The 60,730-nt window shown below is 54.8% G+C and overlaps 21 protein-coding genes across 21 annotated transcripts in view; 9 read left to right on the top strand and 12 right to left on the bottom strand.

Moving 5' to 3' along the window:
* Nucleotides 1-63: 63 nt before the first annotated feature.
* Nucleotides 64-2,440, top strand: K437DRAFT_254493 (uncharacterized protein; the record flags this gene model as incomplete). Its single annotated transcript, XM_013389525.1, has 3 exons — nucleotides 64-1,664; nucleotides 1,739-1,955; nucleotides 2,026-2,440. Coding segments are annotated over 3 exons (2,196 nt in total), but the record flags the coding sequence as incomplete, so codon positions are not given.
* On the bottom strand, nucleotides 2,438-6,818 carry K437DRAFT_32336 (uncharacterized protein). Its single transcript, XM_013389508.1, has 3 exons — nucleotides 6,521-6,818; nucleotides 2,584-6,429; nucleotides 2,438-2,482 (listed from the first exon to the last, which is right to left on the bottom strand). Exons 2-3 carry the CDS (start codon nucleotides 6,419-6,421, stop codon nucleotides 2,472-2,474), a joined length of 3,849 nt encoding a protein of 1,282 aa, XP_013244962.1. The 5' UTR covers nucleotides 6,422-6,429; nucleotides 6,521-6,818; the 3' UTR covers nucleotides 2,438-2,471.
* Nucleotides 6,819-7,337: 519 nt separating this feature from the next.
* K437DRAFT_254495 (acyltransferase-domain-containing protein) lies at nucleotides 7,338-9,516 on the top strand. The gene is made up of 4 exons (XM_013389526.1): nucleotides 7,338-8,086; nucleotides 8,159-8,269; nucleotides 8,353-8,715; nucleotides 8,802-9,516. Exons 1-4 carry the CDS (start codon nucleotides 7,664-7,666, stop codon nucleotides 9,384-9,386), a joined length of 1,482 nt encoding a protein of 493 aa, XP_013244980.1. The 5' UTR covers nucleotides 7,338-7,663; the 3' UTR covers nucleotides 9,387-9,516.
* Nucleotides 9,517-9,635: 119 nt separating this feature from the next.
* On the top strand, nucleotides 9,636-12,172 carry K437DRAFT_272668 (uncharacterized protein). Its single transcript, XM_013389527.1, has 2 exons — nucleotides 9,636-10,143; nucleotides 10,211-12,172. The coding sequence occupies exons 1-2, from the start codon at nucleotides 9,641-9,643 to the stop codon at nucleotides 12,012-12,014; spliced, it is 2,307 nt and encodes a 768-aa protein (XP_013244981.1). The 5' UTR covers nucleotides 9,636-9,640; the 3' UTR covers nucleotides 12,015-12,172.
* K437DRAFT_254497 (glycoside hydrolase family 37 protein) lies at nucleotides 12,073-15,650 on the bottom strand. The gene is made up of 6 exons (XM_013389528.1): nucleotides 14,788-15,650; nucleotides 14,646-14,715; nucleotides 13,489-14,569; nucleotides 13,231-13,393; nucleotides 12,566-13,161; nucleotides 12,073-12,480 (listed from the first exon to the last, which is right to left on the bottom strand). Exons 1-6 carry the CDS (start codon nucleotides 15,349-15,351, stop codon nucleotides 12,276-12,278), a joined length of 2,679 nt encoding a protein of 892 aa, XP_013244982.1. The 5' UTR covers nucleotides 15,352-15,650; the 3' UTR covers nucleotides 12,073-12,275.
* Nucleotides 15,651-15,917: 267 nt separating this feature from the next.
* Nucleotides 15,918-17,240, top strand: K437DRAFT_254498 (uncharacterized protein). The gene is made up of 3 exons (XM_013389529.1): nucleotides 15,918-16,407; nucleotides 16,508-16,601; nucleotides 16,675-17,240. The coding sequence occupies exons 1-3, from the start codon at nucleotides 16,278-16,280 to the stop codon at nucleotides 17,171-17,173; spliced, it is 723 nt and encodes a 240-aa protein (XP_013244983.1). The 5' UTR covers nucleotides 15,918-16,277; the 3' UTR covers nucleotides 17,174-17,240.
* Nucleotides 16,989-21,666, bottom strand: K437DRAFT_232725 (uncharacterized protein). The gene is made up of 6 exons (XM_013389530.1): nucleotides 21,197-21,666; nucleotides 20,959-21,129; nucleotides 20,028-20,888; nucleotides 19,883-19,963; nucleotides 18,262-19,814; nucleotides 16,989-18,198 (listed from the first exon to the last, which is right to left on the bottom strand). The coding sequence occupies exons 1-6, from the start codon at nucleotides 21,267-21,269 to the stop codon at nucleotides 17,221-17,223; spliced, it is 3,717 nt and encodes a 1,238-aa protein (XP_013244984.1). The 5' UTR covers nucleotides 21,270-21,666; the 3' UTR covers nucleotides 16,989-17,220.
* Nucleotides 21,667-21,799: 133 nt separating this feature from the next.
* K437DRAFT_232726 (uncharacterized protein) lies at nucleotides 21,800-22,420 on the top strand. Its single transcript, XM_013389531.1, has 3 exons — nucleotides 21,800-21,997; nucleotides 22,075-22,114; nucleotides 22,191-22,420. Exons 1-3 carry the CDS (start codon nucleotides 21,953-21,955, stop codon nucleotides 22,271-22,273), a joined length of 168 nt encoding a protein of 55 aa, XP_013244985.1. The 5' UTR covers nucleotides 21,800-21,952; the 3' UTR covers nucleotides 22,274-22,420.
* Nucleotides 22,421-22,432: 12 nt separating this feature from the next.
* On the bottom strand, nucleotides 22,433-26,004 carry K437DRAFT_266834 (uncharacterized protein; the record flags this gene model as incomplete). The annotated part of the gene is made up of 5 exons (XM_013389532.1): nucleotides 22,433-22,562; nucleotides 22,629-23,720; nucleotides 23,782-23,934; nucleotides 24,001-24,529; nucleotides 24,597-26,004. The coding sequence occupies 5 exons, from the start codon at nucleotides 26,002-26,004 to the stop codon at nucleotides 22,433-22,435; spliced, it is 3,312 nt and encodes a 1,103-aa protein (XP_013244986.1).
* A 719-nt stretch (nucleotides 26,005-26,723) lies between these two features.
* K437DRAFT_272672 (uncharacterized protein) lies at nucleotides 26,724-27,709 on the bottom strand (the record flags this gene model as incomplete). Its single annotated transcript, XM_013389533.1, has 4 exons — nucleotides 27,419-27,709; nucleotides 27,061-27,314; nucleotides 26,914-26,994; nucleotides 26,724-26,829 (listed from the first exon to the last, which is right to left on the bottom strand). Exons 1-4 carry the CDS (start codon nucleotides 27,518-27,520, stop codon nucleotides 26,724-26,726), a joined length of 543 nt encoding a protein of 180 aa, XP_013244987.1. The 5' UTR covers nucleotides 27,521-27,709.
* A 1,556-nt stretch (nucleotides 27,710-29,265) lies between these two features.
* K437DRAFT_277686 (GroES-like protein) lies at nucleotides 29,266-30,775 on the bottom strand (the record flags this gene model as incomplete). The annotated part of the gene is made up of 4 exons (XM_013389534.1): nucleotides 29,266-29,517; nucleotides 29,587-29,968; nucleotides 30,043-30,287; nucleotides 30,374-30,775. The coding sequence occupies 4 exons, from the start codon at nucleotides 30,773-30,775 to the stop codon at nucleotides 29,266-29,268; spliced, it is 1,281 nt and encodes a 426-aa protein (XP_013244988.1).
* A 1,804-nt stretch (nucleotides 30,776-32,579) lies between these two features.
* K437DRAFT_266837 (acyl-CoA dehydrogenase NM domain-like protein) lies at nucleotides 32,580-33,998 on the top strand (the record flags this gene model as incomplete). The annotated part of the gene is made up of 2 exons (XM_013389535.1): nucleotides 32,580-33,144; nucleotides 33,229-33,998. 2 exons carry the CDS (start codon nucleotides 32,580-32,582, stop codon nucleotides 33,996-33,998), a joined length of 1,335 nt encoding a protein of 444 aa, XP_013244989.1.
* Nucleotides 33,999-34,156: 158 nt separating this feature from the next.
* Nucleotides 34,157-35,645, bottom strand: K437DRAFT_272675 (uncharacterized protein). Its single transcript, XM_013389536.1, has 4 exons — nucleotides 35,242-35,645; nucleotides 34,979-35,173; nucleotides 34,644-34,793; nucleotides 34,157-34,576 (listed from the first exon to the last, which is right to left on the bottom strand). The coding sequence occupies exons 1-4, from the start codon at nucleotides 35,551-35,553 to the stop codon at nucleotides 34,247-34,249; spliced, it is 987 nt and encodes a 328-aa protein (XP_013244990.1). The 5' UTR covers nucleotides 35,554-35,645; the 3' UTR covers nucleotides 34,157-34,246.
* A 3,426-nt stretch (nucleotides 35,646-39,071) lies between these two features.
* On the bottom strand, nucleotides 39,072-43,322 carry K437DRAFT_254509 (uncharacterized protein; the record flags this gene model as incomplete). The annotated part of the gene is made up of 2 exons (XM_013389537.1): nucleotides 40,908-43,322; nucleotides 39,072-40,833 (listed from the first exon to the last, which is right to left on the bottom strand). Coding segments are annotated over exons 1-2 (3,826 nt in total), but the record flags the coding sequence as incomplete, so codon positions are not given.
* Nucleotides 43,323-44,072: 750 nt separating this feature from the next.
* Nucleotides 44,073-46,365, top strand: K437DRAFT_232731 (acyl-CoA dehydrogenase NM domain-like protein). Its single transcript, XM_013389538.1, has 9 exons — nucleotides 44,073-44,425; nucleotides 44,545-44,700; nucleotides 44,795-44,920; nucleotides 44,994-45,068; nucleotides 45,148-45,168; nucleotides 45,235-45,491; nucleotides 45,571-45,615; nucleotides 45,701-45,859; nucleotides 45,948-46,365. Exons 1-9 carry the CDS (start codon nucleotides 44,201-44,203, stop codon nucleotides 46,231-46,233), a joined length of 1,350 nt encoding a protein of 449 aa, XP_013244992.1. The 5' UTR covers nucleotides 44,073-44,200; the 3' UTR covers nucleotides 46,234-46,365.
* Nucleotides 46,366-46,483: 118 nt separating this feature from the next.
* K437DRAFT_254512 (putative N-acetyltransferase 5) lies at nucleotides 46,484-47,499 on the top strand. Its single transcript, XM_013389539.1, has 4 exons — nucleotides 46,484-46,935; nucleotides 47,001-47,142; nucleotides 47,214-47,292; nucleotides 47,365-47,499. The coding sequence occupies exons 1-4, from the start codon at nucleotides 46,609-46,611 to the stop codon at nucleotides 47,405-47,407; spliced, it is 591 nt and encodes a 196-aa protein (XP_013244993.1). The 5' UTR covers nucleotides 46,484-46,608; the 3' UTR covers nucleotides 47,408-47,499.
* K437DRAFT_32742 (WD40 repeat-like protein) lies at nucleotides 47,357-49,820 on the bottom strand. The gene is made up of 3 exons (XM_013389509.1): nucleotides 49,301-49,820; nucleotides 48,964-49,227; nucleotides 47,357-48,896 (listed from the first exon to the last, which is right to left on the bottom strand). Exons 1-3 carry the CDS (start codon nucleotides 49,572-49,574, stop codon nucleotides 47,560-47,562), a joined length of 1,875 nt encoding a protein of 624 aa, XP_013244963.1. The 5' UTR covers nucleotides 49,575-49,820; the 3' UTR covers nucleotides 47,357-47,559.
* Nucleotides 49,821-50,346: 526 nt separating this feature from the next.
* K437DRAFT_277690 (ubiquinone biosynthesis O-methyltransferase) lies at nucleotides 50,347-51,512 on the bottom strand (the record flags this gene model as incomplete). Its single annotated transcript, XM_013389540.1, has 4 exons — nucleotides 50,347-50,700; nucleotides 50,766-51,014; nucleotides 51,083-51,398; nucleotides 51,478-51,512. 4 exons carry the CDS (start codon nucleotides 51,510-51,512, stop codon nucleotides 50,347-50,349), a joined length of 954 nt encoding a protein of 317 aa, XP_013244994.1.
* Nucleotides 51,513-52,494: 982 nt separating this feature from the next.
* On the bottom strand, nucleotides 52,495-53,948 carry K437DRAFT_32814 (uncharacterized protein). The gene is made up of 3 exons (XM_013389510.1): nucleotides 53,214-53,948; nucleotides 52,973-53,134; nucleotides 52,495-52,902 (listed from the first exon to the last, which is right to left on the bottom strand). The coding sequence occupies exons 1-3, from the start codon at nucleotides 53,808-53,810 to the stop codon at nucleotides 52,660-52,662; spliced, it is 1,002 nt and encodes a 333-aa protein (XP_013244964.1). The 5' UTR covers nucleotides 53,811-53,948; the 3' UTR covers nucleotides 52,495-52,659.
* A 229-nt stretch (nucleotides 53,949-54,177) lies between these two features.
* On the bottom strand, nucleotides 54,178-57,298 carry K437DRAFT_32827 (uncharacterized protein). Its single transcript, XM_013389511.1, has 2 exons — nucleotides 54,960-57,298; nucleotides 54,178-54,850 (listed from the first exon to the last, which is right to left on the bottom strand). Exons 1-2 carry the CDS (start codon nucleotides 56,968-56,970, stop codon nucleotides 54,450-54,452), a joined length of 2,412 nt encoding a protein of 803 aa, XP_013244965.1. The 5' UTR covers nucleotides 56,971-57,298; the 3' UTR covers nucleotides 54,178-54,449.
* A 1,172-nt stretch (nucleotides 57,299-58,470) lies between these two features.
* Nucleotides 58,471-60,730, top strand: part of K437DRAFT_254518 (uncharacterized protein) — a 2,778-nt gene continuing 518 nt past the window's right edge. The window contains exons 1-3 of the mRNA XM_013389541.1: nucleotides 58,471-58,610; nucleotides 58,756-58,791; nucleotides 58,857-60,730. The exon at nucleotides 58,857-60,730 is cut by the window's right edge and continues 518 nt beyond it. Coding sequence (XP_013244995.1) covers nucleotides 58,595-58,610; nucleotides 58,756-58,791; nucleotides 58,857-60,730 — 1,926 coding nt within the window. The 5' untranslated portion in view covers nucleotides 58,471-58,594. The remainder of the gene's footprint in view (nucleotides 58,611-58,755; nucleotides 58,792-58,856) is intronic.

Here is a 60,730-nt window from a genome sequence, read left to right on the forward strand (position 1 = left end):
CCCCCCCCTTCTTCAGCTTCACTGATTTTCTCACGCGCTTGCTCTACGATGGTGAACTTTCGCAGCTTTCTCACCCTCTCCAGACACCGCTTTGGTTCACATGTCCTGCAGAGTGCACTGTCTTCGCTGCAACATGCGATTAGTCGCGAATCGCATGTTTCGATGCCAGTGTTTTCTTCTGCCCAAGCAAGAAGCGTCGAGACGGAAGCATCTAGCTCCATTGGGATCCTGCGAACAGCCACGCAACTGCTGCTCGATGCAACCGTCGAACTCGCGCCACACCTCAGCAGCCTGCTGCAAGACGCCTTTGGAACGCATATCTTGCGCATTATCCTAATCTTGCTTGCGGGTCTGCCTCTCGAACAGCAGGATCAGCGAGGTGCCAAAATGTTCGGACGTGAATTGACGAGATCGAGGAAGAGCGCGGTTTACAGAGCCAAAGAGAACCGCAACGGAGCAGCAAAAGGCAAGGGAAAGGCCACTGAACCGTTGCCTGATGAGTCTTTTGTGCAAGCACCCAAAGTACCTTCATCATTCAAGGAGACCTTGGTCCAAATACGCGAGAATTGCCTCTCGCACCTCTCACAGAACGAGGTGCGCGCAATCGCTGTCTCGCCTATATCAGCTCCGACCCTCGCGCTCTTCCTCAATCTTGAGGCTGCTTCTCCTAAATCAGCGGACAAAGCCGGTGGATTACATGACATGCTTCTCGACGGCCTTGTCGCCGTAGCAAGCTCAATGGCGAGGGGGAGAAAGGAAGAGGCGAAGCTGCCACAACGTTCCGACTTCATCGAAACCTCCTTGCGCGACACAATCGGTTCTCACACTCTGCAATCAGCACTGGAAACATGTCTTCCTGGTGCACTCATTTTCTTCTATCGCGTGTATCTGCAAACGCAAAGTCAGACCGAGGGCCAAGGTACCGGTCGCACCATCAGTTTAGGCACCCATCCAATCGCCAATTTTGTCGTCACGACTGTGATCCGACGACTCGGGCAAGTGGCGTTGAAAGCGCACACTGTGCGGACTGAAGGCGAAATTAGTGCCTGGGAAAAGTTGGCACTCGAAGCAGTGGATCTTATAAGGGATGCCATCAAAGAGGTCAGGAATGCAGGTGGCAAAATTGTGAAAGAAGGAAAAGTCAATCTATTGCAGGCACTACTTGAGGCAGCTGCAGCAGCTGACACTTGGGGCTCCAAGAGTGAGGGCACCAATCTGCAGGAAGAAGCGGCTTCCGCTATCTGCCATGCTTTTGGTGTGGACCCTGGGTCTACTGAGCAGGGTGAGACTACCGAACAGACCCAACTTGACACACTGCACATCTTATTGGCATTCAAGACGCGCAAGGACTGGGTTAAGAGTCGCAAGCGTGAAGTTAAGCTCAAGCAAAAGGCGGAAGGGGCGAAACACATTGGTGCCCGAAAAGCAAAGAAGAGAGCAAAGAAAATGATTTCATTCGGCGAAGTGGAAGAGGACTCTGACTCAGAATCAGACCCTGAGCAGAAAGAAGGAGAAGTGATTCTGGTTGCTACTACGGCCAATGAGCAAAACAGTGCTGAGAAGATCGCGTCACTGCCTGACGTAGAAGCGACAACGCAAGGAAGCGTGCTTTTGCAGCACATTGCTCGGCTCAGCCTTCCAGCGAATGAATTGATTCATCGAAGGTTAGCGACAGATTCTCTCGCGCTTGGCCCATGCAGATGCTCACACCCTTGTTCCTTTCTCTGCTTTTTTGCAGCCTTCAAGCACAACAACAGGAAATGCTGCTATCGATCAGCCGCTCTGGAATCGCGGCTCACGTCGTTCTGGCGGCGATCAACTCCTCCACCACCACTTTCCACCATCGCAGGATACTCTTCGAGCGGCTCATCCCGCTCCTGTCTGATTTGGCAGACGACAGATGGGGCAGTCGCGTAGCAGATGCTGTCTGGGACCGGGCAGATCCGTTTACAAAGGCAAGTCATCAGTGAAATTCACCTGCTTAAACACTTTACTGATCTTGGTGCAACCTTTTCCGGCGTTTAGGAGAAAATCCTGAAGTCGCTTCGTGCAAAAGAAACACATCTGCTGTCTTCGCAATACGGCCGCTTCCTTATCCGCCGCTTGAATCTCGGAATGTATCGCAAGGACGTTGCCAAATGGAAGGAGTGGGCTAAAGCACAGGTCAAATCTGACCCCTTGCCTTCCTTGACGGAAGAAGCTCAGGCCAAGCAAGCCGACCAGATGACAACAGTACACATGGCACTACCGCCTCCTGATGACAGCGTTGAGCAACCGATTCAATCGAAGAGGCGGAGGTCCGAAGACTTGGATGCGGACAAGATATCAAGGAAGAAGTCTATGAAAGCGAGAAAAGATGCTGTCACAAACGAGTTGGACATGATCCTCGCGGGCGCCAAGTAGATAGGAATTCAATTGTTTATCAATGTTATCAATGACCCGTAAAGGCGCGTCGTGAGCTAAGTACATGATCATGAGGAATCTTGAGTTTTCGTTACGTGAGAAGTGTCATGCACTCGATCAGTCACAGATTCACCACGATTTTCGGTGTGCTACTGGTGTGGGATTGTTGCGGATACTGACCTGGTGGGCTGACAAGGATACCGGCAGGTGGAACCGGAAAAGCTGGGGCGGCTGTTGCTGGTTCAATGCTAGTCCACTTTGCGGCCATGCGCACAGAAGGCTGCAAGCGAGCGGGAATGCGTGCACCGTGTTCGTCGAAACCTTTGCCGGTAGAGACTCGCGGTCGGGGCTCAGGCGGAGGCTTCGGCTTTGGCTTCAAGTCGCTGCTGCGACGCAGGCGATTTAGTGGTGCGATAGCTGCTTTGGCTTCTGTGGTGGCTGCTGCAATCTGCTGCGCTTTGGGCGCCCCACTGTCACGACGCAAGCCTGCGAGCAAGGCCGTGGGCATGGAGAGTGACTTCGCAATGTATGGCTTCTCAACAGCTTTGGGCCGCGATGCGAATGCGCCGAGCCTGCTGCTTTTGACCGGCGAAGTTCTTGTGCCTTGTGACGAGCCGCTCGAAGATGTGTTGATTGACATGGCAGGAGTGACAGCGAGCGAAGTGCCCCCCTTTGCGTCCATCGTCGCGCGGATGTATGCAGCTTTCGCGTGACAAGACTGGCGAACATCGTCTAGCGCCCTGCCTCGTAGGATCTGTGTATGCGAGGGGCGTCGCCCGCGCGATGAGACGAAAGAAGGGGCGGTCATGCTCATGGGCGTAGCAAAGGCGGCTCCGGCAGCATTAGACGTGGATGCTAGGCTGTGTGGGCGAGGGGTAGACGTCCCTGTAAATGATTGTGACAGCTGGTTGCGGTGCATTGGTTTCGAGCGTGCCGAGTCTGCAAAGGACACACGTGTCGTCGGTGGCATTGCTGGCCTTTGGCGTGGAGCTGCTGGGTGCGGGTTCACGTGTTTTCCGACCCACATGGGGCCAGCAGGTAGCGAGTCCTCCGCCTCTGCGACGTCGATAGGGATGCTCGCCTCTCTGGCCTGTTGGCTGAGCTGGTCCTTGGAAACCTTTCGCTGCGGCACCAGAGGCCGGACAGTAGCATCTGAAATGTTGCTATTCGTCCGAGAGACGGGAGTGCGATAGCGCGTCTTCACCACAAACACAGGGCTCGTCTCAGCTGAAAGCGGTTGCTCGAGTTCTCTGCGTTTGGTTTTCGGGCGCGAACGGTCGAGGACGGAAGCGGGTGAGGGCGTCGGAACCGGATAATGGACTGTCGCCGTAGACCCGCTAGGGATGTTTTTGAGCTGACCCGCATCATGAAGTTGAGGCTTAGACATCATGGACCGTATATCAGATGCTTTCGGGGCCACTTGGTAGTCGGATGGGATGCGTGTCTGATCCGTGACAAAAGGCGGCGGTATACCAGGTAAGGCCGAAGTCGTTCCGGTGGAAAGTACTTCCGTGGGCGACACCTGCGCCTTTGAGGCTCCGCTTCTGTGAAGCTCCGGACTGCGCGGCCGCATTTGGTCGAAGAAATCATTTTCTAGAAGGTAGCTGAATTCGGCTAATCCATCCTTGGAGCTCTGCGCGATAGACGGCAGCTCCAATTTGGCCGCAGCAAGTTGGTGTCGCTGCTGAGGCTGTCTTCCACTGGGCTCATCAAGAAGCTGCAACGCGGTCGCATGGGCATCTGCAACGTCAGCCACGACGATTGGGGATCGGTTCGAGCCTACTGGAGGAGACATGGCAGAAAGGGGTACGCCAAAGAGCCTCTCAACATCGAGAGGACTCATGAGCAGAGCTCTCGCGGTTCCGCCGCTGTTGTTGCTCAGCAGAGGCTGCAATGCAGCGGAAGCAGACAGCGCCCCAGAGAGAATCGGGGAGTCCTCCGTGATGCTCGAGATGATCGATGTGCTTCTATTCACGCCTGCCACGCCTGACGGCGGCTTGCGACCAATCGACACCTTCCGAGGGAGTACCCCACGCACCGCTTGGCGTCCGCCGGAGGAGACGCGACGACGGACGCCACCCACGGCCGCATGATGATGGTTGAAGCTGTTGACACGGGATGCAGCTCGGCTCCAGCTGCTGCCTACCTCTGCAACGGAAGCATCGTGCTGCGTACCGTCGCGCAGTGCAGGGCTGCGCAGCACGACGACAACGTGCGCTGTGGGACCTTGCCTTGATTGATGCCGTTCATCTGTCATATCTGCATCCTGCAAGGTGTCCAGCTGGTAAGACAATACGCATGGTGCTACGCTCTCGTCGACAGACCACTCGATGTCGGAAGCATTTGCGAGCTGCTCAGCAAGCGACGGAGCTGCCATCTCGATTGGCGCGCCGAAGTCGTCGACCTCAACAGCACCAGCGCCGCCCAAGCTGATGAGTCGTTTCTTTGGCTGCTGTTGCCGTTGTCTGGCCGCGCGACCATGTTGCTTGAGCGAGGCGGAAGGGGTTGCATGCTCGCTAAAGTCGCCTCTGAGGTTGAGGAGCTCCAAGCTGCGCCTGAGACGCAAAACCTTGGCTTGGTCTGCACCATCTTGTGCGCCCAAGCCCACTTCTTCCCCCTCCGTGTAATCAGCTTCAGGCAGTTGATTATCTTTGTACAGGTTTGCGTTGCCTTCGCCGTCATCATCCTCCCAAGCGTCTTCGTCGTACAGCTGCTCGATGCTGACTGTGCGGCGGTGCGGGCGAGCGAGCAAATCCTCTTGTTTATGACGACGATGATGTTGGACAGCCTGAGGGTATTGATCGGTGCCGATAGAGTCAAGGGGTGGGATGGCAGTGTGCACGGCGGCAACTTTGCTATAAGCGAGAGGCGCGACGCTATCGGTGACAATAGACGGTAGTGAGTAGGATGTTGGTATGCCTGAGGCGGCATGGTGATACTGTTTGACCAGAGTCCAGCTCGGATTTCTTCCGTCAATCTCCTGTTGTGCGCCGACTTTCGCACGTGTGGTGGTCGCGACATTCGCTGTCCGCACTGGCGAAACCTTGTTGTCCAACTTGAAGTTCGCATCGCCCCTGCACTCTGTGTCAGTCGGCAGTGTGGTGATGGACGTGGCAGTGCTCCGCCGCCGATCACCCACGTCACGGATGAACAAGCTGGTCTCGTCGCTTCCGCGCCTGCTGTCGCTCTCGTTGCTTTTGTCGGAGCTGAGCACCGTACTTGTTGAGTGGGACGAACAGCTGCCAGGAGCGGTTCGAGCAAGCGGCACGCCGAGAAAACCTGACGCGACTGGAGTGCGCTTCATGGACTTCTTTGGGAGCGCAACGCCAGAAGGAGAGGGGGCTAAACGGTCGGTGTTCGCATCCGTGTCCGTGCCAGCCGCTGTATCCGCAAAAGTACCAGTAGAGGATGAGGAGGGCTCACTGGTGCTGCACGATTCGACAGTGGAAAGGGCGTCGAAGTCTCCATCGGGCCTTGCACCAGCTTGATCGTTGCCCTGGGCGTGGGCGTAGCGCTCCGCCTCGACGCGCCACTGCTCGATGGTCCGCGGATGCAAACGCTCGTCGAGGGCAGCAACTTCAGCAACAGACTTGAGATGCGCCATGCTCAGTGGTCGTCGGAGGGTATGGCGCGCCTGTAGGCCCGTACCGAGCGGATAGGCGTGATCCACGGGGGGCTTTGGGTAGTTGGGTGGCACGGGTGCACCATATGGTGTCGCGGCAGTGCTCCCAATGTCAGTCGGAGGAAGAGGGAAGCAAAACGACTCAGAGTGGGAGCGTTTGTGCGCATCGGGCTGAGCGCGTTCTCGCGATGAAGCATGCTGGAGATTGGGCTTGGCTGCTCCGCGGCGGACCTTGCGCAAAGAAGACATGACATAGTCTTCGTCGTCATCGTCGCCCTCTTCCTCAGCATATCGCCCCCCGCGACCAGCCTGATTGCCAGGCGAGAATGGAATGGGTGAATCATAATGCTGCAGATAGTAGACTTGCGGGACGCCGAGCGTCGCGGGCGGCGCCATCGCAACAGCTGGGCAGATGCACCGCATCGGGCAACGAGAGGAAGCCCGTGAGCGCCTCGCGGTACCACTGCAATGACAACGATGACAGTGCGAGCTCACCTGCGACTTCAGTAACGAGAGCTTAAAGCTCACACGCCTCGGCGCGTAGCTTAGCTGTTTTCTTTTTTTGCCAAGAGCTGGATTGATGGTGACGCACTTGCGTTCCAAGGTATCTAAGGGAAATACTTTCAATGGCAACCGAAGGTCTTTGTGTAGCACGGATGATGTTTGCAACAAGAACAAAGCATCCTCATGAGAAGGCCCATGAGGAGACCAAAGGAACTGTGAGGCGGTCGAAGGATGAAACAGGTGTTAAGCAGAACCGGAAGATGGTGTTGCCAGATGGGATCAGTCGTCATGGACCACTAGAAAAGGAAGAAAAACAGAATTGCAATGCCATAAAGGGCAGCTCAACATCACATCTTTACCCGTCAACATGATGACTATCCAACTTAGTTTGGTACTGTCGTGGGCATGCTGGGATGATGATGTAACTGTGCACCTGTGGCCGTTTCGGGTACCTGAGAGCTTGTCAAACGGGCTGACGACGCGACAAGAACAGGTGTTTGCCTTGCTGTCCCTTTTCACCAGAGGCTATTTTCGATCGTTGTCACATACCCTCTGACCAGCTGGGCACTGACCCGCAAGCCTGACAGATGAACGAATGCATGACCTTCAGGCTCGAGGTTTGTGGTGCCCGAAGATCAACGAATGCTGCAGGTATAGAAGCTGCGTGAATAAACCGTTACTGGCGACGCTACGCGTAGAAAATGGACCAGCCGCCAACGGCACATTGAAGAAAACTATTCCAGTGCCGCTTCCTGCCGGCGGCCCTCATGTTGTCACTCGACATATCCGCGCAGCTGTTGATCGCACTGTTCACCCATCTCTACATCGACATACATACGCCTTTTCTCCAGTTGGCCCATCGGCCCTCTCACCACGCACCAAAGGCGTGCTTATGTTCACTTGACGCTTTTCCTCGTGCCCTATTCGCCTTCCTGCCGTCCCTGGCCCCCATCCGCGCCTCAGTGCGGCCCATCACACTTTTCTTCTCGAAGGCTTTGTTTTGAACGTGTTCCACGCCCGCTGGCCAAGCCAAGGACCGGCTCTGCTCTGACCGTGCAAGCGAACTTGAGCCGGGTTGTGCTGACTCCAATCAAACGCAGATAGGGAACACCCCACTGTCATCTTCACTGCAACATGCCTAGTCCCGTATTGGCAGCGACCAGCGCGGCAAGGAATCACATGCTCCCCATCGCATCTCGCACCTCAAGGTCCCACTGGCTGCAGACCTTGGTCTTCGGCATCTTCTTCAATGTCGCGATCATTGCGCTCAACACGAGCCAGTTTATCTTTCTGCCCCTCTCCTTTCTCCCCTCCACACAGCCGCTGTACGAGAAATTTGTCGCATACACCAAGCACAGCTTTGGCGTCCTGCTCGTCTCCATCAGCCAGCTCTTTGCGCCTACGACGATCGTGCTGAGCTTCACCGATGCGCAGGGCCGACCCATCGATGCGCAAAAGTTCGTCATACGCGATGAGAACAGACGTGGTCCGGATGGACTGGGTACAGTCACGCAGGTCAAGATGCCGGACCGCAGCGTCTGGATTTCGAATCATCAGGTGCGCATTTCTTCAATGAAAGGCTCCTCCGCAGTTGTCACGGTCATATGACTCTGAAACTTCCATGATCAGGTCTATGTAGATTGGCTGTACCTCTGGTGCGTCGCTTACTACGCCAACATGGCGGACAGCATCATCATCATCCTCAAAGCATCGCTGAAGAAGGTTCCCTTTGTTGGCTGGGTGCGTGTATGCTGCTCGCTGCCCCAGACGATGGTATTTCTAGCGCGGAACTGACACATACATTGGCACATCTCGATGTCTAGGGCATGCAATTCTTCCGCTTCATCTTCCTGGCGCGAAATTGGCAGGCCGATCGTATGCCACTGGCTAAACACCTTTCTTTTTTAGCCGAGCGCTCGCATTCGCAGCACGACAAAACCGACAAGAAGAGGCAAGACGATAATGTAGCAGATGCGAAGGCAGCACGTGCGTCGCCAGCCAAGCTGCTCCTGCTCATCTTTCCGGAGGGCACGATCTTCACCGCTAATACCAAGGCGCAGAGCGACAAGTACGCACAAAAGATGGGCTACAAGAACGAGCTGAAATATACCGTCTTGCCGCGCAGCACCGGCCTCTTATTTTGTCTACGTGCTCTCGCAGCTGACATAGACGACCTATGGCTAGTGGTGAGGTCCCAATCACGAGTGCTCCCATATTCAAATCTTGAGGCCACTAAATGTGCGCACATACTGACAATGTGTGGTCTGCGCAGGACTATACAATTGGATATCCGGGCATCGCGCCAACAGGCTACGGCGAAGACTACTACACACTACGCTCCGTCTTCATGCAAGGTGTCCCTCCTCCGCGCGTACACCTCAACTGCATCATGACACGTGTGACTGCTCCAGATGACGGCGCAAAGTCGGGGCCATCCGTAGATAGCATGGCGACGTTGGGTGGCAGCGTAGCGGCAGCAGCAGTTGGGACAGACGCCCTTGCCGATCACCCGCCTTTGGGCCGCCTTGCTTCCAGCGGCAAGGCTAGTGGAACAAAGGAGAACGAGCCGACAAAGGAGGAGCAGGAGTGCTTTGCTGCATGGTTGCGCGAGCGCTGGGCTGTCAAGGATCGGCTGATGGACTCGTTTAACCGCGATGGGGACTTTGTTCATGGCGCATATACCCGCCGCCTGCAGCGTGACGGCACGCAAGGGCTTGAGAAGCTCATAACCCCACAATTTTTCGAGATCCCCGTTGAGCTTCGTTCGCCGTTGGAACTAGGCCATGCTTTCGTCTGGGGCCTGCCGGTGTGGGTTGCTGCTGGCGTTATCCAAGGTTACAAGGCGCTGAAAGGATAAGGAAAGATTAAATCGTAAAAATAGGTGAGGAAAGTAAGTTAAAGGCACTACTCAGTCAGCTGTAGCGTAGTGAAAACCTGCGAAGGGGTTCTATTTATCTCGCGGATGGTTAGACCATCATCCTTCACCCACATAAACTTGAAATTTCACGGCCGAGAGAGCGATTCTGAAATCGGCTTTCCATATCCATTCGAACGTCTCGCTTTTTAAGCTGAGTTGTTGTTGATCCTCGGACCCAAAGGGCCTGCATTTTAATGCCAAGCTTACTGCGCGTGAACATCACGTCACCCCTCCGGCACTGCCTGCGAACGGCCGCGCAGGTGTATTATACGACAAAGATGTATCTGCATCGAAGAGACCAGCACGTCTTTTCAACCAACGGAGCTGGAGAACGCGCTGCCTCCCTTCCCCAGCCGTCGCATCAGGCGGCCTATACTTCGAGTTACATTCACAGTTACAGCCAAGGCCAAAATCAGAGTCAAGCCTTCAGCAACGCTGGAAGTAGCAGTACTAGCTTTCGCCTTCGCATCCGGACGCTCGAACCGCTTCCTGTACGCACATTCCTCATTGCTTTCTTCCCGGAGCGAGATTCGCTGCAGGGTGTCCGAGATCGAGTGCTCGATGCTTTGAGAAGGAGGCAAACGGTGGGGTCGCAGACTCCGCCTTATGCAGAGGTGGAAGATGAGGCGCTGCTGTTAAGCATTGGTGGATTTGAAGTTGACGAGGTAGATGTTCTGCGCGATGAGGACCTCATTGAGTGAGCATTTGATGCACCCTCTCAAGCATCGTGGAGAAGGTTACTGAACTCACACTGGCATGGACAGAGTTTCTTACCGTCCATCCGGGTCTCAAGCTCTTCAAGCCATGGCAAAATCCGAAATCCTAAGCAGCGCAACGTGCAAGCGGCCTCGGGAATCTGCGTACACACAGAAATCAATCTCTCCAAATGGAAGGTCAGATAGCCCTCTTCACGAGCATACAGATGACCTTGCCATGATGGCGGATGCGAGCCGTGTGATCGAACTGATGCGGTCCGAGCTAGGTGTCGTTGGGCGGCCTGAAATGTCCAAAGCCGCCATGTACATCGACACCGCATCGGAGTCAGACACGTCAGGATTGCCAAATCGCAAGCGGCAACGGCTGAAGCAATCGTCACTGCCGTCTTCAACGACAGGTTCATCGGTTCCGACCGTTAATGCGGCTCTGCAAGCTTTCGAGGCAGCGAAAGCAGCGCGTAAGCGCAAAGATGACGTTGTCAATTTTGAATATGCCGATGCTCTCGATCACTCACCTTCCGATGGACCTCCCTCTGAGGCCTCCCTCCACAAAGAAAGAAATGGAGCAGCTCAGCCACTCCAGCATTCGTCAGAAACAAATGGCGAGGATTCATCGGATGGGACCTCGGACGATACTTCGGACGGGACCTCGGACGATACTTCGGACGGGACCTCGGACGGCTCATCTAGCCTGGAAAGCGATTCTTCACTTTCGGCTGAAAATTCAGACGCAAATGAGCAGGACGCGGTGGGTGCGGCGCCTGCCGCTTTGTCGGTATCCTCTTCATCTTTATCGTCAACACCTCTATCGACCGAAGGCTCAACACCTTCGGTCGCCACATCCACGTCGGAGGCCTGCTCCTCTTCCTCCGCTTCCGCAGCGTTAAAGGCGACTGATGATCAGCCAGCTGTCCCCAAACCTCCGCCCCGGCATCGATACGTATCTCCGCCCCGGCCAGTGACTCCGCCTGGCGGCTGGGTACCACCGGGTTGTGGAAGTCTGCGTACCAAGAAGCGAAACAGAAAGCGGCGAGAGAGAGCTAAAGGCTTAGCGACTCCTGAAGTGCCGCGAGAATCTGTGACGCCACAAATCAGCGTAGGGTCGAACAATTCCGAATTGACTGCGCATAATCAGAAAGGAGAAACAGCCTCATTTACCCTTGACACTCGGCCCGACATTCAAGCACAGCCTGAAGAGTATCACACTCACCCAGCGTTGTGCCGGAATGGCCCTTACTCCGACTTCGAGATTCAACTGCCGCCGGGTGAAGGCAGCCTCGGTATCGAACCTCAGTCCAAGCCAAAAATCCATACGCGAAGAGCGGTTGCGGCTGCCAGGTACATTCCGCGTGAGTCGGACATCAGCGCCGCTGAGGCATCCCTAACGTTTGACCGGGGCAGTCATCCGGCGCCAGCACCATCCATGCGCGAACCAAGTAGCATTCCAACGAATATGAAGATTACCAGTATCGACTGCCCTGCGTGGTACAATCAGCAATGGGTAGGGGATGACGAACATTTCGATTCTGCTGCGAACGAAGAGACAACACAGGACGACGTGCCGAATATGACTGCAGCTATGGAGTATGATGGCGCATGGGAAGGCGAGATTGAGGTAGCCGACGCTTACAAACAGATGCAGGCGCAAACACGCGAAGCACTACAAGAAGAGAAGGGGCGCGAGCAGGCAGCTGAGCCTTACACTTTGCTGGGTGCGGCTGATATCGCGGAGGCCGAGGCGCGCGACATGCAGAAGTGGAGTCTCCCACTTGCTTTTGGCAAGACGTCTGGTTTTGCAACTTCAACGCCCTCTTTCGCGACAGATGAGCTCGACTATGGGTCAATTGAGTGATCCTTGCATTAGCATTCGTTGGCATGCAAATTCTTTTGTAGTTGTCAATGTAATGTGATTGGATGATTTGGCATGCGACGTCATCTTCTGTCTGAAATACTTAGTTGACATTCATATGACATGATGATTGAGATGACAGGATGGGCATTGTATTAGGGGCAGCAGAAGTGATACAATTTGTCGAACAATTATACCTCGCAATTTGAAAGTAGAAGAACACATCGTCTTGACACGCCTCAAAAACACTTCGGAGCGCGCTTTTCAAGGCAGTCGATACGTCTTGAAGAAATCGTCCGGATGCTGGCAAGCAGCAACGGCGCGCCTCATGTGCGTAGTCAAGAACGTCAGGCCAACTTGGTACGAAGCATTCATCCAGCCGAACCCTTCTCGGGGTACGAATTTGAAGTCAATGCCTTGGTTGCCGTACTCTGCGTCGACCATGTGGCTGAGCTTGACGGCGTCGAACCTGAGTGGAGCAAGTGTCAAGCACGGTTGAAAGGAGATATCAGCGTACGAAAACAGAAAACGCAGCCACGAGCTATATCACTCACTTTTCTGGCACAACACCGTTGAAATCTACAAAAGCGACCGTCATCATGTATAGCCATCTATACGCAAGCCTACGCGCGTCCTCCAAATAGCCATACCGTTCCATTCCGACCCAGGCGAGGATCTGATGGGGGGGCCATGCGAATGGATAGTCCCACTGCCGATTCGGCCTCTCCAGCGAGATCCTCCCGCGCGATTCCTCCGTACCTGGCACAAGCCCGCCAGTGACCTCGAACTTCCTGAGGGACTGATGCATCAACTTCTCAGCCTGCTCCTCGCTCGCCATTCCAGCCCACATTGCCCAGTAAGCCGTTACGCTCTCGTAGAGGTTCTGCTCCTCCTTGACAGTATCATAATCGTAGTATAGACCCATGCCCTCGTTCCAACAGTATTCATCCACTTGGTACTTCCGATGAGCGGCGCGCGCAAACCATTCGGCTGACGTCTGAGGCGCTTCGATCGACCGCAACGGCTTAGCGGGGGGTGCGCCCTTCATTGCGTAATTTGGCGGGAGCGGCCCGTAGAGCAAGAAGTCGTCATCGAGCGTCAGATTGTCGTCGAACAGCTCCCGGATGGCAGTTGCAATGTCAACCTCGTACTGCCGATTAAAAGATGAAATTAATCAGTCGAAGGATTTGACGTGAAGCAGAACAATTAGGCTACTGACCTTGTACAGCAAAGCGTTCAGATCGATTGTCGCCAGGTTACCACATTTCTTCTCCAGCCGGTACGACGTATCGTGTCCACTTTCACGCACTGCACGATCATGCATGAAGTATTCGTCCAGTGTCGGCTCCTTGATCTCATTGAAGTTGTACTTGCGCGTGAATCTGAGCAGGGTAATCGCAGTTCCAAAAGAGAAGAGTCAGTGGGTTTGTCGTGTGAGTATGTCATGCCAGCGACTCTACGACCGTCTGCAGCTTACTCGTTGATGCTGATGCCGTGCTTCTCAGCATATGGGCGGAGGACGTGCGTGAAGTGTGACGCCTCCGTCTCAGGCGGCACGCCGACGCCGGCAGGCCTGTACCTTGACAGGCCCGACTTGGGGTGGTAGCGGGGCTCGCACATCCAGACGGTGTGGTACTCCTTGATCGCTGCTTGGATCGCCTTCTTGAGCCACGCATTGTTCTCGGCCTCGTTGGATGGTTCCAAACGACTGTACACCTGTAGTGCCATGTCCGTCAAGAAGGGTGGCTGCGCACGCAAGAGATAGTAGGTTCTGTTGCCGTTGAGGATCTTGGCATAGTGTTTGATCTCAAAGATGAAGTGGTCGACGATGTCTTTGGCCATTTCGACCATGTTGTCAACAACGAGGCCAAGGGAGATGAAGTATGAGTCCCAATTGTACAGCTCGTTAAATCGCGCCCCTGGAACGACGAACGGCACGCCTTCGAGCTCTGTGCCTTCGGAGCCATCCTTCTTCGGGCGTTCGCGCATGGCGAGCGCAAGCAAGCCAGGAAAGTCGTTAAGGTCGCGCATGTACTCAGGGGTGACTTGCGCGATGGGTGGCAAGATTTCAACAATCAGGCCAAGCTCTGGCTTTTGCTTTGCGACATCTTGGTAGTATTCGATCATGCGCGGCTCTGCTGATGGAACATAGATGCGCGGGTGCTTGCTCTTCGATCGGTTCTTTGGATCCGAAAGGATGGCTTCTAGTCCATCGCCATCAATTCGACGTGTGAGATTATGCCAGAAGGTCTGCGAAATCATGCGCGACAGCCGGTCGACAGGGTTTTCGGCAAGACGCATCTCGTCGAGCACGATGCGCTTGCGGCCGTGCTCCTTGGCCAGAGCGAGCTCTTGCAAAAGGTTGGACAGCATGTAGGTGCCACGAATGTCGAATCCCTTGTAGCCATTACTGTCGACAGTCCCGAGCTGCACGACTTTGGGACCACCATCAGTGATGTTAATCTGAAAGTTTCCGTCCGTGTCCTCCTGTTCCAAGACCAGCCGCATCGTCTCATCTACGTCCACAATGAAGCGGCGAGGGTTCTCTTGCGAAGCGTCTAAAGGTACAGTAACGAGTAATTGTTTCAATATTCGACAGGTCACGGAAGCCAGAGGGGTCTTTATGAAGCTCACCGTGGCTCAGGCGACGTGCCCTCATGATGGTATCATTGTCCATCACGTTCGGTCGGCGCTTCTGCTGACCCTGCAAGGCCAATCAGATCGGATCAGTCAACTGCCATCAGATTGACGAAGGCACTTTCCTTCATTCTCTCACCATACTGTACGTTCTGACGATCCCTCGCGCCCGAGCCTGCACACCTTCGTGAGTGATACTGCTCCTCCTGCTTTGTCCCGGTCGTGAGTACTCGGCATCAGGGTCTGGCAGCGTTTCCTCCAGTTTTTTAGGGTTCCTATGGTCCGCACCAGCGGGCTTGAGTGAGGGATCGAACGGCAGGTCGGAAGCTGCATCCTGCTGGCCATCAGTGCCGGGGCCGATGCTGCTGCTGTCCTGCGCACCTAGTGGACCGAGCACGCCTGATCCAAGGGGTCCTTTGGGTGAGGTAGGGGAGACGATGGACGGAAACGGCTTGAGCTGGCTTGTAACGCCGTGGTCGCTGTCTTCGTCCTCTTCGTCGATCGCGTGGTCCAGTGCACTGGCAGAGGAGGAGGCGCTGATGCTGGACCTGCGCAGCATGCGGGACAAGTCGTAAGCATCCTGGTTGCGCGTGAACGGATTCGTCATGGGAGGGGTCGAGGAGCTTGTGCCTGAGCCAGCTGATCCAACAGTCGCCAGTGGCGAAGCGGGTGTGGGAAAAGTGTTGTGACTTAAGCCTGACATTCGGGCTGAAAGCTCGCGTTTTTGTGAATAGTTGGGCGATAGCACCTAGATGACTAAAAGGAGCTCCAACAAGCGTGCAGACTTTGCGGTGCACTCTCCCCTCGTGAAACGATCAGGACCTGGGCGTTTGCTCAAGATTATTTGAAGACTCCTGGACGTGGTGAACAAGTGCAACGATCACAACTTTGCAGGTTCGTCGATGATGGAACGCAGTTGGAGACCGAATCCATTGCTAAGCCTCTTGCTTGATCATGATGTTGCTGGCCGCCCTCACGCAAGATGCAAGCATTGAAAACAGCCAATCAGCTTTAGTGTGGTGGTTGGTCCGTGCGCGCGGCCAGGGTTCCAGACGTCGTCGGTAGCCTCCAGATCCTTCAGTGGTATGGATCTTTCTTGCCGTTTCGCAGCAAGTCATTTATATCGCAAGCAACACCACATGCGAAGACGATCACTGCTTAGCCGAGGCTAACTTATAGTGAAGGATGGTAGCGAACAGAAAAAACAAGAAACGAAAGTACTACAAACCATCGTCTCAGGATGGTGCACGCGGCGACCAAACAATCTCGTCTAGGACGTACAAGCGTGCACGCATTGATAACTCATTTGTAGGGCAGCCAGGGATATGGTTCACATGTCCCCGTAACAAAGAAGAAAAGGCGAGCGGTGACCTGAAAGCTATTCTGGAAGAGGTGAGAGACAATGCCCCGATCCCCCTACGAGTGCAGCTTGCTCCTGTAAATATTGGAAATTGAATGTCGCAACCATTATCGACCGCCTCACACCATCCCCATCTCGATCACTGTGAGACGAGGCGATAGGCTGTTGCGAAACTCTATCCTAAACGACAAGACGGATCTCACAAAGCCCAAAACGAGCAAGATGCACATGCATCGCAGGAGCATGCAGCCAAGAGCAAAGGCGATTTCATGAGTGAGCTCGAAGCCGAGCTGTCTGGTTTAAGGGAGGCGGGGAGGGCCAAGGGCAAGACCAAAGCCAGCTCAAATATCAGCATTCCTAGAGGCGACCTGACACTGGTGGACCTGCAAACGGAATCATGTGAGAACACATCTCCGCATTCTGAGGAGAGAGCATCAAGCATTCTGAGAAGCCGTCACGTCCTGTCCCCCCCCCCCCACACACTTCTTTCTCGCCGCAGTGGGATTTGTCTCCCTTGCTTCCTCCCTCGATCCTTACCGTATCGTTAAAGAAGTTCTCGAAAGGGCGCTGATTAGCGGCCTCTCGCGCAGCAGGTGCAGTTGCATTTACATTGCCAGTCCGGGTACATTTCATGCGCTGACACTTGTTTTGCATCTGTTATTGCAGATATTTGCAGCGTCTCACACCCGTCTCGCAAGTGTCCAAAGCCGATGCCGACTCGTTGCGTATACTGGCCACTGGAGTCCTGCATGCGCGCCTAGGCTTTGATCCGTCCGCAGCGCAGACATACAAAGTGGAGCCGCGCTTGCGCTCCAGTATGGTGCTCGACCGGGAGGAGGTGATCCGAATCGTCGCGGACGCGGTGCCGAAAGACGCCGGGCATACAGTCGAACTGAAAGGACCGAGCTGCTGGATCGTCGTCGAGGGCGTTCAGACATTTATTTCCATCGGTGTGTTACAAGATTACGAGCGGCTGGGAAAATACAACTATCAAACGTGTATCACGCAAGGTGTGGCGCGTGAGGACAAGACCAAGGAGCCACCATCCGTTACAGCGTCGATGGAGGCAAAGACAGTCGCAAGACCACGTGGCGATGGTGATAATGACGCAAGCAATATGACAACACGAGAAGTGGACACGGTGCCAGGAGAAACAGCCAATTGAACCTCGGAGCATAGACATGCTGCGATGTAGCATAGCAATGAATGCGACTACAGGTACAGATCTCGCAATCGCATCCTGCGAGCAAGAGCATCGTCGGCAGTTGCTCCGTCCTCGCGGCAAAAGTAATGCGTCACAATGCCCGAGATCGGTTTCACTGTGATACCGGCCGAGTTGCCGAGCTTCTTGCCACAGCGCGGACAAATTCTGGTCTCCGTAACTTTGACATGTTTGGACTTGAGAGACATAAGACCATGGTCCAGCTGGTGATCTCTCGCCTTCAACACAGAAGATACAACCCCCGCGTCGTGCCTTTCAGCCGTGGTGATCTGGAGGACGCGCGACATGAATGCCTCAAGCGACTGCATGGGCACCATCGGTGGCAGGAGCTCGAAAGCTGCGACCGCATCGATGCGCGCTCCGTGTCGTACGATGATTCTGATCGCTTCGTCAAGCACAGGTAGTCCTGGAGTCTCTGCTGCTGATGATTCTGATTGCGCTTGCCGAGATGAATCTTGCCCATTTGCTCCATCTGGCCGGAGAAGGACTTTGATCAAGGTCAAAAAGACGTCGTTGTCCGCTCGAGACTCTCGGGTAGTCCACACGCGCTTGCAATACTCTTCCGCCTGGTGGACATTCTTGAGGACATGCACATACAAGCTAAGTGCAGCGTCATGGTTGCCCAATCGTCCGAGCAAAGCTGCACGGATTTCATATAGGTCTTCTTGCGCCGGCGGCAAGCGCCCGAGCACACACTCCGCGCCGTACTGTCGAGAAATTTCCACGAAAGCAAGCAGTTTCTTCAGCAATGCGGCCCTTTCCTCTTGCTCTCCAGACTTTCTCAGTTCTGTTGCCCGACGAAGGTAGAGGAAGAGCAGCTTTTCGTGCAGAGATGGTTCGCTCTCGTTGAGGCTCCCAATAATAAATTCAAGGTACCGGATGCAGAGCAACGGTGAAAATTGCTCCAAATCCTCCACGATGGCGAAGCGTGGGAAGGATGAGACTTTCCCGGTGTCCGCCGTGAAAATCTGAAGGAGAGCACTCGAAGTGAGCTGCTAATGTCCGAGCGCAAAGCGACGGAAGAGCCTCACCTCAAGACCCAAATCTGTATCCTCATCGAGAACCCAATGAGCGGCCTCCAAGATGACATCGATGTGCTTTGGGTCCAAATTCTGAAGATATCGTATTGTTGGCCCCAAACGCTCCGCCTCGTCCCCTTCCTTTTGCCCGGATTTTCGAAGTAGCTTCAATGCTTTCATGTGCATGTCCTTGCCACCATACAGCGCTATCAGCTCAGAGACCTTTTTCCGCTCCTGGAGCAGCTCTTCAACTTCTTCAACTTTGCACCAATTCTCCAACCGGCACAAGGGGCCGATAAGAGCCGGCTTCATCTCCAGGAATGTCTTGAGTAATGCAGTGTCCACCACCTGGGCAACATCGGAGAGCTGATCCAATGTCAACGTCGACAATGGAGCGGACGGAATTGCAAGTAATTGAGATACGTCACGATGCTCTTGAGATTTGCTTTGAGCAACGTGCGATTCTGGGTGGGATTCGAGAAGTGGCTTGAAGATCCGCCGTCGATCCGCAAGAAACTTGCCGAGTGCATCCAACGATGCACGGAAAGCATCGTCCTTCAGGAGTTTCTTCTCGCGGCGGGTCGTCATTACTGAGTTGAAGGAACGGACGCTCCCAGCATCATCGTCCTCAGGAGCAAAGGGTTTTCCGATGACCTTGCCAGCCCTCGATGGACTTACTGATGCGATTTGATTCGGACTGGAACCCAATGGCGTGGATGTCGGAGAAAACTGTTGTGGCACCTGCTGCGTCAGTTGATCGCCATAGATGCTCTGAGGGCGTCTCCCGGCGAGTAACGAGCCAAGCCGGCTTCGGTCTCGCAGGATAGGCGTGCCTCGCGGTGAGGCTCGACTTGGTGCAGGAATAACGGAGCCAATGGTTTCGATCGAGGATTCCGTAGCATCCACCGTGCCCTTGGCTGTGGGCAGAGGATCAATCTCGTAGTTTTCTTCTGCGCCAAAGACACTGAACCACTGGGAGCGTGGATGCGACAAGGCGCCAGAAATCTCCTCAGGGTATAGAGTGAGCACCTGAGCTGGGTTTGTGTCCAGTGCTAGAAAGATCTCGATTGCATCGTCGAATTTCTGCGTTGAAAAGAGGTGGACGGCATAAAGGTTCTGGACCTGTATCCGCCGCTGCTCTTTGTCTTCAAGGATGATCTGGTCGATGCTATCGAGCAGGGCAAGGGCTTCCTCGAATCCACCTTTGCGGACTAGCTCGTCAATCTGAGTTCCCCAATGTTCCATTTCCAAGCGCCAAATCATGACGCCATCTTTTTCCAGGATGCTGCGATCTGCTGGGCTCGACACAATGTAGAGCGGAGGCTTGCCACCAGCAGAAAGTGTCGGAAGATGAATAAGCCGGACCTGGGTAGTCGCATCTTTTTCATCAGGAGCTCCAGTGGGTAGAGTAAGATTCTGCACTTCTGCTAACGTGCGAGCAGATAATACCTGGATTGTTGTCTTACTCGTCGCAGGCGCGCCCGCGCCATAATTGAAGGTCAATTTAGAGGAAAAAGACGCGCCCGTAGGCGGAAGCACTGAGAGAATATACGGCCGTAGAAAGACTGGTTGCGGTGGAGTGGTTGTAAGCACCAATCCGGTCGATCCCTCTCCGCGGCGTAGTGGTGCTTACCCGTGCTTTCTGGTGTCGTGGGCCAATCGATGCCATCTCGTCTGCTTGGCTTCCCTTCCGCAGTGAGAAATATTCCCATCGCTATGCAAGAAGAACTCATCAGCACACCTACTCGCAACATGGAGCAAATGAGCCCCAAACGTACTTTCTCTTCCAATCAAGAGCTCTTCTTCATCGATTGAGATGACCCTGGGATCACGCTGGCGGCCTCCGCTCATCCCCACGTATGCGCCAATCGATCCAAAGGCGGCACCTAGCCCTACCCCATATCCGCCAGCACTGGCTGTTGATATGTCCTGTTGTTGATTGACAGTGCCAATAGGAAGCGATGGCAAGGAGATTTCCTTTGCTTCGTCCCACTCCACCACGTCCACCAATTTTCCAGCCGTGCTCGATTCTGGAATTCCACGCGACGTGGAGATCGTATCTTGACGGTAAATCCAGGCAACAGATGACTCTGCAGCCAGAGGAACCCTTAGAGTCGCGTAATCTGTTAGAGAGTAACCGATGAAAAGGCTTGTGGGGGTCGAGAAGACTATCGACCGTGGGGAATGAGGGAGTGCAATCTCCTTGGTGTCCCAGAACTCGCCATCAACCCAGCGTAGAAATATCAGTTTTCGTCGCAGACCGATGGCAAGGACAGAAACGAGAGTCATTTCCGTGTCGTCTTCGATGCCAGAGTCCTGACCCAAGCCCAATGCACCCTCCCGGAGCTGTTTCTTTTTCGCTTCCTTCTCTTGCGCAAGTTGATCCATGCCTCTGAGGCTTGCGACTATCTTGGAGTTGAGCGTGCCGCCTTTTCGAATCGTTCCTCCCACGCGGTAGGCCGCCCCTTTCCGTAGGGTGCTTTGCCCAATTGTGCCGACATTGGCAGTATCATGACCCAACTTAGGGCGCTTTTGCACTGACGTATCCAGAGTGAATGTCAAGGCACCTTTGCTTTGAGGAATTGGTGCTGGACCTGAAGGTTCAAGATCTGTCAGGCTATGCATCCATATGGAAGCATCTTAAAGGCAGGTCATTAAGGTCAGTCTGGGTACACAACGCAATTCGGAACCGTGCTAGATCATGCTTACCGCTTCGGCTGATTAAGATATTGACTTCCTTGATGACTGCCAGCTGATCGATTGGTTTTCCCTTTGGCGAAAACGTCTTCTTATGCTCCACAACCTCAGCATCGCTACCATCTTCACGAAGAGAGTACACCAAAAGTGAGCCCGTCGAAGTGCCGACGAAGAGCTTGCCTCCTAAAATCAGCAACAATGAGCGTCAGCTGTGAGTGTAGGACAGGGCTTCATGCTGGCCATTACTTACCATGTACCAGAAGAGCAGTAGGTTGCTCTTTGAGCCCTTGCAGGACTAATTTGGGACTCAAGGCTACGTGCATAGTGATGTATGCAGCGAGGATGTCGAGTAGGACGTCGGGCTTGCAATTGCTGGCCTACCACAACAGAAGAACGGCCGGGCACTCCGGCAATGAAGCGCTGACCTTGTGTCACCGTAGTTGCATTGCTGCTTTTGCAACAATCCCCATGTCGTAGTGCAGCTCTGTGGGGATGATCTCGCCTTGCAAGGTTGAGTTGAAGACCTGACGCAATTACAAGTGAAGGCTCATAGGACCTATTCAGGGGGCCACTGGCGGCGCCGACACCGTGCAAAATGCGAATCAGGTCCTTGTGACGCTCGTGCTACGTATACTCAGCTCCGTAAAGTGGCCGACGAAAATTCAGCATTAGATGGAAAGAATGAAAGAGGATTTAGCGGTTGCTCGTGATGGCTCATAGGTCGATGTCATGTGGATACACAGGGACGTGACCAAGCACGCTGGTCGGGTGACTGAAATCTGGCGGAAGTCAAAGCCTCTCAGGTTCTACGCAAACTAGGACATATTTGACCAGAAGACCGCACTCGCAGACCATTTGTCACAGTCGCGGTTTTGATCGACCCTCGCGTTCTGTGCTCACTATGAACATTCTCAGTTAGCATTTCCCGTTTCCAAGTGGCTTTGGATTGAAGAGAATGCGCCCAAGAGGCATGGGTGTGGGCTTCTTCAATTAGGAATCATCGACCATGCCGCCAAAAGCTCCTCTGACGCCCGACCAGCGTCGGTTGCGGGTGCGTTTCCAGCTGGCCTCTCCAAACCCCTCAATCTCCCGAGTGCAGTGCATGCTGATGATTCCAATGGGTTACAGGTGATCATCTTCTCCTTTCCGGTCCTTGTCGCTTCTACATGTGAGCCGCGATGTACCGCTGTATGGCTGCGTCGGGGGCCGCCTGCTAACCGGTGATGGCAACACTCCGAACCTAGATGTCCTGTATCGGCGCATGGTTTTGGGCGAGGAGCAAAGACAACTTCCAAAACAGGGGAAGTTGATCCCTCCGCCAACCTGAGGAATTATCTTCAAGCTCTTCGCCTATTCATGCAGATCTAATGTGCCGGAAACTTGGGCCGCACAATCGCGCGGCTCTGCAAAGCGCCCCGGTTCGGAGAAGATCCCCGAGGATGTATGCTACATTGGTGATAAGATACAGATGTGCATGCAATGGCGCTTAAGGGTGTAAGAACGTGATGATGTCCGCTCTGAAGGCTTCAAGAACAATTTTAAGCTCCCTTCTCCGCATTTCTTCGCGGTAAGCGATTTCATCAAGGGTATGCTTGCCATTCAGGTATGGCAGCAAGCTGATGCGCGGGAAATGTCCCGTCAGAATCACAATTGATTGCACCCCGGGTCTGAAGTAAACTCACCGATTGAATCGCTGCGATAGCCACGGCTCTTTGTCTTCTGCCATCACTGCGATCCACTCATTTTCCTGCCTGCTCGCGCGGCTCGGCTCGCCTATGAGCGTGGCTTCAGTGCTGGCGGAAACCCATTCGTCATCGCTGTCGTCCTCCACGGCCGAGACCGATCCGTCTTCCTGCTCCTCCAACAACGGCTCCTTGCCGTTTCTCTCTCTGAGCTTTAGAAGCGGCGATGTGCGATCTCCTTTATTTTCCTGAGGTGTGGGCGACATTTCGGCCTCATCGTATGCGACTTGTTCGCCTTCTCCGAATCCTTTGATGGTCTTCCTTGCTCTCGAAGGACTCCTTCCTTTGCGTGACAACGCCCGAGCCGGCCTACCGACAGGTGTGCGGTCACGCATGGCTGGCTCGCTGAAAACAGTTCCGTAAGATCCCACGGCTACTTTTTCAGGGTCCTGCATGTAGCGCCTTCGACCTCTGACTCCCGCCTCCTTGGACACATCACCAAGTTGAAGTTCGGAGATCAAGTTTGACGGGGATCGCGATCGAAGTACCGCTCGTCTCTCAAACCGCAGTGCTTCATCTGGCAGTTTCCCGTCGCCAGTTCCGGATTTCGAAAGTGTTTCTGTGATTGCCACGCAAGAGCCTGGGGTCTGGAAACGGTCTGGACTTGCGTCGACGGACCGTGACCTCGCACGAGTGCGGCCTCGCACAGCGTGTACAGAATCGGAACTCTCGCCCGAGGGCTCCTTTCGGATCTTGCGCCCGGAATCCCCGCGGTTCTCTGCCACAGAAGATTGTTCTTTGTTCTGCTTCGCCTTACGTCGCTCCTCATCTGCTTCCTGTTTTTGCTGTTTCCACTTAACCTTGATCTCACTGCGCGCAATCAGACGCAGGCGGACGTGCATGTGCACTATGACATCCTCACGCAGAAGCCAGATGAGAGCTTGCAGGCTCGTCGCTTTGCTAACAGAACCGTCTTGAAAGTCCGGAAGCTTGCTGTATGGTTGTACGGTTTGCGAGAGGCTTGCCAGGAAAGCAGGGAGCGGCGCAAGTTCAGTAAATGTCTGGGCCCATATGATGCTGAGCTCGGGGAGACTGAAGATCGTGAATGAAAGATGAGTTGTAGGCCGTCAAGTGCGATCGCTGCTACACTCACTCTGAAAGCTCGAGCAGGGGTGAATTGGCATACATGCTCTTGAGGCGTGGCACGTCGACGACTTTGGCCTCGCCATAGTAGATCAAATGCCGCGCCATGGGATAGACGTCCTCATACAAGTCCCACCCAAGCAGATCGGCAAGCTCGGCAAACCTGCAAAGGGGGCAGGCTTGACGTTAGCAAACAATAACTTTTTGGAAACAATATATTCTTACTCACGTAGGAATGCCGGCCAGAGTCGGTTGCAGCAGCCTCGTAAATTTGCGCGCCCACGGTTCAAGGCCCACGCCGTCAGGACTTCGGTTTTTGCCATGTTCTGGCTCGTATCGGAAGGGTCCAGGAGGAAGGTCCACGTCGTTGTCATCATGCCAGTCATTCATGAGCAGCAACGTCTTCCATGGTAGCAGATAAGCGCCTGTTGTGCGCGTCCACTCTTCGTAGAGCAAGTCATCCGGCTCCAAGTCCATGAAACGCGCCAAGGACGCGGGATCCCTACCCAGGCCAGCGAAGCCGCCTCCGCTGAGGAAGAGCGGGTCGAGCGGGTCGATATCTGTCTCGACATCTGGCAATTTTAGCAGCTGGGCACTCGAGCGAAGAATGGGCGGGAGTTGTAGATGGACCTCGATGCTGTCATTGATGGTGACGAACGCGTCCGAGGAGGCGGACAACGAACCGTACAAGTCTCGAATGGAGCTTGCTAGCGATGACATGCCGAGGCATTGCGCAGTATAAGCGGAGAGTGATTGGCCTGCAGCACAAATCATCATCATCAGCTGTTGTCGTTGGGTACACCACGATCAAAAGTACACACGTACCATCGTCGATGCAGCGTTCTCTCAAAGCAACGAGCTTCTCTGCCTCTTCTGAAATATAATTGACGCGGAGCTGCTCCGCATACAGCGCGGCTGTCATTTTGAAGACGACATTGTCGTAGAAGAACTGAAGATAGGACGTGAGGTCGAGCACTGCCGTACCAGCAGACGGATCGGGCCGATCCACAACGAGGACGAGGTGGAACAAGTCGAGCTTGGTTTTGGGTAGCCGCCCTTCGCAAGCGCCTGAAGAATGCTCTTGCGGCGCACCAAAGTCATCGGCGCGTCTTCCTTCTTTGCGTCCTCGCTGCTCGAATTCATCTTCCGCCGCGTCCATTTCTGAATGATCCAGCGAGACAGGATGGCCGACAAACGCTAAGTCGTCGATGACCATCTCGAACTTCTGGTGGCAAAGGTCTTGCTTTGGACTGAGTAAGGATGCCAGAAAATCGCATTCGTAGCCGAGGTACATCTTGTGTGCGCGGATATTGCGCTCACGGTCCCGGTCACGTTCTCGACTGGCCGGTCTTTCTTCGTCGTTGGTATTGGGGACCGAGCTACCGCCGCCGACGTCTGAGCCTCCAGCATCCGATTCGCGGCGCGAGTCTTGCTCGACTTCCCAACGAGGCCGATTCGAAGCAGCCGGGTGCTTCGAGCGCGTTTGAGCCGGCGTGGAGCGTGAATATCGTCGAACCGCACTCGCTGAGCCCATGCTGGCTGCAAGGCCGGGCCCAGAAATAGAGACACGAAGACTGGCCCCCAAGCTGCCCACCGCAGTTTTTTCTTCTCCACTGCCGGTTTCAGCCTCGTTGGAAGACGATGAGATGGATGATTCAGACGGGCTCGTGATGCTGCCTTGATCGTCGCTCCAGAAAGCACCCAAATGTTCATGATGCTGCTCAAAGTCGACTTCGCTGACCGTGAGAGCTGCGTCCAAACCATTGACACCGAGGCGACCCAGCGTTTCACGCCTTCCTTGTCGCGGAAGATCGGCTGCTCTAACGGCTGTAGCTTTGTCCTGGACCGTGCTGAAGGCCTGGTTTCGATGTCCTCTTGGCAGAAGGATATCTTGATCGTGACTGTCGGGCTTGCTGAAATGTAACTCTTCCTCTTCCTCTTCCGCTGCATAGTACCGGACTCTGGAATGCCGCTTCAACACTCGTGGTTTGCGCGGCCAGCGAAAGGCAACGTGGGATCCACGGGATGAAGAGGTGACGAGCAACACCGCTAGCAGCGGCGAGTGTGAGGTGCTGCTGCGTCCACCGCCATTCCAGGGCACAATGGACTGTGGCCGAGGAGGGGCAACGCAATTATCGACAACTGGATGGGCATGGCCAGAAGCACTTGGTGAGGCGTCTGGATGGGGGCCGCCTCGCAAAATCTCGAGTGCATCTCCCCTGGAAGATACCATAGCGCATCATGCGTCTCGGCCAGCGACACACTTGAGAAGAGGACCGAGGCGTAAAAGCTTGCAGAGTTCTGGTGAGAAAGATAGCAAGCACGATTTTATATCATTGGCAGTCTTCTAAATGGGTGATGTGACGAGCCAAACCGACGTGTTCTTCCGAAACAATTGTCGGCTCGACCATTCTATGATCAGCGATTTATGTATCATACAGTTCGAGGATTTGCCACTCTCGTTCCTCAAACGCTGTCACCTCTTAGAAGCAGCTTTCACTGTGAATTTTGATCCTAACCTGGTCATCGTTGTGGATGCCGGATACTATTGGCCACATCATAAGTTAACGTGGTACGACCCGGTCCTGCACTGAACCCTTTAAGATGTAGACCCAGCTTACGTTGCAACACAAGTTCCTCGCACCGCGAATGGGGCGTGCATGATCGCTTCCATGATCGAAAGAAAGGAAAGCAGAGATGCAAAAATTCTATAAGGACTTCGGAATGCGAAATGTAAACGAAGATACAAAACCAAAGATGGAAGATGTAAGAAAGTTTTCGAAGACCACTTCCATATTATGATTGTCCACCGCAGGGTATTGCTCCTGCATGTGTGTCGGGCGACCGCGTAGTTTCTTTGTCAAGCCGATTGTCTATCTGGGCAGAGCGAGTGCTATCCGTCCTCTCGACGCTTGCGAAGCCACGGGTCCGGGCACTATGACCGCTTAGCGCTTAGAAGAGTGCGGCAGCAGCCATACCAACAACACCAGCGACGGCACCAGCGGCACCACGGAGGGAAGCCGCGCTGTTGGGCTTGCTGCTGCTGGAAGCCGAGGAGCTGGAAAAGTTCGAAGATTGAACACAGGTCAGTATGGTGCAAGTGAAAACGATGCTATGCTCGAACGCGAGCAGCGTGACTTACGAAGGCTTGGTGCTGGATGAAGCGGTGGATGAGCTGGCAGTGCTCGATGAAGCGCTGGTGGAGCTGGAGGAAGAGCTGCTGCTGCAGGTACACGAGAAGACACCCTTCAGAATCTACAAGAGCCTCGAAAGAAAAAAATAAACTAACCTGCCGGAAGAGCTGTTGGAAGCAACGACCTTAGCAGAGGTCGCGCCAGACTGGGCTTGTGCACCGTTGGCGTCCCTGAGGTCGAACTGGAGCTGCTTGCCGACCTCACCGGAGGTGGGTACGAAGGTGTAAGGGCTGCTCTGGATGCTCTGGATGGTGTCGAGGAGTCCGTTGCTCTGGCCGCCAGTGTAGTCGTTTACAAGAAGCGTGTAAGGGCTTTGGCCACCCGAGAAGGTGATCTGGACCGGGATGCCCTGCAGGTTAGGGTGGGTGAAGGCGAGTGTATCAGCAACTACATATTATCCAGAAAGGCGAGCACGCTCGGCTAGACCTGGCCCTGCAAGCGAGATACACATACCACGATCAGCGAACCGGTAGGGGTGTTGATGCTGATGCCAGCGCTCTGGGCCCAGACGGCACCAGCGAGGAGGAGGGTGTAGGTAATCTGAGAGAGCTGCATTTTGGTGGGACTTTGAGCAGTGAAGATGGGAGGCTGATTGGAGGTTATACGTGAATGACCACGAGTGTAGAAAGAAACAGAAAGAAGATGTGTACAGTGGAAGGGGATCCAGTTCTTTGTGGTGATGGCAAGAGGGAACGATATTCATATACTCTCAGCGAGAGGGGGGAGGCAACACAGCAATCTTGGCCGCGCAGCGCTGCGGTTTTCTTAGCTGGTTGTTGTTCTAAATGGAACGAGGAATCCAAGCGCGAACAGCGCAGATAGGAGGCGAGATTGCACAGACCAGCAAGGTGCGCACCAGAGCAGAGGAGAGCGTACTCCCCTGCTGGGTGCCAGTGCGCCTGTGCGCCGCGGCGGTTGCCAACTCCAAGTTGCCACAACTCCTCTCCTCGCGAGTGGTGACACTCCCCTCTTTAGCGCCAAATGGCCCCGTGGAGCAGGCAGGGGGCCCACACTGGGGGTCACGGGAACAGTCACACACTCTCTGCAACTGCAACAGTCGGCAATCGGCTGCAGCCTGCGACATTCAATTCCGCCCATCCACCACAACGAAAGGGATAGGAGAGACTGTCAGATCGAGGCAAGTTGAGCCTTGACGTCACGCTTCATCTATTGCAATGACTCTTTCTCTCTGGGTTCGTAGGTGTATTCAGGACTAGCTATTGTCTGCTTTTCGCTTGCTCCAGGAGCGAGTGGATGAGTTTTAACGAGATACATGAGCGTGCTCGACGGTCCGTCTCCAACTGTCACATGGGAGTCGATCATCGATCATCCTCTGTTTGTCCAGAACCAGGTAGCATTGTCGATCGTTCGCTTGATTCGAACGATATAACCGAGCCCTCTGGAGAGTGGATCGCCGCCGGCATCCCCGGCACTATCTTTTCATTCTCCGCACCGGTTACATCACTGTAACAGAATCCATAGGTCGCAGCAATCTCACTTCCCAGCTCCAAGCCTGTGCCTATCTGCACCAACTACCAACTACTACCTATATGTGCTAACTAGGACTGAGCGACTGGCAGTTGACCACTCCCGAATCTGCTATACACTTTCCAGACATGTGAGTTTTGAACCAGTCTCAATCACTCTCAAACCCAGACTAGGAGATTTACCAATAAACGATTGGTCCACACTGCTGCCTTTGCTGCGCCCCGGTGTTCTGGCGACTTGATATGTCATCCTCCGACCACACTCTACCAGCTGCCACCTGCGAAGGCGGAAAAGCTGTGTCTCTTGGCAGCTGCTAAAGACGGTCTCTCCATCTCCAGTGCGATTCGCCTGGCTTCTTCAAGTACGGACAACACGGTTTCATGACGTCACAATTACGTAAGCATTGACTCTGTCCAGCTTCGCGGAGACCCTGCGAAACTGAATCGAGATGAGGTAGAAGTCTCGAAGAACACTGCCGCTGTGGGATTGAGGCCTTCACAGTGTGTGATGAGAAGTCACCGGTTATACCTGGCCACGATGCACGCTTGCTCCTGCTTGCCATAGTCGTCCCAAAGTGATCTTCAGAGTTGTGTAAGGATCTAGCGCGTTGCGCGTAGTCCCGACTTCAGCTTACGAAGGTATTCACGAAGGGATGATCGCATTTATGTTTGAATAGAAAGACTTGCTTGAGTTCATCATGATCTTCGTTGTCGTCGTCGTCCCGCGAGTCGCAGGATCTCATTCACAGTGAGAAAACAAGCACTGTTCTGTACAGGTCCAATGGATGACAACGCCAAAGTTATGCTCCCCACTTACGCTCCATTCCACCCCAGCTCGCATCTGACGCCTAAATTGGTTAGGTCGGCCGCCGGGGTGTCTTCGATGCGTGCGACAAGCTTGAGCGCGCTCGGCGCTACTCCATCCTTGAGCATCTCAAGACCCTTGCGCACGCCCGCCAAGCCGTCCGGGATGGGCAGTGGGTGTACCGGATGCAGCTGTCGAGTAGCGAGCAGCGTAGTGAGCTCGGCGAGGATGCGTCTAGACCAGGGAGCTGAGCCGTAGAACTGTTGGCACGGTAATCCGAGGTCAGGTCATCATCTCACAAGCGACTCCATAACCCTCCTTCTGCTCACCGTTGTGCTAAAGCTGATGCGATGGATGATGAGCTTGGCGTCCTCCGGCGGGACTTCCTTTGGATTTCCCGCGAGACCGACAAAGTGACACTCTCCTAACCACCCTCGTCGAGAGCGGCGCAACACGTTCGCGCAAACGCCTGCCGTCTTTGAGCCTACGCAGTCAAGTGCGAACCTGATGCGGCCGCTCTTGCCAATCCGCTCGAGAATTTGCGCTTCGATTTCTGCAGGCGGGAGGAAGCGGTCAACGCACACGGCGATGCCGCACGATGTTTGCAGGTGCGTAAAGTTGGACGGTGATGCAACGGCTAGCACCTTGGTGCCTGATAGAGAGGCAAGCTGCGCAGCAAAAATGCCTGTGATTGCACCGCCGCCGTAGATCCTGGGCAGTCAAGTTCAGGAATGCATGTTAGATAAGAGCTGAGCATGCAGTAGGTAATCTCAATGTTTTCTCACAACACCCAGTCATCTGGGTCAAGCGATGAGTCAGTTCCACTCCCGGGGGCTCTAGATTCAGAGGGGAGCGGTAGCTTGAAGAGCCAGTATAGCGCAATCGCAGCTGTGACGAGTCCTGTGCCGAGGGTTGCGGCTTGGTCATCAGACATATTATCTGGGATCTTGCCAACTGTCGCTGCTTCTGCAATGCTCCACTCTTGATATGCGCCGCAACGCACATCGCGCGAATCGGCACACGTCCACACCTGAACATTCAAGTCCACAATTGTATTGAGACGGATCAGCACAGAATGTATTTGATTTCCCCAGTTTAGCTTGTCGCACAACTCACCCGATCGCCTGCTTTCAGGTCGTGCACATCCGCACCAACATCTTCGATGATGCCTGCGACGTCACGCCCGAGCACCCACGGAAAGCTCGAGATACCAAAGCGAAAGAGGATACTCTTAAAGTCGACTGGGTTGAGCCCGATGCACTTGTTGCGGATGAGCACTTCCGTCGCCTTGCGCACTGTGGGACGCGGCCATGCATGATGCAGCTCGAACGCGCGGTCCCATCCTTGGCGGAAGCTCCGCACGAGGAGAGCCTGCATAGTCGAAGCGGATTGTGAGACCGGCGAAAGCTCACCGCTGCTCGCCGGTGTCGTCAAGTTAGTCGTGCTGCTCAGCGGACTGGACGAGGACGAGTTGCCAGCTGCGTTGCTGCTGCTGCTACTACTGCTGCTACTGTCCATGAATCGTTGTTGCCCGCCAGCGTAGACTGTCGCATCGTGGTAGGCAGCAGAGAACACCACGTCCTCTTGACTCCACTGCCATGGGCTCTCGGGGGGCGTGCCGGCATTGAGCGTCTCGAGCCAGTCCGGCGAGCGCTGACCGGGGTTCAGTTCTTCTTCCCAAGCCGTCGTTTGCATTGGATCCTGTTGGGTGATTTGAGTTTGACGTCTTCCAAGGATGAGGGTTCGGACTGCAAAGCATCAAATATCGATCGTTGATGAGAGTTGTATGACAGCTACGGCTAGCAGAGATGAAAAGGGTCGCAAGACTTGCGATCCTCAATACAGCAATCGGTACGGTAGTCAGAGACCGTCTCTCCAAGGATGCATCAGACCCCGAAAGTCGGAGAGTACAGAGGGGACGGAGATAGTTGGTAAAGGCAAAGGAAAGATGGAGTGAAGGCGAAAGAGGTCACGGTCTCTGGAGCCCGTGACATGGTGTGAATGGAGGGTATAGCGACGTCCATGACATACAACATTGGCCACGACGCTTCGCCCGTCATTCTTTCTTGCACATATTCATATGACATGAGAGTTGTGCGCCATCCGCGAACACAGACTTCAACTATCCGGCTGTTGCCCGATTGTGTCCAGGCCTCGCGCACCGACAGGTTGTGGTGGACCTACTCGCGAGAGTGCCGCACAGAGACTTCAATGCATCGTAACGTCACATTTCGGCAAGCGCTAGGGCGTGACTGCTTCTCGCAAGGTATTGATAGCGTCTCGCAAAGCACCCTTCGTGCACGCTCTGCGGCAAAGTAGGGGGAACGCTTGAGGTCCCGTGATATGACGGAAAGGGTCGAATATGGTCGGTCACCTGCAGCCAGCATCTTAGGAGTTGCGCAGCTGCAGTAGCTTGTTATGCGCCAGATTGTTATGTAGCGATCGAGAGGCAGAAGCACGCCATCTGTGAGTGTGGAGATGAGAGTGAGAGATAATTTGAGCGATAAGATGTTGGAATAGCAGTGGTAGAATGTGCATGAATCATACTCTTTCGCAAGTCGAGCTTCTCGTCGCGTGATTGACGAAGACCACTCTTCTCTTTGCTGTTGTTCTCCTCGGCCACCGTCAGCTCTCTTCGCAGGCATTTCTTTGTGCTGTTCTACAGATTGGACCCTTGACGCGGCCCGTGCTCTGCGACCGCAATAAAATCAAGCACGCCGCAGCGCCAGCAGAGGACAAAGTGCGGTGCAGTAGATTCTCAAATGCAACCGCGTTCAAGGAGCCGAATCGCGCGAGTACTCCAGAATGCCGGCAACGGAACGTTCGGCCCTTATCCTTGTGCGCACTGCCACTCTTGTGTGGCAGGCTGTGAAGCTGGCGCCTGATACGAGAAGTAGGATTGAGAAATCTCATCACAGGAGCGAAAGGAGTCGAACACGCGCCCGCTTTTCGCAAGATGGAACGCACATGTCGTTTGACATTCTTGAGCTCGAAGAAGCACATGGCAATGGTTTCACACCACTTTGCCACGCCATGGGGCCTCTCAATGACTATCCCCCCTGCTGGAAGGCTCGCGCGCGTCCTGTCTTCCTGAAGTGACATCCCTCGCCCTCCTTGAGCTAAATTTGGCAACGAACGTGTCACGGCTCTCCTGTCGGCCCAAAGCCAGAAGAGCATCCCATGACCTTTCTCTGAGCTACATAATGGTCGTCTCGTATAAAGGGAAAGAAGACCTCTCGAGTGTTCCCAACGAGCTGTTCCTTACCCAGCACTCCAAAGAATCCTTACCCAGCACTGGCTGACGCTTGACTAGTAATTCAAAATGGCTCCTGCTCCAACTTCTATTGCGGCTGCTAACGGCGCGAATGCTTCACCTGTGAAGGCTTCATCGAGGATTCAACATGATCCGCAAGTTGTGCAATATCCAACGTTTCCCGCCGAGCCGCTGACTACGCCAGAGCAGTTCTACGCACGTGCAGAGCAAGTTGCCGACCTACTCCACCAAGACGAGGCGATCCGCGACCGTGGAAATGTCGTGCCGTATCGCCAAGTGCAGCTCTTGAAGGATGCTGGTCTCGTCACCCTCCTCGGACCCCAGGAATCTGGCGGCGGAGGCCAGACGTGGAAGGAAGGATACCAGGTCATCCGACTCCTTGCTCGCGGTGATGGCAGCATTGCGCAGATCTACGGCTACCATTTGCTCTGGTTCTGGGCTTTCGCGCTCGTCGGCACCGACGAGCAGAGAAAGAAGTGGGAGCAATTACTCACCGCAAGAAAAGCTTTCCTCGGAGGCGCCGTCAACCCTCGCGATGCAGACTTGTTCGTCTCGGAGCACCCGTCTGACCCAACTAAGCTGGTATTTGATGGTCGCAAGACGTTCTCGACTGGTGAGTCACAAGCAAACCGAATGCACCATTGCCGCACGCTCATTATTTATGCTCCTTGGTGTTGTCCGCATTTTATAACCACAGGCAGCAAGATCTCCGATTACACAATTCTCGAAGGCGCTACGAAGGAGGGCGGCCACATCTTTGCTGCTGTGCCGAGCAAGCAGCCTGGCATCGTTTACGGAGACGACTGGGTCGACACGCTAGGCATGCGAGGCACCCAGTCGGGTAGCATCGAGATCAAGAAAGTCGAGGTGCCGTGGGAAGATGCGCTTGGCTTTGTCAACAAAGAATTCCAGCCACTCGGCCCCTACAAAACGCTCAACCTGCCCACAATACAGTTGGTCTTCACTGCCTTTTATCTCGGTATCACTGAGGGCGCGCTCGCCCGCGGCCTCGAGTACACCCGCAAGAACACCCGCGCGTGGCCTTACGTCCCCGAGGCAAACCGCGTTTCTCGCGGCACGGATGAATTCTACATCCAAAGCGACTACGGGACGCTGCAGAGCAAGGTCTGGGCCTCTGCCGCTCTCATCGAGCAGGTGATCGACTTGGGTGCTTCGATCCTGCACAGCGACCGCCGCTCCGTCACGGCTGAGCAGCGCGGCGAGTTTGCCGTCCGCGTCGCGGCGTCCAAAGTCGGCATCGTTGACACGGGCCTCGAGGTGACATCCAAAGTCTACGAGCTACAGGGCGCCCGATCCATCGCGGCCAAGTACGGATTCGATTTGGCGTGGAGAGATCTGCGCACACACTCGCTGCACGACCCCATCGCGCACAAGAGAGCAGAGGTGGGCAGGTACGCGCTGCATGGCCAACCGGAGGGCCACAGTACGCCAACCTGGTACACGTAGAAGAATCGCAGCTTGAATTAGGTGCAGGGAAGCAACGAGGGTGTGGGGCTTGAGCATGTATTTTGAGGAAGGATCAGGTTATGTACCCAACGGCATGTGGACACGTTTGCCCCTCTTCACTTTTCGCTTGCGCTATCGCACCATGTCCACATTCATCCATTCAAAGTGTCTTGTGGAGTCCAGCTGGACGCTGTGCGGTTCATTGAACGGCACTTCGACTATTATACACATTCTTGGACGCAATTAGATCATGATGTCTCCACAGTAGCTTGCTCCCGCTTATGAGCCTCAGCTAGAGCTATTGCGGCACGTCTAGCCGTCGCTAGAGCGCTTCGAGCCCTGCGCTTGAGCAAAGATCGCTTCGCTGCCCTCCTCTGGTTTCTCTCCAAACGCCCAGAACCAGCATAGCTGACACCCGATACCTGGATGACTGAAATATTAGCTCGTGAAGAAGAGTTCTTCAGGTTGGGTGCTCGCTTCTGAGCCTGCGGATCCGGACCGCCAGTGGGGAGGCCGATACGCAACTTGGCGGATTGCCTGCTGGCTGCTGCCAGCGATTTCCTCAAGACAGATTCACCCTGCAGCGCAACAATGGGACATGTAAGCAACGATAGGCTGTGCGCACTGCAAGAAAGAAGTGCTCACTTTATCCGATTCTGCAACATCCTCAATGATCGCAGTACGTGGGGCAGATGTCGAAGAATGAGGGACGGGGTCCAGGTCGCTGATGTTGCGCGTTGTCGCACCCAACAAGCGCTCCATATGCTTTTGAAACTCCGACTGTAGAGGTTGTCCCTGTGGTGATATACAGAGCAAAGGGGCGAAGTGCGTCAGTTAAATGTGCTAGCTTTTGCGAGGTCAGGAGCATCAGAATACATAAAGAATTTAACCACATTGCTGCAAAGCAGCGCGTCTTCAAGACTAATCGATTTTGTTTACTCATCTTCAAACGTGCGATTGATTGCAGCATAGTAACTTACTCTCTCAGACATTTCCTTTTCCAGAGCTTTGAGTCGCAAAATTGCGAGTGTCCTATCTAGACCGATATTAAAGCGAGCAGATAGGGTTCGCACAGTATTCGTCTTGGGATCTTTTGAGTGTAATTTCCATAGCTCGTCTCGCAACCGGTTGGCAATCGGCGGTGGTGGATTGAAGGCAGGGTTGAGCGGGAAGGGCTAGATTGCAGAATAGGCTTGGGTCAGATCGCTTAGAAAGCTCAACAGAGGGGTGAACTTGAGCTCACAGTATCACCGATCCAGTTAGGACCATTTCCAGGCTGAGGATTCTTGAAGCGATCCGCATCAGAGGATTTGATCCAAACATCGAAAGGAGGCAAATTGGTTCTTGAGCGCTGTCTCTGGTCGCTTTCACCCCGATTTTCATCTCCTCTTCGACCGTTGCCACGATCTCTCCGCTGAGGAGGCCCATCTACGGCGTATCTGGATGATGAGCTTGAGAAGCACCGAGTGCATATAGCCACAGAAGAAGTCGGCCCTGCCGCGCTCAGCCGCGAAGGACCGGCTAGCGCAGGCCGAATTGTCCTGTTCAGCGACATTGCAGCTTCTCTGATTACGTGACGCGCGAAAATCAGGGGTTCAAGGAAGACTCGGGCAGTTGATGGACAGGCTAGTAGTATCAGAATGGTGAGGCAAAAAGTGATGGCTATCGGAAGAAACTGTGTTGATCGCCAACTGAAAGCAAGTCTCGCACAAAGTGGAAGGCAAGAGAGAGGAAGATGCCTTCTCGGAACTCGGGATTCGGGGCCTGGACAGAAGTGGATGGATGGCGCAAGTGGGGGGTTCGAGTACTGCCACCACAGTCGTCTCGCGTTCGTGACGCGCCCTGCATCCAAAGCAGACCAACACATGTATAGACACATCATCTTTGAAACCCAGCATCCGCCCTCGCGTTCAGCTGCATACATTACAGCCCCATTCGTCGCTGTTGGAAGGATTGAAAATATGCGACTAATCGTTCTATGTGGGGGTGATTACATGGAAAGACTAACACCATGAGTCAGCCAGCTGCGCCGAGGATATGCACCAAGCTGGCCTTCCACGGTCGTGCCAAGCAACGCGGTGTCCTTGCCACGCTCTACCTCAAAGTTGCTTTGCCAGTCTCGATCGAGGCGCAGAGATACCCGCTCATACCAGCCCGCGGAGTCACTCTTCAAAGATGGCACGTTCATGCACTGAATGTAAATCAACAAGCACCAGCTCTGGACGCCTCGGCAGCATCGGCAGCCGCTGCACTGAGGATCGCCATATCCGCGGATGACGACTCTTTCAACAAAGCAAAGCCGCCAAAAGTGGTGGTCGCTGACTCTCACATCTTGCTATCTTCTCCAGCCCAGCCTTGCTTCGAATTAGGCTTACCCTCAACATCAATTAGCAAATCATCAAAAGGGTTTCGGAACGACAAGCGATGGTTTATGATCACACTGCAGATTCACATTGCGTATGCTCTCCAACCTCCTGCGGATCCTCATCTTGTGAGCATTGTCAAGCGCGCATACACCCAGCATTTAAAATACTGATAGAGCTGCGAATGCTTCTAGGTACGGGTACCACTCCCCAAATGCCTCAACAATTATTGCCGGTGCGTGGACTTGCTTTGCTATCGCGACGTAGTAGCGAAGGTTCATCTGTAATGCTCGCTCTCGCAGGTTCGTTATCGAGGACGACGCCCAAATCGCCCCATCCGATTCAGGGATGGTAGTCGAAGTAGATCCACCTTTGCTCCCCCGTGGCAAGCGGCCTACGCGCGAAGAGATCGATTTGGACGACGGCACAGCTACGCAGCGTGCTGAAAGCGAGTACGGTAGCGACGACGAGGATGATGACTACGTCACGTTGGCTGGCCGCTTTTTTGGCGGCTCGGGCGGCATCACGATACGCTGGTCGCATGCAGCTGAGACAGGCAAACAACTGCCAGTGCTCTCAGTGGATGATGCGAGCACGCTTATCAGTGTTTCCACTCTCGATGGAGGGCCATGGCCGGATGGGCTGCGCATTGTTCTACGAGGCCAGATCCAACTTGACGGTATCCACCTACCAATGTTAAGTTCCGCAGCACTTCTGAGGTGTGTTCGCACGGAATTGGCTGCTTCCAGGGAGGAGTGACTGACGGCTTTGCTCATTCAGTATTGATATGGAAGCAACTCAAGTAGATCAAGTTGACACAGTCATCGCGACCGGTGGCTTGCTAGATTGGCACGCCCGCACAGCTGCCGTCGAGGAAGACGAGAAATTCCGGACCCAACGTGAAGCAACACCTAAATCATCGCTGTCACGAGCGACTGTAAACGCTGCACTTGACACATGGGCTGTCGAAAACCATGGGGCAGATGAGAGCGACATATGGCGGATCAGTCCTCCGGTGGATTTGAACGCATCCGAATTCGACATCACCGTGGAGTCAACTGATCGAAGGCGGGCTGTTCTTGCAAGCTGCACATCACCCTTTATGTGGTGGCAGAACCCAGACCAGCGCCTGCGCGAAGGTAAAAGGCACGACGGCATCGATCTTCTCTTTGATCCAGGCGTGGTATGCGGCCACTCAGGTGAACTTCCGCTACAACCTCTCTGTATCACCTTCAGAGCGATTGCGACTGTTGCAGCCTCCGCTAGCAAACAGGGCATGGGATTCTGTGTGCCTGCAATACGCGTGCGCAACGCGATCAAATCGTCAGCATCACCTGCAATCACCAGCGATAGTGAGCATCTTGGTGTCGACGCTGCAACAGCACCTCCAACTCTTCTGTGGAAACCTAGAGAGCCACTTTCCACTCCTGGAACTCACCTGCCTTCTGATCAACCGCTCCAGACACATGATGAGCCATCCTTATCACAGTCTCAGAGTATGGTGATCCGTGCTCCCCAGACTGGTCCAGCGTCCGACGCTTCGATCGAGAGCGCTGTCCTGCGCGCTGGCAGTCCCGATTTCAAGACTGCACACTTTGTTTGCTCCGGGGTTGCAGCTGAGGTCTTCGTTGATGCCTGCAAGCCGCACTTTTACACGATGACGGTTGACCTTCCCGAGGCCATGTTCAAAGGCAGTGCCCTCGTGCTCACCTTCATACGCCATGTCGAGAATGTGCAAGTAAACGCTGGCGGTCAGCGCATGTCCACCAATGTCGAGACGTCCAAAGATAATCCATCGAACGCACAGATCACTTTAAGCATGCTGCCGCCAGGCGTTGCTCAACTCAAGCTACAGTGGACATCCAATTCTATCAAGTCTTCAGGTGTCATCGCGCTGCCATCCCTGTCATTTGACATCGACCGCTTCGAACTATCAATTCATGACACAAGTGGTCAGACATGGTCTGTCCAGCCTAACGGACCTGCACCGCTATCCATTTATGCTCCTTTCTCCAACGCGAGGCTCATCTTCGGGCTTCGAGCAGGGGTCGCCCTGGTGTTCACGCCATCAGGAGCTACAGAACGACATGCCCTGGCTGAAAGCAACCCACCAGGCAAGGCTGGGACAATTAAATTGGTACATGCAGATGTAGCGACGCTTGCCGAGAGAACAAGCCGTCCGGCGTGGACTGCATTCGCTCCTTGGATCCTCCTCGCTTTCGTCTCTTGCTCATCGGCGTACTTAATAAGCACACTACAGCGAAATATGCAGCGTCTTGAGAGCGAAGTCCAGCTGCTCAGCATGGCGGCAGATGTCGATTTTAGCCAGGGATCGTGGACTGAGCCAGCAGCATCGCATGAGCTCGACACCACGTACCGGCCGCTCAAACAACCATCGCCGTATTCCTCGGATCACCAGTCCGGTGTCGGCAACGAGCATCTACCTTATGACTCCATCAATTTTGAGATGCTGGCTACAAAGCTTCAGCAAGACCCGCAAAAGAAAGCGGAAGATGCCCACCCGATCGACTTCTCTGACAGCCACGCTAATAGCATAGACCACCCGCGGGCATCTATTTTTGCAGCGCTGTTTTCGCCCCTTTTCTTCGTACTCGACTCGATCAGAAACCTGGCATACCTCTTCGCACCTTGACCCTCCAATAATGGGTCAGTCGAACAACGGCTACTTCAATAAAGGGACCGAACCTAATCTATTCAAGAATAAAAAAAATAAAGAACATTGGGAATGCTGGTTACTCGAAGTGCCGATGGGTGGGGTGCTAGTCTATGGAACGCTGAACAGCGTATGATTGCGTGCGAACGTTCAGCGGGCGGCGCGGGTGGCCATTAGCGGTAGCAGAAGCGATGAATGCAGCGATGCCAAGCTCTGGTTTCGCCTCCTTACTCTTCTTTTGAGATGATGAGCATGTGGGTGACTCGAAGTGGAGGATGGACTTGGAATTGCTCATACCATGATCCGCCGTGACATTGAAGGCGTCAGATGGCGCAGCGCGAGTCAGGATAGGACGGAGTGGATGCAAGGTCGTATTTGGGGCTTGAGAAAGCGGTGCACGTGCATTTGAGAAGGACGAGGCAGCGCGGCCCATCGACCCTGAGCCCGATGGAGGGGGTTGGAAGCCCTTGGCGAATGTATCTAGGTTGAAGAGCGAGTGTTCATCGGCCATCGTTGTCGTGGTATGACTTCCAGGAGGTCGGGGCGCCACGCGCGAATGCGAGGGTCGCAGGGCTTTCTTTGTGGATGCAGTGACGCTCTTGATCGCTGAGGCTGAACCACGAGTGACGGCAACGGTCCCAGCGACCGTACCTTTAGAAACCGCAACCGTCCCCTTGTACGCAGCCCTTGGTGAGTTCTTGACCGCTTGTGCGCTGCTGGCGATCATCCCAGTGAGCAAGCCTTTCTCTTTAGGTGCCACTGACGGTGCAGCAGCTGCGCGAAGGGTGGAACGGCGGGCCTCCTCCACCGCAAGGTCTAGAGCTTGCGTGTATCTCACGAGCAGGACGGAGAAGATCATCGCAAATTTCTGGAGGTAGCGTAGGTCCTCAATGCCGAGAGCTTTTGACGCGTCGGCCGAGAATGCTCCAAGAACAAAGCCCACCTTAGCGGGCTCATCTTTTGAAGATTCTGAAGATGCGTTGGTCGTTGCCAAGAAAGTGCTCTTCACATGATCGAATTGAATTGGTACCAGAAGACCTGCTTGAAAGACTTGCTGTACCGAACCTGTCGAGACCTTCGCAGGGCCTTTGCCTTGCTTGATGGCTTTTCGGTCGAGGTCTTGGATGATGACTCCTTCTTCAGCGCTGGTCTCTTGTGCAGCCTTGGCATGTATAGCGTAGTCAAGATGCAGGTCAGAGGTTGAGGCAGCACATCCGTCGCTCGCGGCAATGATGCAACGCTGACCAAGTGGCGAAGGAGCTTGTCCAGGGTTGGAGAGTGCAATGCCAGCCAGGTAGACGACCGACATGTCAAGCGTCGTTCTGATAATCCTGACGAGGTGGTTGAGTAGAACTGCATCTTCCTGGTCAACAAGGAGGCCCAGGCACATGATCTCTGCAGGTGGTGACTCGCATAGGTTGATGTCTTGCTCGGGTGGTATTCTTTCGCTGTTCGCCGATAAAGTTGGTTGTGAGCCGACACGACGCAGGGCGCAAGAACCAGTATGTCCAGCCTTGCGGACGCCTTTGCCACGGTTGGCGATGACTCGATGCGAGCGATCCAGAGCAAGAGTAACCAGCGCTGTATCCTGTTTCACCTTTTCCTCTTTGGCTTGGCGTAGCTCTTCGCCGAGCAGGGCGAGGCTCTTGAAGCTGTCATTCATACGGGCAATCTTGCTTTCAAACCGGCGCACAAGGAATGCTTCGAGCTCTTTGCCAATGGCTTTCGCGTGGACACGGAGGATGTTGCGCTGATCATCCTTGATGTCTTGCCACGGCTGCGAGTCCCACACAGCAAGCTATTGGATGATGCGAAATGGAGAATCAAGAGAATCAGCAAAAGATACTGTCTCAAAGAGCAACCGGTACTCACACATCCAATTGGCATGCCATTTGCGGTAGTCACTGGTGCTCCGGCGTAGAATCTGGTCTGCAGTAGCTCCTCAGCATCCGGAAAGCGCCAGTCTTTTTTGGTATCCAGTACGACCATGCCGCGATTACGATTGAGGATGGTGTGCGCGCATAAGCTCGAGTCTCTTGCAAATGGCTCCTGCAGGATCCCCGCGGCCGTGAGCGTGACGAGGCAATCCCCGTCGATGATGGCGCAACGAGCTGAGGGGGCATGCAGCGCAGTCTGTGCAGCTGTCACGCAACGCTGAATTTCCTGCAGCGCCGGAGCATCGAGCAGTGCAATTTCTACGCGCCTCATTGCTCGTTGCCGATCCTGTTCCCAGAGAGGCTTAGGCGCGCGGAACGGTCCGCACGCGAGCGGTGTGGCGAACGGACACAGCGAAGGGTCCGGCACACCGCGAGGAGGCTTGCGGGGAAGGCCATTGTTGAGGTCGATCTCGCCCGCAGCGTACGCTTCAGTGAACCGTGACCAATGTGCGATCTCGGGATCGTCGGCATTGAAGACAAACGGATCGAGTTCTTGGCTAGGGATTCGCTGCAGGCCATCGATCATATCATCATCTATGTCCGCGATGGAGAGACGCTTCTGGCGGTTTGGTGGGTGATCAAAGGCGCGAGCGGCTGCGGCGCCCCATGTCCAGCCGACTTGCTGCAAAACTTGCATAGTCTGCTCTTGAGAAGGGGGACCTGTTGATGGGTCCGATCCAGGTGACGGCGGTATGGACCTTGGAGCGGCGTTGTTCTCTGCGCCACGCATGATCGGGAAGCCAGTGGAAGAGACATTGACCTCCTGTGAAGTCGGAACGGCTTCACTCTGCTTTCCGATAGAGTTCGACGACGAAGCAGGGATCGGCATGAAGTACTCTGTCAATTGGGGCTGGTTGCTGGTACCGGCATTCTGCATCGAGGCTGAGTTAGAAGTGATGCCCATTCTGCGAGCAGTTGTCCTGGAAGCATCTTTGACACTTGTGAAGGCAGCTGATGCCGCCGTAGCCGTCTGATTGACCATTCTCTTCGAGCCAGGCGGCATCAGCGCGGAGCCAAGCTTGGCCGACGCCTCGAACGTCGTCTTGAAAATAGCCGTCGTTGCGGCGCCTGCAGCATTCGCCATACCACCCACGGCTGCATTGAAGGCCGCCCCGCCTCCGCCGCTAGTGGCAGTGCTTAAAGTGCTGACGGGTGACCCCGGAGGAAGCAGCAAGGTCGGTGTTGTGGGCTGCGGAGGTAACTTGAGGATCGGTTCGATGTCCAGAGGCAAAGGCGGCTGGGCAAGATCGGTCACAGAGGTACCAAAGAGAGAAATGGTGCTTCTTCGTGTGTGCAGTGAGCTCGCACATGGGCGGCGGGTCCCGCCTGCTGAGGTGCGAGGTCGCGAAACACGCGTCTGTATCTCTGGGGTGCCGCTTGTACCAGCTGGAGAGACAGTTGTAGCCGTGTTATCATTGTTTGCATCTGGTGTCCTTGGATCCGGCGAGGTTTTACAAAGCAGAGCACTCTGGTCGGTAGCGTGCTCGAGGACTGTCTGTGGCTTGTTGGTTGCAGGAGAGACACCGGTGTCCGCCTGCTTGTGGAATAGTCTGTGCCTGCCGATGCTGTCCCGTCTTCCGATCAGAGTCTTGGGGCTGAAGCAAAGAGATGCAAAGCTGAGAATAGAATGACGCCTCTTTCTTTTTACCTCAGGAACGACATTAGCCTCTGCAGACTGCCCGGCTACGGGCGCTGTTTGCCCTGCTTGCGCTGATGAGGTCGACGCCGTACCGCTTTGGATGGTAGGATCGACCAGCGATACCCTCCGACTGCCGAAGATGGATCCACGAAGGTGCGTGGACAGGTCCGAAGATCGTCGACTGTTGAATGCGCTTTCCGTTTCGCAATCGGAGAGCATCTGGTCGCTGTCTGACGCAGCGCTTTCATCCTCGGTGGCACCTTCGTCATCGCTGACGAATACCGGCCCGAAGAGCTCGTCCTTGTGGGGCGGCACAAGCGGAAGCAGTGATAGAGGTGGAGGTGAGAGGAGCGAAACGGCGGATCCACGCTTGGCCGTCAGGCAGGGAGGGCTAGACGATTCGGGCAGGAAGGAAGAAAAAGGGCTGGTATCCATGTTGCTGCTCAGTGCTTGTAGTGCTTTCCGCGCGCAGCGTGATCAAAGCATGCTCGCTAGCGATTTGCGATGAATGGCAATTGTCCACGTCCAGCGTGGATGGAATGTTCTTGGGTTACTACAAGGGGAATGATGACGACGGTGGAGAGAAAGAAAGTTGATCATGGTTCGGAGTATATCAGGAGATTTAAAATTTACCGAAGTTACTTTACCAGGAGATAAAAGTATGCCTGCTTGTAAATGGGAAGAGAGTGCATGATATTCGAAGCTGCTGAAAGCAAGCATCAGTGTAACCAGCATGTCAGTCAGCCCGCGATCTGCAAGTAGTCGACCACAAGCAATGGCGCATGAAGTAGTCGTCCACCCTGACTCGTCCATCGAAGGCCTGGCACTGGTCAATCTATGCTCATCATATGGCTTACACTACTCTCCCAGGCCAACTGACGAGATCCATCCCCAGTCGGCTGGCTATCTGGACCACGCAGGAAGTGCCAACAAGAGTCGGACTGGTCTTCAAGCCAGACCACGGAGGGATAGACTTTGAGTCGGTCGTCCGGGCGCGCATGCTAGAGAAATGGTTTCAATGACTCTTCAAAAGCGCAGAGAGCATGAGCAGCTGCTGCAACATAGGCTGTTCAAGGGTTAGCCACAATCACGCATGCCTCTGTTTGACCTCAACCTATCGTAGGGTGCCAAACGAGGAAGATGTGCGTGACCAGCGCGCTGACATCAGTCAACTGGGTCGTTCTTGGCTTGTCGGTTGTTGCCTGATGGTCTATCTCACAAAATAGACATAACCCTATTCGAGCACACTGTGCGATCTCGCCATCAACCCCACCGGACATTGCGTTGAACCGGCAACCGAAATTGCGGGGGAAGGGAGAGAGATGCAATACAGTTCCGCGTTGTCCGCTAACACTAGATCCATGGAACCACGACGGTCTGCCCGAGTGCGGAGGTGGGGCTTTCACCCTTGAGATAACCTGTACGCGCTTGGGAGTTGGAACTTCGAGTCCAATGCAACTTGTACATCTTCGTAAATGCCTGATGTTCGCAACATCTTGGCCATCTAAAGTGGGATTCAACCAAGCGAAAGGGCCGCCATCTCATCCCTGCGATTCAATCACAGCACCTTCAAAGCAGCAGTAGCAACCATGACAACCTTGACCAAGCCCACGATCCCCTTCAGCGAGGCGCCCTGGATCTCCGGCCTGCCCAGTCCCTACTTTAAGGAGTCGCATAAGAAACTCCGCGAATTTGTGCGCAGATGGACAGATCAGCACCTCTTCCCCAACGCTGCACGTCTTGAAGAGAGCGGTAAAGCTGACCCAAAGATCTACGCCCAAGCTGCCAAGGATGGCCTGCTGATCCCATTTGCTGTGAGTCGAAATTTATGCAAGCGCTGCCCAGGCGTACCACGATGTCTTTGCCGCAGTCAGGGAAACTCAGACATTTCTCTGCATCGTGTGGCCCCGAACACTCATGTTCGCCCTCACAGCTCGGAGCAAAGATACCACGCAAACTCTACGATGAATTCGCCGAAGGTATAAAGCTGCCGGCCGGTATCGAACCCGAGGAATGGGATCACTTCCACGACTATGTGCTCTGTGACGAGCTGCACCGCGTTGGCAACGGCAGTGCGATCATGTCCATGGTGTGTCATTCCAGAGGTGCCTCTCTGATCACCTGTGCTGAAAGTCTGTCTTGACGATCCCAAACTTTCCTTCATCGCCCTTCGGACTCAAAAGTACGGCGGGTTGGCTTACGGAGCAGGACCGATTGTGAACTTTGCGAGCAAGAAGCTCCAGGAACGCTTCCTCCCTGATCTTCTGACGGGTAGAAAGCGAATTGCCCTCGCCATTACGGAACCAAAGGTATATTGAGGTCCGGCACTTCCTCCGAACGAATGACGGCTAATCTGTTCCCATGGGGATGGTTTGGCACTAGGCAGGGTCAAATGTCGCGAACCTTTCAACCACCGCCGAGCTAACGCCGGACGGCAGACACTTTATCATCAACGGAGTGAGACTTAGCACCAAACATGGGATTTCAGACGGATTTGATCGCGTTGCTGATGTCGCCCTTGGGCCATATGATCCAGACCAAGAAATGGATCACAAATGTGAGCACTTTGCCAGGACTCTCAATGGAAACCCTCTTTGTATGCTCACCAGCTTTGCACCTTCAGGGCGTCTGGTCCGACTATTTGACAACGGCAGTGCGTACTTCTGGAAAGGCAGGTGACTCCAATGGAATTACCTTCATCATCATCCCCGTTCGTGGTCCGGGATCCGAAGGCGTGGAGTTGAAGCAAATGAAGATGACGGGTAGCAGCGCGAGCGGCACGACGTTTGTCGACTTTGACCAAGTCAAAGTGCCACGGGAAAACGTGATTGGTAAGGAAGGTGAAGCGCTGAAGTACATCTTCTACAACTTTAACCATGAGTTAGTAGCATTGACAGCACGGCCCAGAAGAACTTTGGAAAGCACGTATCGCTGCCACTTGAGGCCGTTTTATTTACAGGCGTATGACGATTGCTATCTTCGCCAACCGTTACGCCCGAGTATGGTGAATAAACAAGGAAGGCACTAGAATTTTCTGGGAACCAATGCATGCTGATGCTTGACGGTGTTGGATGACTTCAATGCCCCAGCCTTGAAGACGCGATCGCACATTCCATACGCCGCGAGGTATTCGGTAAGAAGCTGATTGAGAACCCTGTGGTCCGCTACGAAATTGGTCACATGGCACGGCAAGTCGAGTCTCTCCAAGCTTGGATCGAAATGCTGCTGTACCAGCAGAACAACCTCACGTGAGTTATACGTGCTTGCTAGCATTTCGATGGACTTATCGCCAATCTATCGTACTGACGAGCTGCCTCAACCCCGGTGTCTCCATAGCGTCGAGCAAGCCAATGTCCTAACCGGTGGCCAGACGGCCGCTTTAAAGGCGCACGCGGGAATCGTGCTCGAGAACGTATGCAGTGGCTGCACACAGCTGTTGGGTGGCCTGGGCCTGACGCGCGGTGGTACCGGTGCGCGCATTGAGCAGATTTGGAGGGAGGTCAAGGCGTTCACCATCCCCGGTGGATCCGCATCCGTGATGATCGACCTTGCCGTCAGGCAGCAGCTCAAGCTTATTCAGTCGCTGGCGCAGGAGGGACGCAAGAGCGGCTCCAAGCTGTAGTTTCACTTCCCTATGTAGAAGCAGAACTACCTCCCTAGCCACTGCCTGCGGACCACAGCTGTGCCTGAACTGGCCTAAGATATGGGCCCTTAAGCGTACTATAAAGTGCAACCCCGTAGAACATCAACAAACTATATCTCCATCAGTGACACGAAGGCACAACAATACCAAAAAAGGCATAGGACTTGAACACCTCGGATCCCATTGGTTTGGTTCTCTCCTCCTTCTAATGTCTTCTGATACACTGGACATGCATTCTCTACCGCATGATAGGTTCGGACTGAGTGTGCTCATTGACATCTTAATCTAGGACTTCAAACTGACAGCCTGTCCGTTGCCGTAACAAGTGAAAGACAGTGATCGAGAAAGCGCTCAATGTCGCGTTTGCGCCCCTTCCGCGCGAAGGATCTGTTCCAATTCAACAATGTCAATCTCGATAATTGGACTGAGACTTACTCAATATCTTTCTACCTCAACTACATTTCGCAGTGGCCCGATCTGTGCTTCACACAGATCGCAGCCTCAGGGAGGACAATGGGCTATGTCATGGGGAAAGGTGAAGGAAGGGATGACAAGAAGACTAGAGTCAAGGAAAGACATGGACATGTCACGGCTATCACGGTGGCTCCAGAATATCGAAGGCTCGGTCTCGCGGATGGCATGATGAAGCTGCTAGAAGATATCAGCGCAAGCGTATATCAAGTAAGCTCATTCTTTCGGCGCTTCCGGCTTGTTCGCCTCCACTCACGTCCACGTTTCGTTTGAAGGCCTACTTTGTCGACCTGTTCGTCCGGCCGAGTAACAAGACAGCCGTAGGGATGTATGAGAAACTAGGATATAGCGTCTACAGAAGGGTCACAGAATACTACCACGGTGGAGGATTGAATGGTAAAGACGAGGATGGCTATGGTCAGTTCTTCCACATAGAGGCGACTCTCGACGCACATACTGACTATAGAACAACCCCTGCATGAGGACAGATATGCGAAAAGCCATGCCCCGGGATACAAAGAAAGAGACGGTCCGAGACAACGGACGAGATTATGCGATCAGTCCCGAGTTAGTGTGCCTCCAGCGAATAATTGCAGTGATGTTGCTAAAAGCTGACCGTGCTTCGTGTGCATTCGACAGGATGACCGCCTTCCAACCTGCCCGGCGCTTTGAGTTAGAATAACTGGCTACATGTCGGCCAAGCCGATTGAGGCTTAATAAGCAGCCTGGAGAGTATGTATCATACTGTAACAACAGCTCCACTGGGATCACGCCATGATCTGATACGCGATAGATCTTAGTAGGATACAGTCCATAGTGGTGCCAGTGTTGATGCTATGCAAAGAGTGTGGTATCTAGCCCGTGTCCAAAGTTGCGCACGCAGACGCTGCGTTCCTTGCCCACTGTGATGATCCTCGAGACGCCGAGAGCAACGTCGAGTACCTGATCTTGATGCCGCTGCAGTGTGAGCACAGGCTGCTCTGAGTCGCTTCGCCACAGCTTGACGCGTCCGTCGTAGCCGGCGCTGGCGATGAGCTTGCGACGGGAGTCATATGCGAGAGCCCTGACGAGCTCTTCATGCCCTTGCCAAGAATGCTGCAGCTCCCCCGTCTCGACGTCCCAAGCGTACATCAGTGGATCTTTTGTACCGACGATGATGAGACCCTCGACAAAGAGGACACAAGCTGGGCCATGCTCGGTCTGGAAGGCGCGTATTGTGTCCCCGGTCGTGACGTCCCATAGATGCACGCTATTGTTGCCTGCGATTGTCACGATCCGATCTCCACAGAGTCGCCCAGAGTTCACCGGGCTGCAGTGGGGACTGTAGCATAAAATGCAGCTGAAATCTTTCTTGTTCCAGACTCGCACGCACCCATCCCGACAGCATGTGATGAGATGCTTCTCGTTGAAGTCGATGTCAAGCACACTCCAAGGATGGCTCACTCGTGAGACAATGGGAAGATCCTTTGTCTCAGCGATTTGAGGGTCCCGGTCGTCAGACAGTGGGGCGACTAGCTGTGAGTAGTCCCATACAATCATCAGGCCGTCGGAGCTCCCAGTATAGAGTCGATCATTCTCCAAGCGTATGCAAAGCACACTGCCGCTGTGGCCTCTCCATGTCCGAATGCACGATTTTGTGTCACAACTCCAAATTTTGATGGTGTGATCGCGCGAGCCCGTCACGATGCGGCCGTTGGTGCCGCTGTCTTCCGCTTCGTCATTTGCGACGCAGTAGATGGCATCTTCATGCCCGATGAGGTAGGTGTAAGGAGGTAAAAATGGTTTACCGTCATTTGACGGACTTTTGCCTTGCCACCTCTGGTCAAGGACTAAGCGTGCGGCATACAGCTTTCGCCAGTCGAGCCGGGCGAGATGCTGTTTTCGAGCAGCAGGTATTCGTACTGGCGAGGACGTCAGAGCTACTGTGGAAGGAGTAGCCAACCCGCGCTGAGCAGCGCGTCGCACCCCAGCTGGAGTCGACGGGTTGGAAGTGTCGTAGCGCTCGTTTCGCACAAAGTAATCGTAAGTCACATCTGCTGAGTCGTCGCCCAGACCATCCAGGAATACTGTGTACTCGCTTGCGGGCTCGTGGTCGCCAAGTAACCTATCAGAGTCGCTGCTTGCGTCATCGGTTCTCCAAGCTTGCAAGCTCGGTCGCGCCGCCCAACCGGCTGGTATCGAAAGCACCTAAAGCTGTGAGCCGCTGCAACTGTACCCAAGGATTTCACGATCACTCACCTCGGCGCCCCCTGCTGGTCTCGTCCATGTAATATGGGAACGGCTTAGAGCTTGGATCTAGGGCTCGTTTCTCCAGGAGCTCATTGGCATCGGAGCGGAGCGTCCACGACTCTTGGGCCTCGAATGCAGCCTTCCAGATGATGTTGTCTGTAGCCATGACGTACCAGGATTTGCACACCAGGGAGACATTGAGAATTTCTGATGGACTTTTGAGGTGCAGCAATACGCTGAATGCAAGCTCAGGCGGGAGCTCATTGAGAAAATCTGTAGAGATGGAGCAGGAAAGCGGGTCAGCTGATGCGCGCTGGACAACTCCGACCACCACCATGAGTCCTACCGATCATGACCTCGCTGGTCTCAGACTCGTCTGCAACTCTGGTGTTCGGGCTGGATACAAGAAACGCGCTGTCTTGGCCCATGCTCTCGGCTGCCGCGTCGCCGTGATTCTTGGGAAGGACAGCAGCTTCGTGGGATGTTACGTTCAAAACACCACTCCTCAAGGCGTCGTCGTGCAGATCGTGACTCTTGGTAAGTGGCGAACTCCCGCTCCAGACTCTGGCTGCCACCGCTGCAGCTGCATTTCGTGCTCGCTGCATCTTCACCGACTGCATCGTATTGAGCGAAACGGTCAATCAAGATCCCTTGTGTAAACGCTGTGATGTAAGCGGACTCTATCTTGTGTCGTTGTCCACAGAGCCCATCTGTGAGAGCAGTACCATGGTTCCTTGTAGAGAGTAGTCGCTAGCATGCGCTAGCCGTTCACACAGCCAATGCGGATACACCGACGACATTTGTAGCCAAATCCATAGATGAACATGGTGAACGCCATTCAATTTAAGTTCGTCTTCTTCGTAGACAAAACATCACTGGCCGTCGTGTCCATTAACAACAACAGGCGAAACCCGCCAGACACGCGACGCGCCTTGTGCTAGCTCGACTCACATCTCTCACCCCTTCCCCAGCCTCTCAGCTCTCCTCCGCACAGTCCACATAGAGGGGCTCCATTCAACTCATGCAAGCTATACGGAACTCCTGCTGGGGTGTCCATTCAAGTCGAGAGAAAGCTATTGGGCATGCAAACTAGGCGCTTCCCAAGCATTTCCATGCTTAAACTACTGCGCCGCGAGGGAAGCAAGTAGTAGTGGAGACGCAGGCGCAACCTCCCCAAGAGCTCGCGAAGCACACTCTGCAATCGGATCAAACAACATTGACCAGTATTCGCTCCTTTTATCAACTGTATTATCTCAGCACAGTAACAATGCGCTATGGCGCACGCCTTGCTCATCACGCCTCCCAGTGTGGATAAGTGTGAAGGGGAGCAAACAGAAAACGGAACATACCAAACTTGCCGAAGTAGGAAAAGAGAATACAGTGCTTGCGCACTTATAGAGGCTTTCTGATCCAGAAGAAGTAGTTACATTGCTGCGCAAGCTCGCTACCACGCGGGCCAAGCTCCCAGGCACTCTTCCACGGAAGATACGCTACACCGCGCGTCTCGTATCGCAGACGCTCAGGCAGCGTTGACTGCAGATCTTTCTGTGTTGCTGACAGTGAGGAAGGAGAGTGCCAGCCAACATCCTCGCGGAAAAAACCGACCAACTCTTCGGGTTTGATATACTGTGCATATGTATGAGTGCCGGGGCTGACCGTCCGCATCACCTTTTCGGCCATGAAAATGGTTAGAAAGTACGCAAAAACGTTGCGAGAGATGGTGGACATGAAGATATGTCCTCCGGGCTGTGCACCAAGGCATGTGGTCAGCGGTATGCCATTGCCGGTGGGGACGGTGAATCAAGCCTCACCTTGACCAGGTCACCGAGACATCGAAGAAAATCGGCAGGCGCATTTACGTGTTCAACAACTTCCATGGCGGTCACAACATCAAATGTCTTTCCATCTGCTCGAACACCTTCGGCCGTACCGTGCTGGTATTGTAATGTATGTTGCCCAGAACTGAATGCTGGATCTTTGGCTGCGTGTACTTTAGCGATGGCGATGTTCGATGACGAAGCGTCCAATCCTGTTGTACGCGCACCTAACCGGGCTAGAGACTTTTGACAGTAAGTGAAAAAAAATTCATTAGATCTTCATGCAGAGACTGGTCTGGGCATTGGCTCACTTCGCTAAGTATGCCGCCACCACAGCCGACGTCCAGCACGTCGAGTCCCTCCAGAAACCTCGGTGGTAGCGGGCGATCTTCCCCTCGTCGACCTTCGCGGACCGCAAGCTCTGCATCCTTCCATTGCTTCACTTCTTGCATTTTCTCCCTCATGAATTGTATTCGCACTGGATTCATGGAGTGCAATAATCCAAACTCGCCTTGCTCATCCCACCACTGGGATGAAAGGCGCGAAAAGTGGGAGATCTCTGACTCGCGAACAGAGGAGTTTCCTGAGTATTGCCTGAAGGAAGGGGTTGCTTCGGAGGTGCTTGCACTGTGTCTGTCACAGAGAGGTGCCGAGCAAGACTTGAATTGGCCATTTCGCCTGCGAAACCCCAATCGTGGCGACTTACACGCTTCGAGAGGACTCGCCGCGAACAATCGGCATAAAATTGAAGCCGGCACAAACACCGCGGCTGGGTGCACTCTTATGGGCCATATGCGGGATGGCTGGGGATCGTAAAGACTTCATGATCGGTGCTGTATTTCAAGCGGGAGTCAAAGGGTGTGGTTAGTCTTCTGAAGGATTCTCAGACAAGTATGCAAGAACGCTCGTATATCAGGAGGCGACATAGCGTATTAAGAGAAGCCTCGGAGAGTGGTTGTCGTCCCAATGCTAAAAAACACGTCCGACTGGTGCCAGCAAAGTCTCATCCTAAAAGAGGAGGGATCCAGCTAGCGCTGGATTCCCTGCACTCCTTCCAGCTTGCAGGCTGGTAGCGGCATGGATTTATGACTCACATATGCAGTTGGACAGGGCCTTTCAGCTGGCGCTGCGCAAGCTTAGCCCTGAGAGTTGAGCTCAGGCCATGGTCTTGAATTCAAACCTTCTCAGCTGAGTGTCATCTGCCTTGGTTGCATGGAGGAAGAATTGGAAGGAATGGCAATTATTCAGTGGAGGCTTCTGCAGTTGATTTCTGCTTCTCTCTCTTTTTCTCCCTATCACTTATTGCTGCTGTCTAGTGCTGGCGGCTGGGGACCGCGGTTTCCCGTTCCGCTGGTCGCGGGTGACCTCACGGCTCACGCAGTCACGCTGTCGAATCTCACCTCGCACCCAAGCTCAACCGTGACAGACCGTTACACAAAGTGAGCAGGCTGCGCTAGCACACAATAGCCTTGAGCGTCAATTCGAGTGCTGGCAGGTTACGATACATCTTCATGAGGGCATGATTCTTGGACCACGGCGCGCTCACGTGCTTTCGTGACTATCAGCGATCAGAGCCATCAGCAAACGAGCACTTTCGAAAGTCATCTCTGTCTGCGGGGGGTCCGGACCTATCAGGCTGACATCTTGGCATGTATTGATGTCTGTTGTTTGAAATAGAGTTACAGCGTTGTAGTGAGATACAAACAGGTCGACACAGCTAAGAGTCAAGCCTTCGGCACCTTGTTGTTGTCCTTCTCGCGATTCCGCGGAGGCATCGTCTTCGCTCCTTTTTCAGAAACCTGTTCCTCCTCGGTACACACAGAAGCTTCGGGAGGCTTGGGGAACTTTACGAAGGAGTTGTGACCGTACCTCTCCTTCACGCACTGTCTCAGGCGGTCTCTGCATTCGCACCGTTCCCTGCAACGTTGTCCCCAGCGCTCTCGTTGCCCTTGTTGCAATTTCGCGCGTGCGCTTGTTTCCGCCCCAACTTCGCAAGCCTCCTTTTCGCCTGATAAATTGCTTTTCGGCCGCTTTTGCTTAGGTTCTGGATCTCTTCTTCGTTAAGTTTTCCGTTTAAGTACCGATCTTTGAGCTCGGATAGTTCTTGATACCGCTTCTGTTTCCCGGAGATCTGAGCCTGTGTAGAATCACCGTCAGCATCACACCGCAAAGCACAGACTCTGACAAAACAGAGAGCTCACGACTTTTTTCCCAGTGCTGGTGGTGTTGAGGGCTCGGAGTTTCGCATTCATTTCTGCTACCAGGTGTCTCGGGTCGACCATGCCTTTACCAAAATAATCCATTCTGTCTTTCACGACTTCTTTCGCATAGCTTTCGAACCTTTTTCGAGAGCGCTTATGCGACTAATAGTTGGTCAAAGGCGATAGTCAGTTCATATTCATGACAAATAACCCCAAGGCGCGCAGCATCACGATTACTCACGTTGCTAGCCAAATGTGATTTGAGCATGTCGTCGTTTTTTATTTCCTTTCCAGGACAGAGGATACAGCTCCTCTGTTGCTGGCCTTGCTTGAAAGGTGCATCAGGCTCGGTGTAGATTGGATCTACCAGCGCTTGCGCAGAGCTCATAGGTGGAAGGCTACTTCGCTCGTCTTCGCTGTCTTCATCTATCTCCTCCTCTTCAGAGCCCGAGTCCTCATCTGAAGATTGATATGATAGTCCCGAATCTCCATTTTGAGACAACCTTGCTCGTTTCCGGATGCTAACATCGGTTTCTGACTGCCTTCCACTACTGTCATGAGAGTCGTCACTGTCATCGTCTTGCTGGGGTCGCTGCCGCTTAATTCGCGTCAGACCTTTCCCGTCCCCTGATCGTGAATTCTGCAGCTCTGCTTCTTCACTTGACGCATACTCTGCCTCCGAATCAGAGGAGTCGTCTGAGTCTGAATCATTGTCGTCCGAGGAGTCGCCTGAAGAAGAGCTGCTCTCGTCATAATCGGCTGCAACCTCGGCCGCGTCCATGCCAAGCTCCTCCGCGAGCTGCTTTTTCATCTGCTGGTTCTGAAAACGCTTGATCATGTTGGTCGCACGGAAGTTACACGCCCTGATCTCCGTATCTCCCTGCGCTGTCTTCAGCTGGAAGATGTGCTGCTATCGAGGTGGAGAGACATCAAATGAACAACGAATCAAGCGATCACCAAGGACTGACAGTTGTGCTTGTTCGGAGTATGTAGCACAGGGAGGGTTTGCTGCATCTGTGAGTCTTGAATGTTGTCACAAAACATTTTTTTTCGGTGCAATTTGAATATCCACCCCTGTAGACTCGGTGCAAGTAGCTATCTCATACCGCCATTCACCAAGAGCAAAAGTATCATCACGCAAGCCTGCGCTGTTCGAATCTTACCCAAGTATCCAGACTCCATGGGCGCAAACAAAAGCATTACCATCAGGGAAGCAACAGTATTCTATAAAGAAACCGAAACGAATGTGATGGATTACACGGCTTTCGGAGACGTAATTCGGGAAACCCTGAAGAAGATGAGGATTGTCCGCACCGGCTTCGTGAATGCGTGTCGCATGGCATGGCGGAGGGGTCAGCATGCATGTGTTGGTGCACTGCTCCCGACGACCCACAAGCAATGGTGTTCGTTCAGGGCAAAGGGGCAGGAGGTTGGAAGGGAAAAAGACATGCAGGACGCTATACACTGTTCAACATGATCATTCTGGCACAGGCGACTTGCTCTTCTGCCTGCCAAAGCGGTTGAACAGGCTACCGTTGCGGCCGACATTGGAGCTCTTGCCGGACGTCTGCGCCTGCTGCCCACCGTAGGTGGCGCCGACGCCCGCGGCGCCTGCGTTCACGCGCAGATCAGTGTCGAGCGCAAACGACGAGGCCTGCGCAATCAAGTCGGAGCGATCTGCACTGTTGCCGTCCGCGCCGGGCGGGGGCAAGGGGTGCGTGTCTGTGGGCGTACTGTCGGGCACTGCGCGTGTCAGTGACGGCGAGCTGGACGAGTACTTGTGTCCGAGGCCACCGGCGCCCTTGTTGCGGCGCGAAGCCAAAGGCGGCGGCGGGCGGTCGTTCGCCTGGTCGTCGAGCATGGGCACCTTGGGAGATTCTGCGACGCACAACACAACACCCCATAAGCGCAATGTCAACGATACTGCTGCAACGAGAAGGGCGAGGTGCACCCCGGCCCCGGCAAGGGCAAGCGAGCAATCACTAACGTCTGACACTCCTAATGCGCTTGATCAGAGATTTGCTTCTCTTGGGTACCGCGTCGCCCCAATTGGGCTCGGGGAACGGGCTGACGCCACCCATAGCGTCTGGGCCAGCAGGGCTGGGGCTGGGCCTGCGGTTCTTGGAAGTGTTACCAGTCATGATGGCCTCCATGTCGAGCACACTGCTCGCCGAGCTGTCGACGCCACTCCTGTTGTCCGTGCTCAGCCTTGCGCTGGCGCTGCCGCCCACATGCGGCGAGAGCGCGCTGCTGGATGGGGGGCGCGGTTTGGGGTTTGCGAAGTCCTGCCATGGCTCGGCGCTGACGCCCCAGATGTCGGCATTCGGGTTGGACACGTCGTACCGCGACGACGGAAGGTTGGATGGCTGCGTCCAGTACCCCTGCTCATTGCGCCAGTTCCGCTCGGCGTCCGCGTTGTGGTCTGGGTGATCGGCGAGGGAGGGCGAAACGAATGCGGTGGCCGAGGCAGTCGAATCATACATGCTGAGTGCGGGAACGTTACCGTTGGACACGCCTGCAGCACCGTCATTGTGGTCGTCTGCGCTGTCCATGTGCGCGAGCTTCGATTCCGTCGGCGGGCTCGGGCCCGTGCGCGAACTGCCGTTGCTGTTCCGCAACGCGGACGGGCCCTGGCCGTGCTTCCACGGTTGGCCGGTCATCGGGTCGATGCTGGGGTCGAACGCCATGACAGGCGCGCGCTTCGAGTTCTTGTTCCGATGCTCCGAGACGGCGTCGTACGGTGAGTCGTGGTGGAACATGCTGAAACCGTTGATCGCGCTAGCGTCGAGACGGTCGATGATGTCCATCCTACTCAGCTTTTGCGAGCTTTTGTTGATCTCTTCGCGCATGCGCACTTCCTTTGCTTTGCGCTTGTTTTCCTTCTCCTCACCATGTTTCTTGAAGACCTGTGAGAACCTCCCGCCAAAGCTTTTGGGCTTGTTCGACGCGGCGGCGCCGGAGCCAGAGCCGCTGCCGACGTCGACCGGGTCTTTGCGAGGCAAAGCGGGTGGCACAGAGGACGAATCGAGCTGCGACGCAGGGTTGAGCGGTGATGAACCTGCCGAGTAGTTCACGCGGGCGCTGCAAGCAGCGCCCGCGTGAGGCTGTGGGCTGGATGACGATTCAGGCTGAACCTGCACGACATCGCTTAGTGCCGCCAGGACCGCGTCCTTGGCGGCGTCTTTTTGCTCTGCTGATCGAGAGGACGCTGAGGTTACCATGACGAAGCCCGTTGTCGTGTCGGAGGTGTGGATGGTGATGGTGCCAGAGAGCGCCGAGGATGCGTCCATACAGGGTAAAATTCCATCGTCATCGTCAGTAGGGAGGCATAGACACGCATCGGCAAGTGGCGAGGTGGGCGGCAAGATCACAGTAGACGCGTGCGACGATGAGCGCAGAATGCCAGTGACGGACGAGTCCAGGTCAGTGACAGCCAAGGCGGTGGAGGGCGCGTATCCAGCCGCGATGAGGGAGAGCGGATCGGGTGCAAATTGTAGAAGCGGGGTGACAGATGCAGGTGATGGGGCGAGACGTGGTTTGTTCAACACGGCAACAGGCCCGGTCGCATCGGTCCCAGATTTGTTTGTGCGAAACGGGTCAGTGAAGACCGCAGACGGTGGCGGTGCGGCCGAGAAATGTGGTGGCGGAGAGGTGTGCCCCACGGTCGGCGTCGTCATGGGCGTAGACAAGCAATCAGACGGAATGGCCGCAAGGGCGACGTTGAAGTATATGGAATCAAACGAAAGATGACGCATGACCGGAGTCGTCGGAGTGGCGGGGCCGTCCGAGTCGTCCGTGTCCGATTCAGCAGTGAGCAGCGGCGACAGTTTGCCCATCGCATGGAATGCGGACGCACGTGTCGCATGGTGGCAGGAGTTCCGTGTAGTCGGAACAACAGTGAGTGAGGCGAGTGAGCGGAGGTATTCATGCGCAGAGGATGAGCGCCGGGGGATAACGACGACCGACGGAAGGGGCGACGAAGGCGATGATGCCCACATGGTTGCGATATGGAGAGGAGGTTGAGGGGATAGAGCAAGAGCAAGACCTTGTCAGAAGTACCATTCTCTTTATCCTTCATAAATTTGTTCGAGAGAAGCGATCAAGTTTGGCACATCGGTGAATGGAGACCGTGTTCTCATTCTACGATGCCCACAGAACCCCCGAGCAATGGCCGATACGGAGGTGACACCTTGCCGGCTGCCGCCTTCTCCGATCCCCTCTTTGCGCTTGCGACAGAAGTCAGCCACTCGGCGGAGATGAACGAGACCTGTCAAGCGATCCAAGTCGGCTACTCGGCCGGCTGCCACAAACTATGATGATCCTCGAGAGCGAACCATCCCTTGACAAGATGCGTGTGCTGGGCGGCATGATTTTGCCCTGCCTATATGACGCATGAAGCGACCTAGCGCACGGGGTGACGTCCTGGCCTGTAGCAGCCCACCGCTTTTGCTATATGCCGATCTCGCTGTCATCACTCCATCCCCTCGTCTGAGGCACAATGTATCACCTTTGCATGTGCACATGCAATCCATCGTCCCAGAGCCACGGCGGCCACCTGCCGATGGCAGTTCTTAGGGACCTAGCCCATCGCTGCGCTATTGACCAGGACAAAACAGCTTTACCGCGCGTCGACGCGCCGATCATCATCATCACTGATGCCACCAGTTCATTCATGCACCGTTGCATCGCATCACCATCGCCTTCCATCTCGCTCTGTGAATCCTGATGAGTTGATTGCCTCAACCCCCTGGCAGCCAGGCGTGCCAGCAATCGCCGCCGAGGCCGTTGTGACAGGCGCGTGGGTGGGTGTCCCAACTTTCGGCCGCGCGCGCATGGACCTCTGCCAGGCGTTTTTGGCGCGGGCCCGGTGCATCGCTGATCCTATTGCGCTGGTACTCACCCATGAAGACAAGAGACAGCTGTGTTGATAAGTAGCCGAGAGCCTGCCTGCTGTCCGGTGTCGACGGCCAAGATGGTTACCGCTGAACAGTGGGCGAAGTTGGAGATGGGAGAGGTGGATGATCAGCGAGAGGTGGGAGAGAGCTGGTCGGCCAGGTGAGTTGAATAGGAGATAGGCGCGGTAGGAGAGCGGGTGAGTCCAAGTAGGTGAAGCCTGGTGCCACACAGATGCGGCATGCCTGTAGTCGAGTCAAGTACATTTAGGCGCGGTACGACAGGCAGCCGATGCCCAGCGAGAGTTTAGGTGTCACGGTGGGGCCAAGACATCTGCTCTGCATCTGGAGGCTGCAGCTACCGAGTGAACTTGCCGTCAGCACTGGGCGACAATGCGAGAGAGAGTACATTGTGACTTGAGGCAGTGGAGGTGGTGGCCCTCTTTGTGCATCACGTGATATTTGGGCATGTCTTATCGTCACATCGGTCCGAGAGCGCGAGCGAGCAAAGGTGATTGACAGAGTTTGCACGCGAATCGACGGCAACAGGCAGTAATCAATGCACGTGCATCCGCCAACACCTCCCCAGTCGACCAGCTGCCACCCCTTCTCGCTGGAATCGATGGTGAACGGCCCAAAGCCTGGATTCGGAAGTGTTCCACCCTCTGCCGCTCCAAGCAGAGCGACAATCAGCGCAGCGACGCAAGCTCGCAGATCAGACCCATGAACAATGACACTGGAGTCGGGTAAGGATATGCCTACTGCGCACAGCGCGTCGCGCGGCTGCCTTGCGCTGCACTGCCTTCCATCGAAGCTCTTTACATGCAATCTGTCTAACACCGAGCTCTCTACTTCTCTCTCTCTCTCTCTCGGCGCGGCTGCATTTACCAGATCACGAGCTTCCGGCCGGCTACCAGTGGAAAGACGGTGAGGAAGACTGGCACACGATGAATTCAGTCGAATGCGTGGGCTGATACGTTCCGGCATTGCAGAATACGTCCAATGCATACAGTACATTGCCGCCAACGATCCGGATGACGACTACTATCGACCCACCTCAGCCCTGAAAGCCGATGATGGTGCTGCAAGAGAAGCAGAAGCAGAGGCGGTGGCGGGACCGAGCCGTCTGTGTCCAGCAGGAGAGCCGCGTATTACTTGGCCGGAACTCAAGAATGCGCTCAAGTATCAATTGAGATGCATCATCTTCGACGAGCAGTCCCCTTTCTCATTGCACAACACAACGAGCTCTCTATACCCACCGAACTTGTACGGATGGCAGGGCAACCCGGAAGAGCTCGGTGGGTTGTCTGTAGAGGAAGGCACCAAAGCGAAGGGCAAAGGCTTCCCCAGAAAGCCTCTACCTACCCTCCACCCTGCAGCATACAGGCTACCCTTCAACAAAGTCTTCTTCCCTCCGTATCCGAGACATTCGACGCTGCCCGCAGAGGAAGAAGAGCCGGCACCGCCCCAGCCGGAGCGAGCGGCGTTGCAAGAAGAGAATGCACTCAGTCTCGACCCGGCTACAGCCTCGTTCCGCCTCAACAGTCGTTTCACTACTGCGCTGCACAGCGACGCCAGCGAGTTGGCTGCCGCTGCGAACGCGAATGCAAATGCGGACACTTCCGCTGCGAGGTCCATGCCTGGCGATGCGTCAGCATCCACACCAGAGACGGAAGCGACGGATGTCTCGTGGCGCTCGACAAACGCGTCCGGCACAAAGGACGGTACGTTCCAAGTGAAGCCGGCAGACGAGTCGTCCTTCTTCCCGTCCAAAGCGCCGCCGCCCGGAGATGCCTTTGGTAGCTGGGGCAAGTCGTACGCGAGCGAAGATGAGATCAAGCGAGAGTATAGGCTGCTGTGCAACATGTTGGACGAGTTTGACGAGGTCGCGCCGCCTGGCCCCGAGCTGCCTGCACAGCATCGCACTGGGAACGGGAGGGGCGCCGGAGCCTCCACATTAGGATCTGCCGCTGCGAATGGGACCAATCGCGCTTCAGCCTCAGCGGCGGCGTGGCCTTCGCCGCCTTTCACGGTCCAGAGGCTGTGTGAACTCATATTGGAGCCGCACAGACACTACACCGCCCTGCCCAAATACATCGCGGCCGTCAAGCGCACGCTCTCTGTGACCGCTGGGCGCAGGGACTTCCCGGCCGCGCCGCTGGACACAGCAGAGGACGAGGACATGCTCAACATCGAGGATGACGCGGGTGCGGATGCGGACACATCAACGCTTGCTCCTGCAGTGTCCGACCAAGGACATACAGTCACTGACCCCGCATCAGTAGACGGCACTGCACCGGACGCAGGTACCGACACTGTCATGCTCAATGGCGCAGCAGCAGCCTTTCCGAGCGCTTCCTTGGCGGCGGCGTCCGCGACCGTTTCACCCTTCTCTTCTTTTACGGCGGACACACCGCGAGCACGGCGAGCCTCTTCGCACGCGCGCTCACGAAGCGGCACGCCCGCATCGCCCTCATTGCGCCCGCACGAGCCGTTGTGGAGTCCGATCCCGTTCCTCTTGCGCCAAGAGGCAGAGGACAGAGAGAGAGAGAGGCTCATTAGCGAGGATCCTTCAGAGTGCGGCGACGAGGCAGCTGCTGGCACCAAACATGGCTCTGCAGCCGCAGCTGGGCAACCGCAAGGCGAGAGCGAAACAAAAGCGGATAATGGCGGCGGCGGCGCGCTGCCAGCCAGTGACAGCGTGGAGAGCATGGACCTGGACACTTCAATCGCAGATGTAACGCAAGAACATTCCGCTACAGCTCTACCTTCAGATGCGGACAACAGCGGGCGGGAACTCGCCGCACCTGCTGCTGCGCACACAGAGCGATCGAAGTTAGGGTCTGCCGCCATAACATCCGCCGCC

Source organism: Tilletiaria anomala (genome assembly GCF_000711695.1).
Source record: "Tilletiaria anomala UBC 951 chromosome Unknown K437scaffold_13, whole genome shotgun sequence".
NCBI classification, from domain to species: Eukaryota; Fungi; Basidiomycota; class Exobasidiomycetes; order Georgefischeriales; family Tilletiariaceae; genus Tilletiaria; species Tilletiaria anomala.

Excerpts from the sequence above, each read along its gene's own strand:
- K437DRAFT_32336 (XM_013389508.1), bottom strand. The coding sequence starts at position 6,421 with ATGGCGCCGCCCGCGACGCTCGGCGTCCCGCAAGTCTACTATCTGCAG.
- K437DRAFT_254495 (XM_013389526.1), top strand. The coding sequence starts at position 7,664 with ATGCCTAGTCCCGTATTGGCAGCGACCAGCGCGGCAAGGAATCACATG. Across the intron at positions 8,270-8,352 it reads AGGTTCCCTTTGTTGGCTGG|GGCATGCAATTCTTCCGCTT; the intron begins GTGCGTGTATGC and ends CTCGATGTCTAG. Across the intron at positions 8,716-8,801 it reads TAGACGACCTATGGCTAGTG|GACTATACAATTGGATATCC; the intron begins GTGAGGTCCCAA and ends TGGTCTGCGCAG.
- K437DRAFT_272668 (XM_013389527.1), top strand. The coding sequence starts at position 9,641 with ATGCCAAGCTTACTGCGCGTGAACATCACGTCACCCCTCCGGCACTGC. Across the intron at positions 10,144-10,210 it reads CGCGATGAGGACCTCATTGA|AGTTTCTTACCGTCCATCCG; the intron begins GTGAGCATTTGA and ends TGGCATGGACAG.
- K437DRAFT_254497 (XM_013389528.1), bottom strand. The coding sequence starts at position 15,351 with ATGTCAGGCTTAAGTCACAACACTTTTCCCACACCCGCTTCGCCACTG. Across the intron at positions 14,716-14,787 it reads TCGTCAGAACGTACAGTATG|GGTCAGCAGAAGCGCCGACC; the intron begins GTGAGAGAATGA and ends TTGGCCTTGCAG. Across the intron at positions 13,162-13,230 it reads TGAACGCTTTGCTGTACAAG|TACGAGGTTGACATTGCAAC; the intron begins GTCAGTAGCCTA and ends TTTAATCGGCAG.
- K437DRAFT_254498 (XM_013389529.1), top strand. The coding sequence starts at position 16,278 with ATGAGTGAGCTCGAAGCCGAGCTGTCTGGTTTAAGGGAGGCGGGGAGG. Across the intron at positions 16,408-16,507 it reads GGACCTGCAAACGGAATCAT|TGGGATTTGTCTCCCTTGCT; the intron begins GTGAGAACACAT and ends TTCTCGCCGCAG. Across the intron at positions 16,602-16,674 it reads AGCGGCCTCTCGCGCAGCAG|ATATTTGCAGCGTCTCACAC; the intron begins GTGCAGTTGCAT and ends CTGTTATTGCAG.
- K437DRAFT_232725 (XM_013389530.1), bottom strand. The coding sequence starts at position 21,269 with ATGCACGTAGCCTTGAGTCCCAAATTAGTCCTGCAAGGGCTCAAAGAG. Across the intron at positions 20,889-20,958 it reads TATCTTAATCAGCCGAAGCG|ATGCTTCCATATGGATGCAT; the intron begins GTAAGCATGATC and ends CCTGCCTTTAAG. Across the intron at positions 18,199-18,261 it reads ATACAGATTTGGGTCTTGAG|ATTTTCACGGCGGACACCGG; the intron begins GTGAGGCTCTTC and ends GCTCTCCTTCAG.
- K437DRAFT_232726 (XM_013389531.1), top strand. The coding sequence starts at position 21,953 with ATGCCGCCAAAAGCTCCTCTGACGCCCGACCAGCGTCGGTTGCGG. Across the intron at positions 21,998-22,074 it reads CCGACCAGCGTCGGTTGCGG|GTGATCATCTTCTCCTTTCC; the intron begins GTGCGTTTCCAG and ends AATGGGTTACAG. Across the intron at positions 22,115-22,190 it reads GGTCCTTGTCGCTTCTACAT|ATGTCCTGTATCGGCGCATG; the intron begins GTGAGCCGCGAT and ends CTCCGAACCTAG.
- K437DRAFT_272675 (XM_013389536.1), bottom strand. The coding sequence starts at position 35,553 with ATGTCGCTGAACAGGACAATTCGGCCTGCGCTAGCCGGTCCTTCGCGG. Across the intron at positions 35,174-35,241 it reads CTAACTGGATCGGTGATACT|CCCTTCCCGCTCAACCCTGC; the intron begins GTGAGCTCAAGT and ends TCTGCAATCTAG. Across the intron at positions 34,577-34,643 it reads ATGTTGCAGAATCGGATAAA|GGTGAATCTGTCTTGAGGAA; the intron begins GTGAGCACTTCT and ends GTTGCGCTGCAG.
- K437DRAFT_232731 (XM_013389538.1), top strand. The coding sequence starts at position 44,201 with ATGACAACCTTGACCAAGCCCACGATCCCCTTCAGCGAGGCGCCCTGG. Across the intron at positions 45,069-45,147 it reads GACACTTTATCATCAACGGA|ACCAAGAAATGGATCACAAA; the intron begins GTGAGACTTAGC and ends CATATGATCCAG. Across the intron at positions 45,616-45,700 it reads AACCGTTACGCCCGAGTATG|CCTTGAAGACGCGATCGCAC; the intron begins GTGAATAAACAA and ends TCAATGCCCCAG.
- K437DRAFT_254512 (XM_013389539.1), top strand. The coding sequence starts at position 46,609 with ATGTCGCGTTTGCGCCCCTTCCGCGCGAAGGATCTGTTCCAATTCAAC. Across the intron at positions 47,143-47,213 it reads TAAAGACGAGGATGGCTATG|ATATGCGAAAAGCCATGCCC; the intron begins GTCAGTTCTTCC and ends GCATGAGGACAG. Across the intron at positions 47,293-47,364 it reads GATTATGCGATCAGTCCCGA|GATGACCGCCTTCCAACCTG; the intron begins GTTAGTGTGCCT and ends TGCATTCGACAG.
- K437DRAFT_32742 (XM_013389509.1), bottom strand. The coding sequence starts at position 49,574 with ATGCAGTCGGTGAAGATGCAGCGAGCACGAAATGCAGCTGCAGCGGTG. Across the intron at positions 49,228-49,300 it reads GACCAGCGAGGTCATGATCG|ATTTTCTCAATGAGCTCCCG; the intron begins GTAGGACTCATG and ends CCATCTCTACAG. Across the intron at positions 48,897-48,963 it reads GACCAGCAGGGGGCGCCGAG|CCGGTTGGGCGGCGCGACCG; the intron begins GTGAGTGATCGT and ends TTTCGATACCAG.
- K437DRAFT_32814 (XM_013389510.1), bottom strand. The coding sequence starts at position 53,810 with ATGATCAAGCGTTTTCAGAACCAGCAGATGAAAAAGCAGCTCGCGGAG. Across the intron at positions 53,135-53,213 it reads AATCACATTTGGCTAGCAAC|TCGCATAAGCGCTCTCGAAA; the intron begins GTGAGTAATCGT and ends ACCAACTATTAG. Across the intron at positions 52,903-52,972 it reads CCAGCACTGGGAAAAAAGTC|ATCTCCGGGAAACAGAAGCG; the intron begins GTGAGCTCTCTG and ends ACACAGGCTCAG.
- K437DRAFT_32827 (XM_013389511.1), bottom strand. The coding sequence starts at position 56,970 with ATGTGGGCATCATCGCCTTCGTCGCCCCTTCCGTCGGTCGTCGTTATC. Across the intron at positions 54,851-54,959 it reads GCGCATTAGGAGTGTCAGAC|AATCTCCCAAGGTGCCCATG; the intron begins GTTAGTGATTGC and ends TGTGCGTCGCAG.